This window comes from Prunus mume, linkage group LG2 (genome assembly GCF_029339155.1).
Source record: "Prunus mume cultivar Tortuosa linkage group LG2, ASM2933915v1, whole genome shotgun sequence".
Classification (NCBI taxonomy): Eukaryota; Viridiplantae; Streptophyta; class Magnoliopsida; order Rosales; family Rosaceae; genus Prunus; species Prunus mume.
In genome coordinates, this window is record NC_142699.1 from 11,121,917 (window position 1) to 11,176,174 (window position 54,258).

The window sequence follows — 54,258 nt, forward strand, 5'->3', positions numbered from 1 at the left end:
TTAGTCATCAACTTTTTATGAATATTCCTTCATTATCCAAGTTAGATAACAACATCCATATTAGTCTAAGAGTAATACTACACTTACCACATTTTTATTTCACATTTTTATACCACATGATGTGGCATGCTCATATTATATGCTACATCAATTAAATCAATGAAGTGTATTTTAATTAAGATAATTAGAAAAATAAATACTAGAATAAATCATAAAAGAAAAGAAAATATTAAATAATTTTAATTGATGTGGTTGTCAACCTCAACTGCCACATAAGATAATATAGAGATATAGTATATAAATGTGGTAAGAGTAGTATTATTCTTGCTCTAGTCCTCTCTGAGGAATAAGGATGTACTAATATTAGTCTTGACGCCTTTCCATAACTTTGATGGAAGATATTCGCATAATAATATAATAGGAGATATGATATATTAAGATGATACAAAAAAATAGTTTTATTTTGCTAGGAATATATATATATATATATATATATATATATATGTATGAACAGGTGTCGCCACGAAAATGCAAAGGCATTGAACTTTCGCGTGCCAACAATATTTTGTCCCCACCCAACCATTTTATTGCACACGCAGCTCCATCAACATTATTTCCCTTGTTATTAATTTATTATGAACCAGCTGAGCTGAGATATATATTTTTTCCTGGGCAGGCACACAAAAGATACATAGTTTCTTCCTAGGCCTGTCAACGCACGAAGATTACATTATAGTACGTTTTCCTATGTTCCCAAAGGACCATATGCCAAGTACATATTTTTAAAAGTAAAAAAAAAAAAAAATCTTCAAGGGATCATGTGATGATTATTTAATTAATAGCAATAGAAACATGGGATTACATTAATTAAGCTTAAAATTAAGATCATATTAGCCATGCATGCTCCTAATTTACAACCCCGTAATCAAACAATTAATCAACAGTCACTACACTAATTTAAATCAAATTCAAGCATCTCCAAAATGCTGCACATTCTCATGGCAAGAAGCCTGGTAAGCTTTAGCCACTGAATGGAGGCCATAGCTCCCGCTAGACATGGCCACAGGGAACCCAATCCCAGTAGGCCTATCAGCCGCAGGCTCTCTCCAGCGTTTGAACTGAGACTTCAAGAATTTGACATAGTGAATGGCCTCGTCTAACATGGAGGCCGTGTCCATTTTCGTCCCGCCAGGCACAAGTCTCTGCAGAATTCTGATTCTCTCGCTGATCCTCTCCCTCCTGTGGCGAGCCGCCACGCTCTGAGGGTCCTTAGAAATCTTGACGTTTCTTCTCTTTGGTGGCTTCACGGATTCTGGGTCGATGTGGATTGGCTGCATGGCTGCAATTCTGAATATCATTTCTCTCATGGCTGCCATGGAGGTGCGTTTTTGGGAAGATGGTAGGAACCCATTTGAGGAATTGGATGTTTGGTCAGTTAGGTTTGTGGTGTTGGAGAAGGAGATGGTTGATGGGATTGTTGGGAGGTTTAGAAAGGACTGGGAATTTGGCGAGGGGATGTTTTGTGGGTTTTGTTGGTCGGTGTAATGGGGCATGGAGGTGTTAGAAGTGATGCTATTGGGACTTGTTGTGGTGGTGATGGTAGAGAAAGTGTGATCAGATGGGGGAAGGTCTGAGACGTCGTTGTAGGCTCCGCAGAGCTCTGAGATTTTGTCCATTTGCATCATCATCATCATCTCCATCTGCTCCTCTGATTTTAACTGGACAATATCCATATTGCTAAATATAGGCTAGTTAAGCTTAAGCTTGTATATTTTGAGCTTATTATAATATATTTTGAAGTAGAAGAATCCGAGAACAGAGAAGTTTAATAAGAGTTTTGAGAGAAGAAAGGGAAGGGGAAGTAGGCTTGAAGGCTGACGGAAAGCAGTGTTGATGGAGGTGCAGAGGGATGGGGAAGAAAATAAAAGAGTGGGGTTTTATCAGAAGTAATGCACACAAAGGTTTGGAAAGAAGAAGGAAGAAAACAATTCAATAAAATAGTGATATCCGGAGCAGACCACCAGTCCTATGGGAGCACTATAAATACACTCCAATTTTAGTTTCTTGGACTTGCGAAATTGAATATTTTTATAATCCTTACGAACTTACAAAATGAAGTTAAATTAGAGTGTGGTTATTGTTACTTCAAATTTTTAGCTATACTAATTAAGTTCATATTCGTTGTCTCTATCTCTCTATTCACGTGATTGTAATACAAATCCTTAAACCCGAAAACAGGAGCAGCAATCCAAGTCCTCCCCTCAATTCCTTTTACAAAACACAGGTCATATAAAATACTAACATTGTATATGTTGCAACTGTAATTTTGTGGTCAATCTTTTATAATGACAAAGCTGTTGATCTTTTTCCTTTTCTTGCCTTGAATTTTGGTTCATTTCTTTATTGGGAAACAATCTCTTCTTTCGGTAGAGATTAAAACAAAACAAAAAAGTTAAAAAAAATTCGTGTATGATTATTGCTACCTGGATTTGGAAGAGCATCACACTGGAGCATGCTGCCTATCATTTCTATCTGGACCTTTAAATTAACAAGTGGGCCAAAGCTAGCACTCAAATGCAGAAGTCGGTCGTTTTAATTTCAGTGATTCTCACCATTTCACAGGTTTTCCATACACCAAAATCGACAAGTGAATGTGAAGGGTTCAGATCCACGGACGGTTTGAAGAAGCGCTAGTACAATAAGTGCTTTTGGTGGTGCATGAATCATTTTTTTATTTTATTTTTTGTTATAATATAAAAATAAATAAAATTCACTGTCTTTTAAGAAGGCTGAAGCCCCCACAATCACATGACAGGTGTCAGAAATCTCACCAGACCCCTAGAAATGACAGATACATTCCTTCCCTTTCCTTTCCTTTCCTTTCCTGGCTGGCGGTGGAATACGATGCCGTTTTGATGATGGTGGTTGTGGCCCTCTGGCCTCTGCCAATGGTCCAATTGGAGAGTCCTAGATAAATATTTAGCTCATATCATGTATACGATACGATATGATAATGATATGATATCATTAAGGCTCAATATTATTGTGTGGTGCGGTCCAGCCTAAAACTCGTCTTCTCTTCTCTTATTGCTTGGTACGCTTTTCGAGACGGATCAGGTTTTTCTGATGCCAACCACCTGGTTCATGTGCTAACGAACTTACCATGCACCCTCTACTACCATGGGATGATCATCAAGAGGAATGTAAATGCTTGTATTTCGCTCGGTCAGTGACAGTCAGTCGCGCGTGAGCACATAAGCAATGAATAAAAGGTTTTGTTACGATCAGTAACGCGTGAACACGTACGACTAATTGGTAGTAGGAGATGATGAAAACTGGTACCGCCATTAATAGGAATATAATAATAGTTATTTTTTTGGCAAGAGACATGAATAAAGAGACATGTTGTGTGTAAGAAGAGGTTCGGATTGGATAAAAAGAAGGGGATCTAAAGGAGAGAGATCTTGCTGTTGGGTGGGATTTTTAACTTCGCATTATCACTGGTTCCTTATCTTCTTCCCCACAGCCACATTTATAATACTTGTACCTAGCTAGCGATATTATAATACCACCAAACCCAGCAAGCAAACAGACATATTTTTCCCAATAATTCTTCTTTGCTTCTCCCACTTTCTTTAGCCTTTACCTTCCTTCCTCCATTGGGAATCGCGAGCAGACACTGTGAGGAGAAGAAAAATAACTTATTGCATATTATAAATGAATAAAAAATTATATTAATTTAATGAGAAATGGTCCCCTATTTCATCTCTCTCTCTCTCTCTCTCTCTCTGCATGATTTTCATAATTTTCATTATTTCAGATTGGATGGTTTTGCAGTTTTGTGGCAGCACCAATTGGGCAAATCAGACAGTCAAAGAGCATCTTGTGCGCTTGTTTGGGTTCCAAGTTTGGTGTCTCTTCATTTTCAAAATGGTGGCCACTCAGTCTTTTGAAGGAAAAGGGGGTGGAGAAGGACTTTGGTCCAGCGGAGGCAGAGCAGACTTAATTTACTGTTGCTCAAGGTTTTGCATCTTTGGAGGTCTCTGCGTCATGACACGCTTGGTGATCTCACGGGCTGGTTTCTGTCAAAAACACCAAGTATTGGACTTTGCACGCATCGGAGTTTGTGTTATAATATCCCTCTAAATTTATGAGTACTGTTATTTCCACCAAATGTTCTATTTTTCTACCTACTTTATCTTCAAAATTTAAGGACAAATTTATCTTTTTGTAAAATAACATATAAGAACTTAGGGAAAAACCTTCTACTTACGTAACCCACTTATTTTATTTTATTTATTTCTCAAAGCAGTTTTCACTAAAATTAAAATTAAAATTAAGCCTAGCTTTTCTAAGGTCTGTAAATCAAACACGTTTTGGACACGATCAAGACACTTTTAGACACAGTTAACTGAAGTCAAGACACGGCAGGGATCATTTTGAAAATTATAAAATAACAACTGGGGTCAAAACATAATTATTGAAAATATGAGGACATATTTAAAATATTTTTAAAAAGTAGGCTTAAAATGTAAACAATATATTTTTTAAATATGTTGAGCTGATATTTTTAGTTGATTAAGGACATTGATAGCAATTTGGTCGTGGGAAAAGCATCTTTTTGAGTGGATAATTCATTCACTTTGTTTCTTTTATATATTTATTTATTTATTTATTTATGCAAACTAGATTCTTATTTTATGAAGTGGGAAATTGATTTTCTTATTTTGAAGATGATAGACATACGAAAACTGTGTGAAATTTGAATTATGATGAATCATGAATATGTGTATCATTCTTTATTTTGTTTAGGGAAAGATGAGTAATGCTAAGTTAACTCAAATGAGTATGAATTTATTTTTATGGTATTATGACATTAAAATACTGAGCATGAATTTTTTTAAAATATATATAAGTATATACTATTAGAATTTTATTAGAATTTATTACTATTTTAATTGCCGTGTAAATGTCCTAGTTTTTTGAGATTTTGTGTTGCCATGTTGCGTTTCCGTGTCCCCGTGTCCATGGGAAGATAAGGTGTGTGGAGGAAATAGGACGAGGTAAGAAATAGCAACACTCAAATTTATTGGCTTCTTCAGATGACATCAATCATGATTTTTTAATTTTTTATTTTTATTTTTTTGCATTAAACACAAATCAAATGAGTTTGGGTTTTTTCACAATACATAAGAATACTGATTGCATCCTTACCTGTAAAGAGATACTCGTCTTTCATTTGAATCAGAACTCAACAATTCATAAGTAAAAGTTACCACTTAACAGTTCTCTTACTGATACAAGGAATATGAATCAGAACTCAAAAGGATATGCAATCTCATCTCTTAACTAACCTTTCACAGAATAATTTGTTTAGTCAACCAAGAAGGAGGAAAAAGGAAAAGAGAGACAAAAATTTAAGAATATGGAAACTGATCACAAAGACAAAACAAGAACAAACGGTGGTGCATCTTGTAACCAATTACGGATTGGAAGCTATCGGGTACCTATTTTCAGGCGGCATTTCCATTTGGGATTCCTACTTGATCACCATCCAAAAGCTCATTTACACAGAACTGATGCAAGTTGTCGTACATTTTCTTCCACTGCTGAACCGTTTGTATTGATCTTTCATAATCATGCTTGAGTCTCTCGATCTCCATTTCGGCTGAGGCAGAACCTTGTTGCTGAAAATGAAGGCAAAAAAAAAAGGTTCAAGTTAAGGTTTGACATCCATGAAGATATGTCATTCAATTCCAGTGGTTGAATGATTAAGAAACATTGTTAGAAATATGGTGCGTGTACCCACGCATAAGCACCCCCACACTTTAGAAATGCCTATAAAAAGTGTATTAAGAATATTTATGAAGCCATAAAATACCTGAAGCTCTTTGATTTGGCCATTAATCACATCAGACCTGAGGTACAATGCTTCTGTAGAATTACTGCATGTAGCCTGGCGACCAATGACAGCCTTAAGGTCTGTTGGGTCTTCAACTATTGGATACTTTTCCAGTGGAGGCGGCAATGATGAACCCTGCCTTCTGGAGGAAGATTGCAAATTCATCTGAGAAAGTTGCTGTCTAATGACTAGAATATTGTTCACTGGACCTGCATTATACAGTGAAAATTTCATGCAAATATACTAAAAAAATAAAGAAAAACTGGTAGATTGAACATAAATAACTAAGAAAGTCAAATTTCAAATGTACTAGGAGAGAATATTCAAGCTAAAAAAAATTAAAAGACTACATATTCGCTATGGGTTAAAAACAAAGATGGTGTGTGATGCCATAGTTCATTAGGCAACTCAAATTGTTAGGACATGGCATAAATACAGACAACAGTGATTTAAAAGTCATAATAAAACGTGTAAAATGAAACATAGTAAAGCTAATGCAAGCTTTACCGAAAAAAAAAACCCTAATGCAAGCAAGAAAGCAATAATTAGCATAGCATTGAGATTACCTTTTGCATGTTTGAACACACGGACAATGTTATGAGATTTAGCATCCCAAACTCGAATCACACCATCCTCCGATCCAGAAATTAAACAATTTCCAGAAATACTGTACACTAAGCAAGTTACAGTATTGCTGTTGAAAAATTAAAATATAAAGTTGTGAGATAAAGGAGGTTAGCTCATTACAAATATATTTTTTAAAAAGTTCCTCGCTCTAATTTATAGTACGCTGATATTACCAGAAATGCAAAGCCTGTCACAACTGAATGAATGAATGCAGGATTCTTAGAAAAAATGTAGCAATATTTGGCAGGTATACCATACTTTGAAAAAGGAAAATAACACAGTAAAAAGTTAAGAGGCGTGTAATTGAAGAAAAATCATAGGAATAAAAGAAAACTACGTATTGGGATATCCGTAAGTGCATGAAATGGTTCACTATAGGAAAAGAGAGGAACCTGTGATTTGAGAAACAATTGATGATATGCAACCCATACTTGCTGTCAGATGTGCTTTCAGCATTAAGTGCAGCTACGTATATCTTGCCATCTCTACCACCGGCAAAGAAGACATGTTCACCAGGATCCAGTGCAATTGCATCAACTATTGTGGGGAAAACAATCTTTCTCAAGAGTTTCTCTTTCGATATACTCCAAACCTAAGAAAATGTACATCCAAATCAAAATCAAACACAATAGATGGAGAAAAATGTCAAATATAGTATTTACAAGAATGCATGACTTTTTGTTTTTGGGGGATGAAGAAGAATGCATCATTACGATAATATGCACAAGACATGAAAAGGATATTGTGGGACTTATAAGAAGTACATACTACAAAAAACCAACACAATAATCCTAAGCATTTGAAAAAGTAGAAAATCAATGTATCAAGAGAAACAATCCACACATGAATGGTGAATTCGTGAATCATTCTCTTATAGTTACCCAGACCCCATTTTAATTTCCTTAGCCATCATTGTTGAGCATACAATCATTCTGTTTTGACAAAACATTATTAGTATACCAAATACAGGTTATAAATTACTAAAGAGCATGCCCTACATTACATGTGCGATCCAGTGACGCAGACACGATAATGGCATTGCCTCCACCATATCCTGTGACGACATCTGTTACACATAGAGTGTGCTCTTTAAAATTATGCTCATATAGTTGGCTTCGCTGTTGCCTTCGAAAATCATCGAATATTCTGGAAAAAAAAAAGATTCAATAAAAAGATATATAGCCATTTTCAGTGCACAATTAACAACTGACATTGTATAAGTACATAAAAAGGTGAAGATAAGAAGTGATTACAATAAAAGGGACCAAACTCTAATGCCTCCATCCTCCGACCCCGAAATTAGAAGAGAGTCATCATCTGAAAATACCAAGCAACTGACAGCTCTGTAGTGAGCATGCCATTTCTTAAGCAGTCTACCACTAGCAACCTAAAACGGACAAAAACGATGCCTATAAGCATTCGAAGGCAAAAAAACAAAAACAAAATTGAACTAAAATTGTTCTGAAAAAGAGAAATTAGAAAGCTTAAGAAAATTAACCTCCCACAAATAGATATTCCCAGATAAACCTCCGCCAACAATATACGTGCCCTCACTGTTAGCAGCGAGCGGCTTGATTTGCTCTGCTGGGAAGCTCTTAACATCAACTTGAGGCTGCATATCCAAATTTCAAAGTTTTAACAACAATGCTAGCTATTAACAGAGGCAATTCATTGAATAGCTTGGATGCATAAGAAAGGAAGGACCTTAGACCAAGACCAGTAGTGGACAGAGCCGGAGGCGGAGGGCTCGCGGAGCTGAGACGAGGCGAGGAACCGTTGACCGACGCAGACAAGGCCGTGAGGCGGAGAGGCGCAGAGCTTGTAGCGGAGCTGCTCGGCACCGGTGTGCAGGTCCCAGCAGCCGATGCCTGCTTCGATCGACGACGAAGCCACCACCACATCCATTGAGAATGCCGATGGGTTAGATTGGAATTTTGGCAAAGAGATCGCTACTGGCGTTTTGGTATATCCCGGACAGCTTAACCGAAACGCACAACTTTGATGGCGTAACGCTATGAGATTTTGCTAGGGTTTTAGGTCCCAATTGGGAATTTTTTTTTTGACCAAAAATCTGTTTCACTTTAAGGTTAAGCAGTTTAAGGTGTTTAGTAAAAATAAAATATCCCGATTATTTTAAAAGCGATAGCGCTTTTGACAACAGCTTTTAAAAGCAAACTCTAGGTTCTTTCAAAAGAAGCAGATATGAACCTTTAATAAATAAAAATTAATTCCCAAAATACCATCATTCATTTTAAAAAATGACATCACCTCCACCACTTGGCACATGGTCAGAAACAAAAGCCGGGAAGATTCTAAAAACGACGTCGTTGGCATGCGTTAAGTTTCTAATTGTTGTCCCAATATGAACTAATTCCTATTTCCAAGCGAAAGAAAAAAAAAATTAATTCCTTTTTTTTTTCCTTAATGAAACTAATTCCAATATATGCTTACCAAAAATGGCCCATTTGTAGATCTCCATTTCATAGTTCGGCTCGGCTCAACAAAGAAGTAGCGTCATCATACTGATTTAAAGTTTAAGATTCAGTCGAGGGCCCTCGATGCCTCTAATCATTAATTTTATCCGATAAAACTTGTTCTCAGACTCTAGCTATCTTGAGGGAAGCTTAGGAGGGAACCAACTAGTAGACGATTCGATTAGTCTTTCACCCTTATACCCAAGTCATACGAACAATTTGCACTTCGGTATTGTTGCGGGCCTCCACCATAGTTTTCTCTAGCTTCGTCTCACTCATGTATTATACATGGTTCACCATCTTTCAAGTCCCGAAACTGTTCCAATTTTTATAACTTTCTTAAAATGGGGTTTTGTTTTCGGGTTGAATAAAATGGATTTTGCATGTGAAAAAGCATCCTTGTAGGTTTCCTAAATGTTAAGCCTGACTAAATCTCAATTGGATCTTGGGCCGTAGTTGGAGATAGTCTTAAAGATGGCCTATTAGACATAATTAGTTCTCAATTATATTTAGGGAGCTTCACTAATATACCCAAAATAGGGGTTGAAATTATTTAAAAAAAACCTCACATGGAATGCACTTTAGAAACACACGTGAAACTCATTTACTACATAAGAAATTGGTGTTTAAGTTTTTATAAATTACGTAATTGCCATTGATCAACTTAAAACAAGAAGTCAAACGCAAAAAATTTAAATCGCGCCCAAAACAAACCCAGCCCAATTTTATAAAAAAACCAAACAATTAATTACAAAGTACAAACAAAACATCTTGAAAACCATAGCTTCATTAATGTGTCATGTTGATTAATGACTGTAATATTCCACACCTTTACTGTCATGTTGATTAATGGTTGTAATGTTCCAGTCTAGGGCAATGGCAAAGCCAGGATTTCATGTGTGTGGGGGTTTCTTACAAATTATAAAGAATCAAAAGTTCGAACTCACAATACATACGAAAAATAGTATATATATATTACATATGTCAAGAATTATATTGTTTATTAGTTGCAATCATAATTGTCCTCGACAAAGGGATAGACAAATATTTTTTAAGCAAGAAAAATTGTAAGAGTAGCGATTTAGCAAATATCTTTAAACCTTTTTTCCCCCATTAAACCCAATAGAAAGAAAAAATCAAAATTTCACAAACTAAAAAAAAACCTTAGGTCCCTTCATACATTCATATCATACATGAAAAAATGTTTTATGTAAAAATATTGACTAAGTATGAAAAATGGTTTTTCGAAATAATCATTTTCTGAAGATAATTTTTGGCGGCTTTTATACCTTACACATCAAATAAGAAAACTTGATTTTATGGGATTTTAGTATAAAGTATATATTAACTTAATGAACCATCATTTTTAGCATAAATCATATTTTGTACTAAAACCGATTTTTCATGTTTTGATTTGGTGGGAATTTAATTTTCTAGTATTTTTATTTGAATCAAATATGGAGTACTTCCTTATTTACATTGTAAACTTAAGTAAATTGAGCAATATAAAAATAAATGAAAGTAATAAGACAAAGACATTTATTTAAATGCTAAAAATTGAAATAAGGTAATCTATACAGTTGGAGTGTACCCCCACCAACTGAGCAAAGAAGCAATTTGAAGCACCTCATTGTGCCTTAATAGATCCGCCACAATACATGTGGGTACATATCAAAACGTTAAGTATTTGAAATAATATGCATATAGAAATAAATAACAGTATATTACTTTTAAAATATATAAAAACTTGAGTGGGGGTCCGTGACCACACTGGTCCCAATGTGGCTTCGCCTCTGGTCTAGGGTAATAACACTGCTAGTTTGTTGTCATGTTGATTAATGACTGTAATATTCCAACGGTAATAACACTACTATTTTCCTATGACATCCTATTTCTAATGTATGTCTACCCCTGTAATGTTCCAGTCTATGGTAATAACACTTCTAATTTCCTATGACATTTTATTTCTAATGCATGTATACCTTTATAATGTTTTAGTCTAAGGTAATAACATTGCTAGTTTACTGTCATGTTGATTAATAGCTGTAATGTTCCAGTCTAAGGTAATAATAGGGTAATAACATTGCTAATTTACTGTTATGTTGATTAATTGCTGTAATGTTCCAGTCTAGGGTAATAATACTGCTAGTTTCCTATAAAATCCTATTTATAATGCATGTCTACCCCCTGTAATGTTCCAGTTTAGGGTGATAACATTGTTAGTTTCTTATGAAATCCTATTTCTAATGCATGTTTACCCCATGTAATGTTCCAGTTTAGGATAATAACACTGCTAGTTTCTTATAACATCCTATTTCTAATGCATGTCTAACCCTGTAAAGTTCCAGTCTAGGGTAATAACACTGCTAGTTTGTTATCATGTTGATTAATGCTTGTTATGTTGCTATTTCTAATACATGTCCAACAAAGAAAAGATGAAAAAGAACAAATCAGACCAACTCAAAACAAGTTGAGCCCAAATTGTTAATACTATTATGTCATAGAAGTACGTTATTAATACTCTGTAATAGAAATACATTGTTAATACTCTGTCATAGAAGTACATTGTTAAACAAAAATAAGATTCATAACTGAAATAGTAATAAAAGATAAATCGATCATCAAATCTTAAAATTCATTTTGAAATTCAACTAAAATCCGAAGAGAAACAAATAATTGAAGCAAAAGATCAAAAATCTCAAGTCCAAATCAAACAATGACGACGACAATGATGACAACAACGACGACGACAACATGACGAAGAGGAGTAGAGCTAAGAGCATTTGATCAATGTTCGTTCGAGGTCTTGAACAATCCGAAGAAAAAAAAAATATCAATAGAAGCATGAATTTAGAATAAGAAATCAAAGGTGAAATATTGAAAATTGTATATTAAAGATGAAGAATATAGTTGGACCTGAGATTGAGCTTTAATAGAAGCTTATCTTGTAGAGAAAGCACCAATAAGAAAAGAGAAAATAAATCTAATTTGGGTTTTTTGGCAGATTTGGTTTTTTTGCAGATCTGGGTTTTTGGCAGATCTGTGCAGATATATTTTTTTAGCAGATCTGGGCAGATCAGATTTTTCTCTCTCAAATCCATAATACAATGACAATATAGGTATTTAACACACACAAATAAACTAAAAAACAGCTATTAAATTAAAAAAAAAAAATTAACAACTGTCAATTTTGGGGTTTTTTTTGGGTATGTTTATAGTTTTTAAATAGTATATGGTTTCTTTATAAGACTATGTCTAAAATTGAGTATATAACTAAATTTCTATTATATTTATGTGTGTAGGTTTTCTAAATGTTAAGCCCGATTAAATCTCAATTGGATATTGGGCCTTAGTTGGAGATAGTCTTAAAGATGGCCTATTAAACATAACTGTTAAATAGGATTACATCCTTCATTCCCTTCTCGTTGAATTAAACATGAGAAGTTCACTTCCACAAAATTTAATTCGCGAACCAAATGGTCCTTTATTATACGTTGAAACATTTTTCAAGTCTAAATTAAATTTCCCATACAAACAATAACTCAATAAATAACAAATATAACGCATGGATTAGATCACCTTTGTTAGCTACCGCGGACGCATTACATCTCTTGATCATATTATAACAAATATATATGCACCAGGACTTGTTTTTCTTCACATGGATTCACATGTTTATATGGAGCCCACATTTACATTCTAATTTTCTGTTTAACAAAGCTTTCACATAAATAACACCAACTACATAAGACTTCTCAATTTAACAAAGGATAGACGGGTTGGTTAAGAGCATTGTAAATGTGGGTTAGATATTAATTACATATATTTATATTTATTTTAATTTATCGATTTATAATAACATAGACTTAATATTTAATTTGGCATCATAGGCGCGCGGTGCCAACTGTGATATGTCTGTCAGTTAATTAAGTTCCTCGCTGTTTCGTCTACCCAAAACTTTTCTCCCACACACACCCACCAAACACAAGCACAAACATTTACCCACTAATTAAAAATTAAAATCAGCACTTTTGTCTTCCTCTCCATTTCAGTAAGGTATAATATTACTCCAACTCCCCACCTTAACTCAAACCCCCCGTTCTTAAATCCTAATCATACCACCCCCATCTACACTCTCCTTTTTCAGAGCACCCCCCTCCATTACAGCACGGCAATTGAAGACGACGACCCAAACAAACACAATGCACGCCAAGACCGACTCGGAGGTCACGAGCCTCGCGGCGTCGTCCCCCACCAGATCTCCGCGCCGCCCAGTCTACTACGTCCAGAGCCCCTCACGTGACTCGCACGACGGCGAGAAGACCACGACGTCGTTTCAGTCCACCCCCGTGCTCAGCCCCGTCGGCTCCCCGCCCCACTCTCACTCCTCCGTCGGCCGCCACTCCCGCGAGTCCTCCTCCACCCGCTTCTCCGGGTCCCTGAAACCCGGATCCAGAAAGATCAACCCCAACGACGGGTCGCGCCAACACCGGAAGGGTCAGAAGCCGTGGAAGGAGCAGGCCGTGATCGAAGAGGAAGGCCTTCTGGAAGGCGAAGAGGGGTCCAAGGGCTTTCCTCGCCGCTGCTATTTTCCCGCTTTCGTCCTCGGCTTCTTCCTCTTGTTCTCTATGTTCTCTCTGATTCTCTGGGGTGCCAGTAAGCCCATGAAACCCAAGATCACCATGAAGGTTGGTTGGATTATCTCGTCCTGAAGCTCCATTTCGATAATTGAATTTCTGGATCGTTACTAATTCGCGTTAATTTTGTTTAATTGCAGAGTGTTACGTTCGAACAGTTCAAGATTCAAGCTGGCTCGGATGCTACTGGTGTGGCCACTGATATGATCTCAGTCAATTCGACAGTGAAGTTCACATTTCGCAACACTGGCACATTCTTCGGAATGCACGTCTCGCCAAAACCCCTAGATCTATCCTACTCCCAAATCACCATAGCCTCTGGAACTGTAAGTCCATCGACTCTCAGTTTCCATCGCTAAAAGCAAAAACGTTTTGAACTTTCATCAATTGCATTGTTAATCTCAATTGGGTTCTGCAGATTAAAAAGTTTTATCAGTCGAGAAAGAGCCAGAGATCGATCTCTGTGTCAGTGATCGGCAATAAAATTCCGCTGTATGGCAGTGGCGCGAGCATGAGCACCTCAACAGGGACGACGGCGCTGCCAGTGCCTCTGCAATTGAACTTCGTGATTCGATCTCGAGCCTACGTGTTGGGCAAGCTGGTGAAGCCAAAATTCAACAGGCGAATTCAGTGTTCTGTAACTTTCGATCCCAAAAAGCTCAACGTTCCAATCTCGCTCAAGAATTGCACCACTAGTTGATTGACAGAAAAGGAGGAGGCGCACATAAATTATAATTTTTTATTCTTTCTTTGTTTCTTTTCGTTGAAGACTGAAAGAAAACAACAAGTAGTGGCCAACTCAGCGGGCAAGTTCCAGAGTTGTACGGGCATACCGGGCAGAGAGTGAGAAAACGCGGTTTTGGGCCTTTTGTGCTGCCCGAGTGCCCGGAGAGTGTTGATTACAGGTTGTATTTTTACGATATTGGGTAGTCATATTACCTTGTCTCTTGTTTATTTATCTTTCTTTTCTTTTTCTTTTTCTTTTCTTTTTTTTTTCTTTTGTAAAAGTAAGAAATTATATATTTATTCTCAATAATGCAAATCTCATTCATTAGGGTTAGGTGGTTCTGTAATTGTGATTAGATAATTGTTTTGTTTTAAACTTTTATATAATGAAATATATAATAAGATTTATAGCAAGTGCAAAGGGTTTCAAAAGCATCTCCACCATGTGGTGATGATGGTATGCCGAATTTTGGCACCGAAAACTGGCCAGCATTTTCTATCCGCTGAATACTGATCTACCACATTTATTTATGAAATCATGTGTTTGACAAATTAAGTCAAAAATGGGATAAAATCCATGATGAAACTAGTCATTGCAATAGACATTGTCCATGCCCATTCCCAAGAGAAAATTTTGATTTTTTACTATCACACCGACATTGGGGGAAGGGGATTCGAATACATAACCTCAAGTGCATGGATAACTATTCTTAATCACTTGAGCTACAATCCCGTCTCACTAAATCAAATTTCATTAAAAAATAATGATAATTTATAGAATAGAACTAAGTTTTATACCTTTTGTGGGTGCAAAACATGGACCGGGCTGGAAAACGATTATCAGGCCCATGAATGAGTCGCCCATATTGGACCGCCAGCCCGGTACAGAGGTCCAACTAATGTAGGAGTCAAGTCAACTACCGCGAAAGGTCCTTCCCCTCGCTGGTAAAATGTGCTAAATTTACGAAGTTGCCCACGAATTGCAAATTGATGATAAATAATAAAAATATTAATGAGGACAAGCGATAAAAATTAAAGATGGAATCTTCCCACGGCCAGCTCGCCAGTTGTGCATATGACACAAGTAACCCCCTCCCTCCCCTTCTCTCTCTCTCTCTCTCTCTCTCTGCCTCAGGAGGATCAATTTAATTCTGAAATTTGTGCGTGTCTCAGACTCTCTCAGCTTCATGAGTTATGGCTCTTCCTCAACACCACTTTCAACAGCACTACCAACCCCAACAACAACAACAATCTTCTAAGTCTTTCAGGTAATTTTCTTCTTCTTCTTCAAATTCCTCTAATAATAATTTTTTCATTTCTTTTTTTTTTAAGCTTCTTTTTTTTTTCTTCACATTTTTGTTGTAGAAATTTGTACACAATCGACGGTCATATGACGCCGGCGATGGCCTATTACGACCCCAGCACTTTACAAGATCACTCGCAGCATCCCCCTTATGTTCCACCCTGTAATTTCTCTTTCCTCCTCTTTTCTTTTTTCTTTTTTTCTTTTTATTATATTCTCCGTTTGGCTGCCGAGAATTTGTAACAAACTATAGCTCAGAAATTGAAAATTCATTGAAAAAGTGATCTTCTTGCTGCGAATTTGAGCTAAATTTATCATCTTTTAGGAACTAAACTGCAGAAAGCGCGAGACTTTAATTAATTAAGGCTTTATTTTTCTTATCTTTCCCTAATTGTCTTAGCAAGGGCCTTATATCTTTTCTTTAACCTTCAGCTTGTGCAACATTACCTAAAATTAGCGGAATTTTTTTAGTTCATGTAGTAGGGTTTGCACCCGGTCCAGTCGCTGCAACAGACGGCAGTGATAATGGAGCTGATTTGCAATGGCAATATGGCTTCGAATCCAAAAGGAAAAAACTCAAGGAACAGGATTTCTTGGAGAACAACTCACAGATATCGTCTGTTGAGTTACTGCAACCGAGATCAGTCTCCACGGGCTTGGGTTTGTCCCTTGACAATACTAGAATGGCTTCTACCGGGGACTCGGCATTGCTGTCACTCATCGGGGATGACCTGGATCATGAGCTACAACGACAGGATGCTGAGATTGATAGGTTCCTCAAGGCTCAGGTCTGGTTTCTTTTGCAAAGACCTTATCTTGGTGCTTTGTTGAATATATTGTAGGAACTGATTTACATGGTTGCAAAAGGATTTACTATTTAGTGTTTATAAGAGCATGGTTTACTAAATCTGCTCATAACTGGTCTCCCAGTTTCATATATGTTTATAGTGGGATTGTGTCATTGTTTGCCTGATCATGTCATGTTTGTTGGGTTATGTGTTGGTTTGAACATCTAAAGTTTTTATCGCAGTTTCACGGATTTCGTTTCGAATGATTTCATTCTTTAAAAGCATGGATTGATTTTCAATTAATGATATGTATGGTGTGATACGTTGTTAAGTTTAATCTAAATCCTATTGGCTAAGTAATATTTCAACAGTGTTCAAAACCCAAAGCATATAGGTGTAGCATAATAATCTAATCTGCAGTTATGGAATGTCTTTTTACATTTAAGGTCATTATGATTAGAGTCTGTGTCATGTAATTCAATTCAAGATGCTACTCAAAAGATTATCCAACTTATCAAATACATTTGACGGTTGAACATCACGGATAATGTTTGTGTCCATTTGGAGTATGATGTTCGTCACGATATATATAACCAAAAGATCTGCCATGTGTTACTAAATTTATGGCAGATCTTTTAATAATAAATATCTTTGCCCAACCGTAGTTTGACAATTTTGATTCTTCCTTTGCACCGATGTAGATACAATCCAACTGTGAACTGTATTGAATAAATTGGAATCATTAATTTAACAATGGGAGGCTGAATTAATTAAACTGAGCTAGATTTTGCAAAAACCTGATATTTGTCTAATATTGCAAGTATTCCATTTTGATGGAGGATCCTTGTGGTTAATGTCTATTTATACTGGTGAGTCCTTCAAAGATGATTTGTTGCCAATGGTGCTTATGGACGTAGAAGATGTGATGGTGTGAAGGAAAGTTTAGTTCTGTATGTTCATCGTTAAGTCCTCTTTTGCTTGTTAGATTCCTTGTGGGGGGTTTTGTCTGTCTCACTTCGATGCCATCTTTTAGGATGGTTTGGGAACTACGTTATGCTATATTTATGTTGCTTGTGTAGGAGATACTCCCAGAGAGTTTGGATGTATGTTTCTTTTTTACTTCTCGATGCTTGAGGGTTGACAGCTGTTGTTTTGGCAAGAAATAAGTTATTGAAATGGATAAAGATGTAGTTTTCTTATTCTAGTAAATCTTGCAACTTCTTTTTTCCTTAAGGAATCTCTCTGGGATTTCTGTGTTGGCCCTTTCACTTTTGGCTTGCTGTGGGTCACCATTGCTTTCTGGTGGTTGCTTTTCATGTGCACGTGTTTACTTACTAGGAACGACAACATTTTTATAATTCTTCTGAACTAAATTTAAATATCTTTTTTCCTATTTATAGGGTGACCGATTGCGGCAAAATATCCTGGAGAAGGTCCAAGCTACCCAACTTCAGACTCTCTCGGTTGTAGAAGAAAAAGTCCTTCAGAAGCTGCGAGAGAAAGAAGCAGAAGTGGAGAGCATTAACAAGAAGAATATGGAGCTTGAAGAACGAATGGAACAGTTGACTGTTGAAGCAGGTGCTTGGCAACAACTAGCCAGGCGCAACGAAAACATGATATCATCTCTAAGGTTCAGTCTTCAGCATGTATATGCTCAAAGTAGAGATAGTAAAGAAGGATGTGGTGACAGTGAGGTAGATGATACAGCTTCTTGCTGCAATGGCCGTACCCTCAATTTTGATATGTTTTGCAAGGAGAACAATGACGTGAAAGAGATGATGACTTGCAAGGCCTGCAGAGTCAATGAAGTCTGCATGCTTCTATTACCTTGTAAGCATCTTTGCCTGTGTAAAGATTGTGAAAGTAAGCTTAGCCTTTGTCCTCTGTGTCAGTCCTCTAAGTTTATCGGCATGGAGGTATATTTGTAACGCATTATGCGTCAAAGTTCTTATTTTCATGTCGAAGTCATATGTCTTAAGTCATATGCATTGTTGTTGTCATCTGATGATTGCTCGCTTGAGCACAAGACTGCCATTATTTGGCCATCCAAAAATGGGGCTTAAGAGCAAAGAGCTGCATTGGCATTAGCCGTTTTGTGAATAGTAGCATGATTCTAAATATTCTTATACTCTTATATATGTTTATTTCTATATGAATTCTGAAATACTTTGTTTCGACTTACTGAACGAACATCAATCAATTGAACCTTCCTTTTGAACCTCCCAAAAGGGCTCCTTTGAACCTAAATCTTAGATATTCTGTAGCTGCTGATGTTTAAAGCATACTAGTTTTCTTCATAATGTAAATTGGCGACATGCCATTTCTATATATGATTTGATTTGAGTCTGAGATTGTTACGTAATTTGATTTGTGTCTTCTTTGGTGCAATAACTTGTATGGGGTGTCAAATTTAGGAACTCGAAAAGTTGGAGAGTGGTTAGCCAACTGTGAAGTGAACCATTCATGATTCATGAACCGTATGAGCAGGATTGTATTACGTAGCTGCATTTGATTGGTCAATTATTGCTTGTGACACAATGACTTGAGAGTTGAGATAATTGTTATGTTGCTTTCTTGTACAAGCAATTAGCTATGTTTGCTGAACAATACAGTATGTAACGTGCAAGGCTCTAACACCTCTCTTGTATACTCCACCTGCTAAACGCATTTGTGGGTGAGAACTGAAAAAATGTTGTATGAACTGGTTTGACACGGCGACCCGTTAAGAGCTAGAGGAGAGCATGTTCATGGGCCTATTAAAGCAACTGAACTGGCCTGCAATGGGACATGATAACGTCTGGCCCATTTTCTTGTTAATTTCTTTTCTTTCCAGCCCTCCAAACAGGGCCAAGAAACCTTGTAGCTGGATTTCTATGATACGCAACCCACAAGGAGATTAAGAAAAGTAGCTGAGCCAAGCCAGTTAGCCTAAGAAAAGTAGCCCATGATCTAATAATTTACCTTTAAATTCAATGAATACAATTTTCCACCCGAATATTATAATATGGTATCAATCTTGGGGAGGAAGGTAATAGTTTTGGGTTGGTGTTAGAGAAAAGTGAAGGGAGGGAAATTGAAGTTGCTTTTGGTGGAGGGAGGGAGAAGATTGATCAACTTTTTTCTAATCATGCCTTAGAAAGTGATGACAAAGAGGAAAGTGAATATGCTTCCCCCATGATTGTAAAACTATTATCTCTCTCTCTCTCTCTCTCTCTCTCTCTCTCTCTCTCTACCAAATTGCAACTAGCAACTCCATTATTATTGCTATTATTATTTCTATTATCATTATTATTTCCACCTCCACTTCCACCACCGCAAACCCCAGCCGAACTATAAGTCCTGTCATACTCAAGCTCATGCACTTTTTTTTTTGCCTTTTTTTTCTTTCTCCCTAATTAACTACATCAACATGACCTCTCTCTCTCTTTCTCTCTCTCTTTTAATTTCCTAAAAGTCCGTGAATGAATGAATGAATTAGCCTAGATGGGTTTATTACATATGAATTAATTTCCATATTTATTTATTTATTGAATTGAGGAAGAGTATCAAGATTGAAACTTTACCTGATCAGTTCAATCATTCCAACCCCTCCTCCTCCTTATTCCCTATAAAGCTGTGGATTTTATTTTGGTTCACTTTCTTTTATTTCTTGTTTCTATTGTGGGGACTTTGCCCAGCCTTTTCATGGCTTCATTCCACTTTGTATCTCTTTGCCTTCTTTTCACCAGACGTTCGTATGTTAGTGAAAGTATATTTGGGGCTCCAGCTTTATATTCTCTCACAGTCAAAAGTTATTCCATCGATCCCATTTCATTCTAAAGTGAATCCATGAGCTTTTCTGATCGCCATATATATCTTCAATACATAATATCCTTCTTTTTTCTTCTTCTTTTTTTTTTCTTTCCTTTTTTGCCATTGTATTTGGGTGTGTGAGATTTTATAAATTTGGAGTTGGAATTTGTTTTCAGCAAAGAATTCAAACAAGGTAATAATTATGAAGAAAGTAGTAGGTTTAACAATTGAGTTTCATTATTAGATCATTGTGGTCCGTCTAAATCAAACGTTATCTAGATACGATACACCCAATGCCAATGAGACAGATAATTGCACAAGGGAAAAAGAGGTTCGCATATCTCCTGCGTAAGAAACACTTCTTCTTCTTCTTCTTCTTCTTCTCCTCCAAATTGTTGAATGCTATATAATTTCAAATAATATATGAGTGCATGCATGGCCCCCGCCAAGACCCCCAAAAGAAAGAAAAGTTGTTCAATATTTTTTTGTTTTTTAGAAAAAGAAAGAAGGAAAAAAAAAAAAAGACAACGTCCAATTCGATCAGTCATCCAAATAGAACACTTTACAGTTCAAAGTTCCACAAGCATTAGGAGATTGTCTCATATATTTGTACGTATCCCATGGTGTTTGGAGGGACGTGAGACAATTTCACCCTTCTCTGCAAATAAAAGCCAAATTTGAGTGTGTCACATGGACATAGGTTGTTCCAATGTTGGTTTCAACTTTTGGCAAACAGTAGCTTATAATATACATGTTGGTGGTCCTAGAAATAGAAGAAACCCACCTTAACTTCACGTCCCTGTCCATAAGCTCTTCAGATCCTACTTAGAACCTCTAGTGCTCATCAACATTAATTTATCTTCTTCAATGCGTTGAACTTGAGGCGTGTGATTTGCATGGTGAATCAATCAATATAACCACATTTTGTGCATGCCTTGCCTTATCTTCCTTTTTTTCTTTTTCGAATTATACAGTACTATCTGTTAGCAAAACATCTTGAATGATATCGGGAAGATCTCCATACCACAAAGAAAGGTTGTAATATTAACGACAAAGAAAACTAAGCTAATCTTTCCAATTTTATGTTATAAATGAGGGTGACCATTGGACATAATATGACAATAAGTTAGGTGTAACATATATATTATGTCACGATATAATATGATTTGTGTATCAGATCGTTTAGAAACTTTATGTCTGATGACATGATTGAGCAGCCAAAAAAGGGTTTCCTTAGTGGATAATTAGTTGGCAATAATATTTGTATGATTATGGAAATATATATATGTAGTAATTAAAAGAAAGTAAAAGAAAATTGTATGAAACAAAATTAGCACATGCAAATGCCAAGCAATGATCAATTTGTGATGGCTTCATAATAATCAATCGATCAATGAGGAATCCATATGATCGATTACGATATGGATATGGATATGGCTATTTTGAATATAAATAATTAAATTTCACCGGATTTCGATGATGAGAAGGGGGTGGGGGGGCTTACCATTTTTATATGATGCATTATTGGCTGGCATCAGAAGCAGAAAAAATGCCACTTTAAGCACTTTGCTTTGTGTAAGTAAATGGACGTGAGACTCTGAGAGAGAGAGAGAGAGAGAGAGAGAGAGAGAGTGGGTCTTGTTATTGTATATGCATGAAATGATGGTGAGGATGATGGAGGGCCCCACATGAGCTTAATTCATCATCTCATGGGAATCCCTTGGATTGAGGAAGTATATATTTAAGCAAAATTAATTCGTAATTTGCAGCAGCAGCCTTGAGAGCCCTGCGGGGCCCAAAATTTTCAAAGACCTTTTCTTTATGAAGGAACGTTCATGAGCCACCACAGTATAAAAAGAAGAGAAGAGAAGATGAAAAAGGAATGTGATGTGCATGTGATCCAACAGCCTTTATGTTCCCCTCTACTTGTAATTCTTTCTTTCTTTCTTTCTATTCTATTCTAACTTGCAAATCACACAAAAAAACCAACCATTCTAACATTCCCTTTTCTTCTGTGCATATTATGATGTGGTATATGTCTTTCTTTTTTGACATTCGGTGACTCATACTTTTTTGGCTAATCATGTTTAGGTCATACATAGATTAGATTGTACTATAACTTATTTAATTGGGGTCCCATCTTTATAAGACATGCGAGGTCGGCCATGGTTGATAATATGGCACCGATTCAAAAGTATGTTATTAGTGGAATCTTAGGCTCCAAATATCATATCATGCATGTAGAAACATCACCATCATCAATGTTTATATTGTCTTTAACTTGCTAAGCAAGAACAAATGCTAGTTATTATGCCAGTTGATTAATTCATCGTCTCCTTACACCCAAGTTCGAATCTTCATGTCCATAGAATTCAGATATGTTTAGAGTATGGTTTGTATAAAAAATTAAAAGAACACCTTGATGTGCAAGAGTTTGTAGAGTGTATATATATGTGTGTGTGTGTTTAGAATATACTATCAAATACTCTTATTTATGTATGACTATTTGAATAAAGTCCCTCTCACACGTTTATAGAAGGATCTCTTTTTAACGTAGAAGATGAATGAACGTCTTTAACAAAGAAAGAAAAAAAGAAAAGAGGGGAAAGGAAAAAAGAGATAAGAAAAAAAGGAAAGGAAAGGGAGAAAGATAGTGGATGAAAGACAACTCTTGTTCTTCTCTCCTTTTAATGTAATTCTAAAGTGAGTTAAAATTAACTTTTTTATTCGTTGAAAAAGAAAATGGAGGCCATGCAAGTCTATACATTTTTTTAAACCTTTGGGTAGAGCTGCTTTTTAACGTCTTTTTTCAAGAATTGAACCTTTTGCATGGAAACTAAATCTAAATTATTGCTCTAAACTATTCTTTTAACCTTTCATCCGTCTGTGTGTGTATATATATAGAGAGAGAGAGAGACATACACACATATAGAACTAGTACTTCTTCTATTCAATTATTTCATTTGGGTCCAATAGATATGACTTTCTCATGCACAAAGATTGGGGATCAAAACCTAATTTTTATTAAGGTAATTCGAAATCGTTTAGTGCGAAGTTCTAAGCGATTAATTTTAGGGACATGAACAAATCAAACCGAATTCATTTGACAATGAAATTCCTTTACACAAAGTCAGTACCACCTAAAGTGATAACAAGCTTTAGGGAAACTATATAAAGAGGATAAGGGCTATTGATTGCTGCTTTATCACTAGGATTATTCATCCTTAATTAATGTCAATCGAGACATTTTACTCGTAAAAAAAGTTTAGTTCCTTAAAATTGAGGAGGAGCTCCTCCTTAAAGCAAAATGAGTTTTAACACTTGTCAAATTTCACATCCCTCAGTCTCAGCAGTAAATTATTTCATTAATATATTCATGGACTATAATAACTATTCACAAATAAGACATGCCTCATTTTTCTGCATGCATTTATGGAAGAAGGTTGCACCGTGTGACTGAAGAGAAGGATGTGTGATCTAGAAGTAGAAGCAGCCCAGAATTAAGGATAGAAAGGTCAATTGAACCAAAAAAGAAAAAAAAAACATATAATTAACATGAGGACATGCTAGAACCAACGACAAACGGGTATCTTGTCTGATCTTTAATGATCTCAGAAAAATGGCATGCCCATTTCCTCGTGGTATATAAATCCCCTCGTGACCTTTGATTTTGTTTCTGTCTAGCCCCCCAAGCACCTGCAGATTCGAACCCTAGAGCACTTTTACTTTGACCCCAATTCAAATCCATGCCATACAATACAAACCATATTATATATATAATAATAAAAAATAAGGTTAATTGAGGTAGAGGAGGAGGGAAGGGGTCAGAAAGAAAGACAAAAGAGAGTGCGAGATTGAGAAGAGACAGAAGAAAGAACCTTGTAGGCTTGTCGTCGTATAGAAAAGAATACAGATTTTGATTCTTTTTCTTTGAGTTTTTCAGTTTAGAAAGAAGGAGAAAGGGTTTTCTAAGAAGAATATAATAGTTAAAAGTATATGGGTAGGGAACCCATGAGTATCAATCACTCACTTAGGCATTTTAAATATGGTGGGTTTTTATCCGTATTCGCTCTGTGTTTTAAGTTGTCTCGCATTGGAATTCTCGTATTTGGATAAAAATATCATAATTAGACTCTCATTAATAAAATTAAAAAAGCTGTGTGTTTTTTAACCTACTAATTAATTTATATAGTTTCTTCTTTTGTTTGGTATCGGCGGTGGTCATGTGAGAGGAGGTGGGGTTTGGTTTCACTTTCACAGCGTTTTAGAAATTAGAATAGAATCTTCTTGCTCTTCAGCACATTGCTATCTAGAGAGAGAGAGAGAGAGAGAGAGATTGGGGGGGTATGAGTTGTAGTTTAGGAGAGGATGGTTGTGGGTGTGATTTTGGTAGTGATGGTGGTGGTGGGCTCGTATAAGGATTCATGTCCAGAATTGCTGACAACTTGTGAAAGAAATCAGCCTTTGTTTTTCTAGATTTCCATACTCTCTGTGGACCCATCCCTTCTCAATCCTCTCAACTCATCTCATATATGTCTTATATTGTTCAAACAAAGGGTAAAATTGCTTCATAATTAATTTTACTTCACCTTGCTACCACGCTTGATTAATTACTCAATCAACAAACAATCTATACGCTTCATCATGGTCACATAATTACGTTTGTTAATGGATTAGGCCGATTCTGCATGCATGCATGCCCATGATTTCTTGCACATTGAGTTTAATTAGGCATGGGTAATTTGCAAGGGCTTATAGTTCGAGTTGTTAAGAGCAATTATCCATTCACACGACATCATGTGTTCAGATCAATTGTATAAAAAAAATTATTTTTAAAAAAAAAAGAAAAAATGAGTAGGAGATTAATCAAATGTGTACGTTGGGGTTGATGGTCGGTTGGTGGGAGCAAAACTAGAGGCTAGAGATGGGTAATGTGTACACACATGCGGTAAATTCCCAAAAATGTGCATGTAACATGAACAAGGGAAAAGGGTGGTGGTAATAATTATATGTTATGCAAAGGAAAAAACAAAACAAGAATCACGAGAGCGGTTACACCTACAGAAGCAGAAGCCCTTCAAAATAAAAAGGACTAGCTAGCTGCTTCTGTCTCTCCATGTCAGCCGCTGAAACGGTGCAGAGATCTCTGCTGTCTTCACAGAAGAGTGCAGGGTTTAAGATGTATGTGTGGGCCGAGCTGGGAGAGAGAAGAGAAGAGAAGGGCAGGACCAAGAACGTAGTAGAAGATGTGTTCTTCTTCTCATGCTAGGGAGAAAAAACCATTAAAATTTTCCCATTTTTATTGAATATCGGGACTTGAAGCCGGACACTGCTTCTTCATGCTATTTTCTATATATATTAATTTCCCCCCCTTTTTTTTTGTTTAATTATATAAACTTCTGCAGTGTGCCAGTGTCACATGCAAATATTAATTTCTAATACCTACATATTCGTTAGGGATGTTTTCCTTCTCTATCCAGTCTATTTGCCTTTTTATATACTTGATATTTTGTTAATAAAACTGATTTTTTTTTTTTTTCATAGGTACTTGCCCATTCTAGCCCAAAATAGAGATTACCACAAAACTAAAAACAAATGTAAGGGGCTTTTAGTTAAAGTGGTTAAAAGTATTTATTTATGCACTCGAGGTTTTAGGTTTGATTTCCCCCTCCTTCAATATTGCTTGTATTAAAAAGAAAAGAAAAGAAAAGAAAACGAAAGGGAGGTTATTGGAAAGTAATGCTTTCACATAGAAGTATGTATTTCTCCATTTTCTCCCTCCTTTAATATTACTTGTATAATTTAAGTTTTAAAAATTTTAAAAAAATCTTGAAAGTAAAAAAAGGATTAATGATATGGTGATGAATATAAATTTGCACCGATTTCAAATGAGGGGAGCGCCGAGAAAACTGTAAAAAGTGAGAAATTATAGGGGGGTTGGGGAAGTGAAGTTGGGACAGTTTGATGAGTTTAACTTTGTTTTTCCAATAATGAGAATGATAGGCCATAATGAAAATAATCAGTTGAGTATCTTTGTGAAATAATTAGCCATCATTTTCCTATTGTTTTCACTTTGCACCCTGGAACATCTGATTGTGTCCCTACTCCCTCCCTCCCTACCCCTCTACTTCCTTGCAGTCAGGCTTTCACTTATCACAAAATAAATCCCATATCCTTTACCTCTGTGTTTTTTTTTCCTGCTAGTGCCCACTTCATTATTACATTGAATTTCATGCAATCTAGCTAGCTTCTTCAAAATTCCCACATTAAATTGTCACACTTCAAAAATTCAAAAAATAAAACATGGCTTTAGAATCTAGATCACATCAATTTATAAGCGCTTTTTTTTTTCTTTTCTTTTTTTGAAAATGAAAAGTGAATCACTTTGGTTGTGTGGCAGAGGTCATTATTGTTTGATTCTCAATGGGATGAAAATTAAACATATGTTTTGCCTTGCCTCCTCCATCCTACTCCTTTTCACAGAGTCTGTGCAGAGAGAGAGAGAGAAAGAGAGAGAGAGAGTAGTGTGTGTAAAAAGAAAGAATATTTCTTGGGGCATTACAAAAGAGATAGAGGGAGGAAAAGCTGTAAATATTAATTTTATTTTTCTTTTCAGTTGTTGATTCATGGAAACTTTTAGGGTCAATAATTCAATGGATCACCTGGACACGTCAGCAGAGAAGCCGAGCCGAGAGTGAGCAAGAGCCAAACTACGAAAGCAGCTGGCTGGCACAGGGAGGGAGAGAGAGAGAGAGGTAGAAGAATTGTAAGCTAGTGAGTAAAGGTTGTAGTGGCCAGATAGAGCATGTCTAGGTCTCTTTAGCCCTGATGGTATATTGAAGATTGGAATATTATGGGCAGCCAAAAAAAAAAAAAAAAAAAAGAAGCAGAAGAAGAAGAAGAAGAAGAAGAAAGAAAGGTAGAGAGAGAGAGAGAGAGAGAGAGAAGCAAGCCAAATAGAAGAAGAAGAAGGAGAAGAAAATGTCGTCATGAAGAAGAAAGAAACAGGCTTTAAATCCCATCACGTAGTTCGATGTATCCTTTACCTTATATCTTCCAGCACTCTAGAGAGAGAGAGGAGAGAGATACAAGTAAGTAAGTAATAGTAGAAGTAGAAAATGATGGGGGATTAGAAATTGGAGACTGTGTTTTTGGTTTGGTGCCTCAGACTTAATAAACAACAAAAGCTAACTTACAAATCGAAAAGAGGACACTCGTTTGACGTGAACCCCAACCCAAACCTTTCCTTTCTTCTTCCAATCTTTTTTTTCTTTTCACATTGCCCTCAACCCAACTAATAATATAATGTTTCCTTTGACCAACATACCCTTCTAGGCTTCTCCTCCAAGATTCTCTTCAAATAACCATGCATTTTTTCGAACAACATATATACCCTAGCGTTTCACGAGTAATTAATACATAATATTCCCAGTTTATTTTTTTAGGGCATACTTTTGGGTTACACTGAAAACATCACTTGTCGAAATATATGATTAGACATGATCTGTACATTTACATGCAAAGCTATGCTATTTGTCGAGGGCTGGGTTGCATTAAATGGGATGGTACAAAACCACTAACATCAAAGCACAAGCTCAGAAGCAGAAGAAGCTCAGTAGCAGAAGCTGCACAACTGTATATACCACAGGCGGCTCTAAACAGGTCCAGGCCTAGCAAAAGGAAAAGGAATTATAGACATGTATAGCTTCTAAGTAACCAACCAGACCAAGTTTTTTACTGTGTCTATTGAGTACAAAAATCAATAAATGAAAGGAAAAAAAAAGAGGAAGGTGGAGGGAGGGGCACCATGGTCATTTCACAACACACAATGGGACGGGAGGGTACACAGACACTGCACCATCCTCCTCCTGTGCGTGATTTTTAAGTGGGTGTGCGCGGGATCGATTGTCAGTACAAAAGACAGTATGTATGTGAGAGAGAGAGAGAGAGAGAGAGAGAGAAAGAAAGAAGAGGTCACGGGTTTGTCTTGAAAGGCCCTTATTTCACAGTCCTAGACAGACAGACACATATTCTCTCTCACTACATAACCGAGGAGGGAAACAAAATTTTAATATTATCATATATCATATCATATCCCCAGTTTATTTCATTAAAAAAACCAAAAAAAAAAAAACACAGAAACAAAAACAAATAAACAAATAAACACAACACACTACTAGCTACTACTAGTACACCACAAACCACCCCTTTTTCTCCAACATTTTTATCCCCCAACTTTCTCACACAAACATTCATTCTCTCTCTCTCACTCTCTCTCTCACAAGAAGCTCCATTTCTTCTTCTGAGCTCAGATCTCTTTCTCTTGTCAAATCAATGGCTCTCATGATGGACAATTGTGAGGGCATATTGCTTTCCCTGGACTCGCACAAGTCGGTGCCGGCTCCCTTCCTGACCAAAACGTACCAGCTCGTGGATGATCCAGCCACCGACCACATCGTCTCGTGGGGAGAGGACGACGCCACCTTCGTCGTTTGGCGCCCTCCCGAGTTCGCCAGGGACCTCCTCCCCAACTACTTCAAGCACAACAACTTCTCCAGCTTCGTCCGCCAGCTCAACACCTACGTACGTGATAACATACATAAAATTCATCACACAATTTTTTTTGGTTTTGTTCCTGTGTTTTATTTGATTTTCACTGACGGAGTCGTTTTGTTGTTATTGGGGTTTCTAGGGTTTTAGGAAGATTGTACCGGACAGATGGGAGTTTGCGAACGAGTTCTTCAAGAAAGGAGAGAAGCATTTGCTCTGTGAGATCCATAGAAGAAAGACAGCTCAGCCTCATCAGGTGGGTTTCAGCCACCACCACCACCACCACCACCACAACCCGCATTCGCCACTCGGCATCAACGGCCACCATCATCCGAGCTTCTTCCCCTTCCCGAGTAGTGGCAGCATCTCCCCCTCCGACTCGGACGAGCCGCCCAACTGGTGTGACTCGGACTCACCACCTCTCCCATCCCCAACCGGAGGTATTAACAATCACAACAACAACAATAATAATTTTATGAATATTAATAATGCGTCGGTGACGGGCTTGGCGGAGGACAATGAGAGGCTGCGGCGGAGCAACTCCGTGCTGATGTCAGAGCTAGCCCACATGAGAAAACTCTACAACGACATCATCTACTTTGTTCAGAACCATGTCAAGCCTGTGGCTCCAAGCAATTCCTACCCTTCTTCTTTGCTTCTCTCTAACCCTCCTCCGAATTCCATGGCTCCAGCTGCTACTGCTACTAAGCCTAGTAATTTCAACCAGCTTCTTGGGTACTATCCAGCTCCTGCTACAAATGCTAAGCAAACCCCTCACATGTCTACGACGATCCACCATCATGTTATGAACTCTTCCAGCCCGAGCAACACCACGTCCAAGAGCAGCTCAGTGACTATTCTTGAAGACCAGCAACAACCCAGTAGCAATGGGTGCAAAAATACCAAGCTGTTTGGGGTGCCGCTGCTTCACTCGAAGAAGCGGTTGCACCCGGAGGAGTATGGCTCGAACCATGGGACCAGCATGATGGAGGCCAGCAAGGCTCGTCTGATTTTGGAAAAAGATGACTTAGGTCTCCATCTCATGCCTCCCTCCGCATGTTAGCTGAGCTACTTATTATTAGTTTGCTTTCCTCCTCACTCATCAAATCCCACATTCAAAACTTTGAAAGGTTATATCTTTTTGATATTTTACATTTTTTTCCTTCTAGTTTTTCTTGGTTGATTGTATTTTGGGTCTGATGGGATGGAGTCAGATGATCGATATTGTTGATGATCAAAAGTATTATGTGTGTGCGTGCGTTTGGGTGTTTGTGATCGACGGCTACTACTACTCTGATCTGTATATATAACTTTAGTGAAGATGTTAAATTTGAAGTTGAAGTTAAAAATGGCCATGTTTTTGTTTTAGCTGATCTCTTGATATTCAGGTGGTGCAATTTATTACTGATCTCGATTATCGCATCTCTTTTTTCTCCTTTCTTTCTTCTTCTTCTTCTCTGCAGTTTCTGAGCTTTATCCCAGAATGTTTCAGTTACATTAATGCCTCAGACTCAGAGAGAGAGAGAGAGAGAGAGAGAGAGATAGAGAGGGTATTGATAGCTTCTTGCCATTGAAAGAAAGGCTGAGGATATACAGTCTGGTTCATTGACAATTTTCTCTAGGGCTTTCTCTGATTAGCCCATCCATTAATGGGTCATACGTACAACTGTGAGTCTGTGACCCTTAAAATACTTGGCTTAAAAAAAAAGAAAAAAAAAAAAAAAAAAAGAAGGAGGAGGAAAATGAAGGGTAAGTAAATAATGGTTAAAAATGAAAAAGCAGTTGACAGACACAGCATGACAATTCGTTGTTCAAAATCAAACTATGATCAGTGTAATAATTATTATTATTATCTCTCATCAGTCCTCACTCGCACTCTATAATTGTGAAAGAAGAAAGTATACTATGATTTACTGAAAAGAAAGCCATCATGTCGTTGGATCAAGGTTATAATCTCTATTTCTCGTTTCCATGAAACTGTCAGTGCTCACGCAGGAAAAAACAAATACATACAAACATACAAATACAGACGTGTTGTTGTAGTAAAAAAGAAAATGAAAACAAACAACCAAAAAAAAGAAGTGGGGTTTTCGATGAAAGCGAAATGTTAGAGAAACTGACTGAAAAATGTGGGTTTGAAATGTTTCTATCAATGCTTCTATCAATGCTTCTATGCTTCTTCTTCTTCTTCTTCTTCTTCTTTGGACCAGAAACCTTTGCCTTTTCCCACTTTAAGTATCTCTCTCTTCAACTTCTTCAAACCCTTCTTTGAATCTTCCCTTCTATATCTTTCTCCTTCCCCTTCTTTCATTTATTGCATGCTCCTCTCTCTCTCTCTCTCACCCCTTCTGTTCTTTGGCCTTGATAAAAGTTTGACCAAACATAATTTCCGAACCCACAGGCTACACGTATGGCCTTTTTTTGACCCTTCGTTTGTTAATGTATTCGCAATTTGGGACCATTAAAAACTGTGTGAGTGTGCGAGATGGAGATCTATTTCAAGAGTCTGGAAAAGTTAAGTGAGGAGAAATTAATATAGAATCAATCAGAAGTAGAATATCTTTGTCGCACTTGTAAAATGGTTTTGGTTTTTAGTTTTCGTCTTATAGCAAAAATAAAAACCCTAACCCTAGATTGACACAAGTCACCACCATTATGCCCCCTTCTAAGCTGTTGTCCTTTATCGGTCGTCGCACGTGACTGGAAATATGAACGTGCTGTGTGTCACGTGCGTATAGAATAGAAGAAGAAATAGAAGTTTTCAGTAGCATGCTTTTGGTCCAATAGTAAGAGGCTTAAAGAGTAAAGGGGGGTGATGGGCTGCAAAAGTGGATACGGATCACCCGGGTAAAAGATGCTTTAAGGAATTTGAGGGATTTATTGGACCACGAAATTGGCCATTGGGTTGGGTGTTCTTGAAAGCTTAAAAAGGGCAAAAAGGAAAATGTTGCTACGTTTGAAGTCTTTTTTGCATACACTTTGTTGACATTTTTCTTCCTCTCTCTTTTGGTATGTCACACTTTTTTCACAAGTGAAGAAAATAATAGTGTGATATTTTATTGGCAAATTAACAAGTACACACGAGACGATTGCAAGAATTGTATTGGTAGGAGGTGCTGTGTGTTAGGGGGAACCTAAACCACTTTAAAGTAGATTTCTTTTTCGGCACTATATATAGAACATAAAAAGATCAAATATAGAATAATACTTTGATAGATTCATCATTTTCTTCTTTTATAAATGCTTTATCGTGTTTTCAAATATAAAATCGGAACTCTTTTTATATGTGCGTGTTCATGTCGAAAGGGTAGTCAAATAATGAAGAAAAATAAAATTAAAGGCTATAGTAAGCATAACAAAGAAAGATTGTCTTTTTATATGTGGTGTAAATTGCAGTACTTTTCTTTTTCTTAATTTTGTTTGTTTGTTTGTTTGTTTTATTTCACCAAATCCTAAACTTTCTCCCTTTGTATGAAAGTATTTTCATATCATTGTTATTCCTTAATTTTCATATAAGGATCCCCTTCTTTTTGCTTTTTGTAGACTTCATTTCCAAGTCCTCAGTTTCTCAAAATGAATGATATTTAGAAATCCTCAAATTTATGAATTTCAAATTTACCTCTAAAATTTTACCTATCCAACATGCATAAGAGGGAAAAAAAGGAATCAAAATAACTTTCCTAAAATAGAGAGATGCATTTAGGGGTCATCAAGTTTGATGGATTAAAATTTGGTCCGACCTGATGATTAGGTCCATTTAGCCCAGTCCGTTCTAAGGTTGGGTAAGACTTGGGCTTAGGTTTTGAACCCTTCAGGCCGTCTTCGGCCCGACCTGACAAGGCCTACCCATGACTTGGTTTGGCTCGATCCGAGTAAGTCCGCTTATTGCCTTGTTGTTTTCTGTTTCCCCTTATATTACCTTATTTCCATTCTAAACATTTAAGTAAATGTCTTATTTTTTTACTTTAATTTTTTTATATATTACTACATATCATACTTGAAAAACAGTTTTAATCAAAATTTGAATAAGTATGAAAAATAAACTTTTGAAATACTAATGTTTTCAATGATATTTTTGGTCGTTATATTCCTTACAACTTAAATAATCAAACACGATTTTATGAGATTTTAATACAAAGTATACATTGACTTATTAAGGTATCAATATATGTATAAACTTTATCTTATACTAAACTGGATTTTCATTTTTTGATTTGTTGGGAATTTGATTTTCTAGTATTATTTATTGAATCCAAACAGGGGGTACTTCCTTATTTACATTGTAAACTTAAGTAAATGAAGTAATATAAAAATAAATTAAAGTAAAAAGACAAGACATTTACTTCAATGTTTAGAATGGAAATAAGACAAAATATAAAATAAAATAATAACAAAAAGCAATAGGTGCCCCGGCCCGAAAAGCCCACTTATGCTCGAGTTGATTGCTTTGAAACCTCGGCCCAATCCAGCTCGAAAAATGAGAAGGCCCATAAAGGCCTGGGCCTTTCGGGTGTGTTTTGGTGCCTTCAACTAATAGAAAAGTGTTTTAGTACCAAAAATAGAATGTTTGTATTTTGTTGTAGTTCTTTCTTTTTTGGGATAGCAAGGTGGAGTGTGAGTTTTTTTTTTCCTTCTTATTTTTTGGGGTAAAAAATGAGTTTAAGTAAATATGATTTTTTTGAGAGAAGAAGTGTGTTAAAGATTACAAAACATCATGTCCTTGTAGCTCAAGTGATTAATGACATGTTTACTAATCTGTAATTGAATGAAGAGGAATTGAATTGAGGATGAATAATTAAGGAGAATTAGATGGATTCCTATTGAAGTTGTTTACTAAACTATATGGATTGAGTGGAGTTAGATTTTGGATTCATATTGAAGTTGTTTACTAAATCATATGAAATTGAGGTAGGAGTGTTACTAAGTACTAAAATGTCCTCGTTGTTAGGTTAAAGTAAATGACAAATTTAGAATTTTAAAAATTGTGTGAGGATATAATGGGTAAAAAAGATGAATTCTTAATGGGTTCGTTTTCCAAGAATTAGAATACCACCTCCCACCCAAGAATTGAATTCCTCCAAAATCAGGAATTCAATTCTTAATTTTGTGTGGGCCCACCTACTTTTCAATTCATTGATGTAAAGTAAATGTTGGAATCCTCCGTAGGTGGAATTCAATTCCTGATTAGTAAACACATCATAAGAGTATTTACTCTTGCACTCGAGTTCTTAGGTTCAATTCATTCCCTTCCCCCCAATATTGCATCGCTTGTATCACAAATATATATATATATATATATATACAAAGGATCCTCAAATAATTTTATTTGATTGGTCTTCATTCATAGATCATCCTTACAAAAAATTAGACAAATCGAAATCGTTTCGACATCCAATTGTGTCTTACAAAATCAATGAACAAAGAAAGTACTAAAATTTCAATAATTCAATTGAGTGGTCAAATGATATCGGATTCAAGTGATTTTTGTAGAGATGATATTTGAATGAGTATCTACAAAATAGACGGTTTGGATTAGTGAAATACAATCCATAGCACACCTCAAATAATTTTATTTGTTTTTTAATGATCAAAACCATCTATTTTTAGGTCTTCATTTATAGATCATCCTTACAAAAATTAGACAATTTGAAACTGTTTGACATCCAATTGTGTCCTACAAAATCAATGAACACAGTAAGAAAGTACTAAAATTTCAATAACTCAATTGAATGATCAAATGATATCATTTTTGTAGAGATAATCTTTAAATGTGGCAAAACATCACACCATGTTAGGCCACAAAGGATTTTAAGACCAGAATTGAAAGGAAAAGAAAAGCCCGTGGGCTGTACAATCCGCTACGCGTTGTTGTTGGGCATGCCAGTTCAACAGGTCCAAATAATAAATGTGGGTTGAGTTTGACCCATGGGCTGAATGAACTTGCCAATGGGCTAAATCATTAATGCTGGCTTGGTTGGTTTCCTTCCAGAGCCCCCAAAACATACGTGAAAAAAGGATACAAAAAAAATCCATGTTAAAATATTTAAGTACTGCAAAATTTCAAAATTGTTTTTGTTGAGTAATTATAGAATATTACGGTAGTACGATAATATGGTATTTCTTGTACACGTGTTATAAGTGGATATTTATTGATACTATTCCTTAAAAGGGAGAAAATAAACTATATCGTTCACTAATATTATAACACGTGTACAAGATATAACACATGACCATATTCCGTATTATTATATAATTTCTCATTTTATTTGTAATTTATACTAAGATATTTTTTAAAAATTTAATTTTATACTAGCGATAATTGTACTGATATTTGAATTACTCCATTATTGCAACATTCATCCGTTCTAACATGTCCTTGAAATCATGGCCCATTCATGTTTCCATTTTCAACGGGCAGCCACAGGATGTGAGATATGGTTCGATCATCATGTTGACTTAATTGGAATTTAAAATTTTGGGAAGAGGTTGCAGAGACTTATCGCCATAACTGACAAAAATGATGGATCAAAAGTTCCAGACTTTTAAAATGTATTAGTACTACGCAGCTGTGAGAGGTTTTGTTTTCTCATGCAATTTTGTGGACCCAAAAACGCGAAGGAAATTTTCAGGACATTATAGGCCATTTGATTGGATATTCTGTCCGGCATGACAGATTCCCCTGATCCAAATCCATAGAGATATCCACATATTCTTACATAATAATAATAGTGGCTCGATTTGCTGCACTCTTTTTCATGACTTTGGAGCACTGCATGCATTTCATGGAGCTACAACTGTTCAATCAAAAAAGAGGTGCCTGGCAAGTTCCAAAAAGAAAAACAACCCTTCTAAATATTTGATGCAGTTGAAAATTGAGTCGCCACCAGTTCGCAAAATGCATGGCTATATTTTCAGTTTAATTTATATGACAGCTAAGCTATCGATCGTTGAATTATGTCCACAAATCTTTTTGATACGAGCAATATTATGAGAAAGTGGGAATCAAACTTAGAACATCGAGTGAAGAGATAACTGAGATCTTAATTAATGACTTGAGCTACAAATCCCTTGTATGCATCCACTAAATCTTATGTATTCATAAGGGTTTGAAAAGTTCAATTTTGTTCACGCAGCCTGCAATTTTAATTATAGTGCGGTAAATATATAGCCGAAGTGAAGAAAAGATAGAAAAGATATATGAAGATAAATTGGGACAATCCCCACTCCCATCCCATGTGAGTTTGCTTGTTGCTAATGGGTCGTGTCACTTTCTCATTCCCATCTTTTCTTTGCTTCCAAGTTCCAACTCCAATTATTGGAAACACTCCCTGAAAAAAGAAAAGTGAAAAAAAGTCATTTCCCAGCCTGGAATTAATATGACAGACGACTTACATATTCCTCCTGGCTGAAAATTTCCCCAACTTTAGATGGGAAAAAAAGGGGTTAAAAAAAAAATCTACCCGAAGTAAAATGTTATCCAGAAAAGATACAAGGGTGTCATAATGATTTTCATGTCATTTCAAATAAAAAATTTTGATGTTAAAAAGAGGTTCTATTCTTCACCCACTTCCAATCCAACATTATCCTTCTGCCTTTTGCTAAAGGCAGCTTCACATGTTTATACAGACTTATGCATGCTTTTACTAATTAATTAGTCTTTGGTTTAGTAGTATTTCACTTTCATCGACCTATTTTTAATTGCGAAAAATGAATTTTTTTAAAATTCCAAGTAAACACTACTAGAAGCTCATGAAGCACCGATTTTAACGGTAGAGATCTATAGGGATGTGATGGAGACGGACCCAAAGACACTGTAGCTAATTTATGTAATTTTGTTTTTGTAAGTTGTACTGATAATAATTGTTGAATTATATAAAAGGACAACTTTTTGTCCAAGTCCTGTGGATAATAATCATGTAACCTTATTCACGTTAATTTTTAGATGATTAATCATTTAAATAGTGTGTCTGGCCAAAATAAACAAATAAAGTTGAGCTGTTTATTTTTATTTTTATTTTTATCAATACGACAATCTCTAAATAATGTCTTCCAAGTTCCAATATGGTACGTTAATCATGTATGATTAAACAAAGCTGCTTACCATCGACTATCAACCACACAAAACCTTTCCCAACAATCTTAAATTGCTGGCTGCCAGCTTTAATTTGAGTAACAACAACACCAACGTGCTGTTAGCTAGCTTGATCCTGATGTGATTTATAAACTATAAACTTTAATTTATTTATAGCAAAGGGGAATGATCCCATGCTTGCTAGAGCATGCAAGTTAGCTCTGCCGCGACACCGTCTCTGAGCTGAGGTTTGTGGCCACGACGGGGCTTCTCACCACATGTTCACCTCCACTCTCCGCCCAAGTTAGATAGCCAAAAGACATAGTCTCCTTCGTTCGTCTTGGACCTTTTATAATCAGCACAAAGCTCAGCTTCTCACCCTCCTTCTTGAACTTCAATGTGTTTGGAACCACTGCAACCTCAAACCCTTTTAAGGGTGTAACGCTTGCAACGTAGGTCGACTGTCCCTTTCCTATGTAGGTCACTGTCCTCCGGAATTCTTGAGTGGTTTGTACATCCGGCTTCGAATCGTTTGTGTTGAAGAATGCAATGAAAGAAGGATAGTTAAGATCCAAGGAAGGAGTTGAGCAATTGTTCGAGGCTGATTTGGTGATGGTTTGGATTTGCTTGTTGGTGTAGTTCAGTGCACAAAGGAGATTTATGTAATCTTCTATGTCCACGTCGTATATGAGCCCCGGGTCGAGGGCTTTGTTGGGATTGACATGACCTGCTCCCATGGCTAGAGGACTGGCTGGCTGGTAACCATCACCAATGTCTTTAATGGGGCTGAGAGTGTTATCCAATGTGTCTGATGTCGTCATCATGGCCGATCTAATAGCAGCAGGGCTCCATTTTGGATATGCAGCTTTTAGAAGAGCGGCTAGACCGGCTGCATGAGGGCACGCCATGGATGTCCCCGACAATAGATTAAAATTACCAAACAAGTTTTCTTTGTTCACCACGGCTATTGTGTTATTTTGAGGCCATGCAGCTAGGATTAATGACCCTGGAGCCAGAATGTCTGGCTTCAGGGTAAATGGGAAGCTGGGGGATGGCCCTCTAGAGGTGTAGCTTGTTGTAACTGGTGCTGGTTTGGCACCAAGAAGTGTCTTTTGAAATTCCAAGCTTGCTGTTGGCTGAGAGTTGCTGTTGATGTAATCTTTGATCGCTTCGCCTTCCTTTGGACTGAGAAAGATTGTGGGAAATGAGCTTTGGAGGAACAGCTCCAAGTCATTGTTGTTGGTAATAAAAAGGCCTCCGGCAACAGTTGCGTTGTTAACATTATAAACTTGTTTGCCTAACGAATCATTTCTGTCCTGGCACACAACTATCTTCTTCCCCACCTGTTTCAATTTTTTTAAACTGTCACATGCATCAAGGAAAACAATTGGGAATTGGGTTGAAGATGAATTCCCCGGAAAAAGAGTAGACCCCGTGACGGAGCCTCCGTTGCCAAAATGCGCAGTTCCTTCAAAATCACGGTCGATTGTGCCGGCGGCAACGGTGAGAACCCATGGGATGCCATTGTGCAAGGTGCCAAAGAAAGGGCCCTCATTTCCTGCAGATGTGGACACAAAGACACCTTTCTCCAAGGCTGAAAATGTGGCTATGGCAACAGGGTCCTCATACAAAGCAACCCCATTAAGCCCAAATGACAAGGACAAAACATCCACACCGTCTATAATCGCTTGCTCAATGGCAGCAATTATATCAGAAGACAAAGCGCCCTCTTCCCAAAGAGCCTTGTACATGGCCACGTGAGCCTTCGGAGCCATGCCACTAGCTGTGCCCGGTGCATAACCAAAATAAGATGCCCCGGGCACATAATTTCCAGCTGCTGTGGATGAGGTGTGGGTCCCATGCCCATCTGTGTCCCTTGTTGAATTCACAGAAATGGTCAAGTTGGGGTTCTGCGCAATGAGCCCTTTGTTAAAGAACCTTGCCCCAATCAACTTTTTGTTGCACAAAGAGGAGTTGAATTGGGTGCCGCTCTCACATTCACCTTTCCATCTTGGTGGGATTTCTGACATTCCATCGTCACTAAAGCTCTCACTTTCTGGCCAAACACCAGTGTCCACCACTCCAATTATGACATCTTTGCCATAATCTGCAACCGGCCAAGCTCCAGATTTGTAACTGAGGCCAAGAAACTGAGAGGAGTGAGTTGTGTCTGGTTTTACTGGCAAGTCTTTGACTGAAGAAATGTAGCCTGGAGAGGTTTTTAAGGCCTCGAGCTCAGAAAGAGAGAGACTTGCACTGAACCCAGTTATGACATGAGTATAACTGTAAATAAGTTTAGAGGAGAGGGCAGAAGAAGAGGAGGTTGTGGTGGTGTTTGGCCTAAACTTGCTCAGTGCAGAGATTACTGTGGCCAAGTACCATGAATGGTGATCAGCAAAGGCTTTTGGCATCATGGTTGAGTCCATGTGGATGATATAATTGTTGGGTTGAGCCAAAGTGGTAGAGATAATGGCAATGGAAAGCCAAAAACACAAGCGACCATGATGACCAATAGCCATTGAAATTGAGCACAAGGGACGGAGGAAGAGAAAATTCAGAACACGATATTGAATTTGTACAGTTCTTAATTTTTATAGAGAGTTTTAAGGAGCATGGGAACCAATCAAGATATTCCTCACCACCATCTGATTTATTCCAACTTGTCCATTTGGTATCTTATAATTTGTAGGGGACCCTTGATCTCATCATCTCCATACATGATTGATGCCCCAATTGTCCATACATTTATGGATTTGATGGATAATGGATGGCTTGACTTCAAAATATACACATTCCCCTAACTTACGGATTCTAATCATTGTGATCCTTAACATTTCAGTCACTAGATCAGGATCCTTCGTTTGGCAAGGCCATCTTGATGATGCTCTGCGGTTGTTTTTTATGTTGATGCGCTAAAGGGAGGGGGTTTTCTCATTCATATGCTACTAAAGTATCATGAGGGTTCGAACATAAGATCACTAGTCTACAAGTTAATGCGAGTAGACCCAGTTAGCATTGCTCTTTGGTTGCTTGCTGGCTGCTCTATGACTGCATCATCATTATATGGATGGACCGCCCGCAAAAACAGGGGGAATATGGTGAATTGGGTAACCACCGCATGCGTAAGGCAGCAAGTGGACGTAAATATCAGTATGATTAACAAAAATAGAGTGAACCCATCATGTTCCTATCACTTAAAAAAAAAAAAAAAAAAAGGAGAAATTTCCTGAGCATTTTGGTTTTTTCCTCATGCTGGTTCAGATGTTCCTTTCAAAAAAAGTTGACATAAAATTTAGTCACTTTATGCCATTTGGCACGTTATGGCACACCAATTACATTATTGGTTATTTTCATGTACAAGTTTTAAATATAAGAAAGGCCAGATAATAAACCACATGCATCATAATCTTATATATATGATCACTTATCTGGGTTTAAAAAATATATATTTTTGGAAATTTTGCATGCTTCTCCAATTGGTTTCATCCTTCCAAGTGAAGGGTGAGCTTGATAGTAATGGACCGCCACTCTAGGATTTTCCTTTTGTACGGCCAAAGTTCAACCGAGCAAAGCATAGAAGATATTTTACAGAAGGAAAAAGCAACCTTATGAAAATGGGCGGTGCAGTTTGATCATGACATTGCCAAATTCCAGAGTCAACTGGTTGGTTGTTAGTTACACGTCGGCTCATTCTTGTTGTGCCCATTTCATTTCGAGCATCAAAACTACTACAAAAAAAAGGTTAAAGCAAAAGTTGCAGTGCAATTTCTTTCCCCATCTTACCAAACCAAACCACATTTCAAATTTTTTGTTATTTTTATTTTGACAAATACGACATTCTAAACTATTTTATTGAATGGGAAATGGAGTTTAAACCCGAGTGAAATGAGGAAAACATAGAGTATTTACCAACGGACCTAACCCATATTTAATATTTCAAACAATTTCGGTTTACTAACTTTGTTTTTCTATTTTACAAACAAGACATTTTGGGATGATCCGCTAAGCCTCCTCAAATTCTAGAATTAGCACTTGGCTACCCATAATTGGTAAGGCCCAATTGAGTTCAAACCCAAGACACATGACAGTAAAATACTAGGTAAAACATACAACCCATGATATTTGCACAATAACTTTCTCCTTAAATCACCCGATTGCATCACTCCCTCCAGGTAAATTATCTGATTTTTCTTGATTTCCAAGCATGAAATATATTCGAATAATTAAAATGCCATAAAATTTCCAATAATTTTTTTAAGATAATTACCATGGTTATTTAGATAATATCTAACAAAATCACCTTCATTTTCCCTCCTTTCAACGGCCCATTTTTAGAGACCAAATTTACCGAAAAAGTGATTTTGACTTGTTCCCCTTGCTAGCTTATGAATGATGGCAAATTTTGGGGTTGAAACAGACTACTAAAGAATGTTACCAAATGGTAGCAATACACTGCTGCACACTACTACAAAATAACCCTTGCGCGACCAAATTTTGCGCGACGAAAAATTATTCGTCGTGCAAACACATTTTGCGCGACGAAACTCAAAACTTCGTCGCGAAAAACCTTGCGCGACCAACTTTTGCGCGACGAAAAATAATTCGTCGCTCAAAGTGACTTTGTGTGACCAACTTTTGCGTGACGACAATACGTCGTCGCTCAAAGTCTTGCGTGACCAAATTTTGCGCAACGAAAAATAATTCGTCGCTCAAAGTAACTTTGCGCGACGAAGAAAAATTCGTCGCTCTAAGTAACTTTGCGCGACGAAAAATAATTGTCACGCAAAGCTACTTTGTGCGACGAAAAACAATTCGTCACGCAAAGCTACTTTGCGCGACGAAACAATTAACTTCGTCGCGCAAAGTCCTTATAAAAATAAATAAAATAAAAAATTTATTTTTTAAAATCTTTGTTAGAAAAATATATTATTGTTGTTTGGATTGGGTTTTTATTAGAAAATATATTTTTTAAATTGACGATCGAATTAGTTCATTGTATTCATATAGGGTCAAAGAGTGTAGCTATAAAAAATCATCAAAATCGGAGTTAAAATAACCGTTAAATCGTGATTTTTCATTTATAACCGTCGAAAAGTTTTGTCCCATTACTTGATCTCTGAATGTTTATTTTTTCCGATTTTTGGCGTATATGATCTCGAAGTATAAACAAACAAGTTTGACGGTTGGATTGTTCAAACTAGTTTCGTAGAATGCGTATGCCATCAAAACAATATATTCACTAACAATTAAGAGTTTATTTATACTTTTGTTAAATATAACATAAGATTTTGTGGTATCCACTAGTGTAAATATTTTAAATTGAAGATCAAATTCAGTCATTGTATTCATATAGAGTAAAGGAGTGTAGCGGTAAAAAATCATCAAAATCGGAGTTAAAATAACCGTTGAATCATGATTTTTCATTTATAACCGTCGAAAAGTTTTGTCCCGTTACTTGATCTCTGAATGTTTATTTTTTGCGATTTTTGGCGTATATGATCTCGATATATAAACAAACAAGTTTGACGGTTGGATCGTTCAAACTAATTTCGTAGAATGCGTATGCCATCAAAACAATATATTCACTAACAATTAAGAGTTTATTTATACTTTTGTTAAATATAACATAAGATTTTGTGGTATCCACTAGTGTAAATATTTTAAATTGAAGATCAAATTCAGTCATTGTATTCATATAGGGTAAAGGAGTGTAGCGGTAAAAAATCATCAAAATCGGAGTTAAAATAACCGTTGAATCAAGATTTTTCATTTATAACCGTCGAAAAGTTTTGTCCCGTTACTTGATCTCTGAATGTTTATTTTTTGCGATTTTTGGCGTATATGATCTCGAAGTATAAACAAATAAGTTTGACGGTTGGATCGTTGAAACTAGTTTTTTGAATGCGTATGCCATCAAAACATTATATTCACTAACAATTAAGAGTTTATTTATACTTTTGTTAAATATAACATAAGATTTTGTGGTATCCACTAGTGTAAATATTTTAAATTGACGATCGAATTAGTTCATTGTATTCATATAGGGTCAAGGAGTGTAGCTGTAAAAAATCATCAAAATCGGAGTTAAAATAACCGTTAAATCATGATTTTTCATTAAGAACCGTTGAAATTTTTTGTCCTGTTACTAGGTCTCCGAATGTTTATTTTTTACAATTTTTGGGGTATACGATCTTGAAGTATATACAAACAAGTCTGACGGTTGGATCGTTGAATGGTGTGTGTATATATATATATATTATTTATTTCCTTATTAAGAAATTGGTATATACATTTATTAAGTAGCTTTAACCTTATGTATATTTTAAATCGTAAAAAAAAAAAAATTATTATTCATAACAATTATTTTTATAAATATCGTGCTACGAACCAATTTTTCGTCTCTCAAAAGTTTGCGCAACCAACAATTCGTCACGCAAAACTCTAAAAATTTGGGTACCAAAATGGGATGCGGGATGAAAAAAATATTTTTTAGACTTGGCGCGACCAATATATATTTTCGCAAAAAATTTGGTGGGTACCAAAAATGGGACAGGGAATTTTTTATATAATTTTTTAGACTTTGCGTGACCAATATGTATTTTACGTCGTGCAAAAATTTCAAAATTTGGGTACCAAAATGAGAGGCGGGATTTTTTTTGACTTTGCGCGACCAATATACTAATATTCGTCGTGCAAAAATTTCAAAATTTGGGCGGGTACCAAAAATGGGAGGCGGGATTTTTTTCTGACTTTGCGAGACCAATATACTAATATTCGTCGCGCAAAACTTTGCGCGACCAATACTTTAATATTTTTCGTCGCGCAAAACTTTGCGCGACCAACAATGTCGTTCGTTGCGCAAAGTGATACGGTTTTTAAAATGAAAATAACTCATCCACCATTTTCTCAATGTCTTTCTCTACTCTTTCCTCTCCTCTCTCTTTCCCTCTCCCCAAATCCCACCATTTCTCTCACACTCACTCCTTTCACTTAATCTCTCATCATCTCTCTCTTCACTATCTCTCACTCTCACTCACTCTCTCATCTCTCTTTTTACTATCTCTCTCTCTCTCTCTCTCTCTCTCTCTCTCTCTCTCTCTCTCTCTCTCACTCTCTCATCTCTCTATCACTATCTTCTCTAATTCTCTCACACTCATTTCTCTCTCTCATTCTCACTCACTCTCAATCTTGCCAAAAGGTAGATTCTCTCCAAATTTTAATTTTTTTTCATTAATATGTGTTTTTGGAGTTAGTTTTGAGTTTGTGTGGGGTTTGGGGTTGAGTAAAGGGGAAGGATTGGAGTTTGGGTTGGATTTGTGGTATAACAATTTTAGGGGAGATTATCCCTTTTTTTTTATTGTACTTTGTTAATTTATGTGTACATTTTGAATATTGTATATATATATATATATTTATTGGATAATTTGATCACTATTTTTCATATGTAATTTTATTTTGAATATGTCAATTTAAATTAAAGTAATTAAATTAAATTTAAAAAGTAAACATTTGAATTAAATTAATATAATTAAATTAATATCAATTTAAATTAAAGTAACGAAAAAAATCATACAATTAAATTAAATTTAAAAATTAAAAATTCGAAATAATTAATATAATTAAATTAATATTAAAGAAATAATAAAACAAAAAGTCAAAAACCAAAATATTTCGTCGTGCAAATATTTGCGCGACATTAATATTCGTCAAAAACTCTAAAAATTTGGGAGGTACCAAAAATGGGAAGCGGAATTTTTTATTTATAAAGTTTTTCGCGCAAAGTCACTTTGCGCGACCAATATGTTTCGTCGCAAAGTCACTTTGAGCGACCAATATTTTCGCGCAAAGTCTCTTTGCGCGACGAAAGTCTTTCTCCACGATCTTTGCGCGACGGAATCTGACGAAGTTTCTGTCGCGCTAAAATTTGTGCGACTATAATGTATTTTGCGCGAAAATTCTCTTCGTCAGCAAATTGAAAAATGTAGTAGTGGCAGTAAGATAACATATTGTGGATGTCTTGAACTGATTGGGCGTAGCCTGCGTAGTGATCAAATTACCTAACAAAAGACAGATAAAAAGAAAAAAAAAACTAAAGGGTTAGAGTCTTAACACAAAGATTTATAGAGAATCTAAGGGGTTTATAGCTTAAGTTGTTAAGAGCCACTCGAGGACTGGTGTTCGACTTCTCTTTCCCACAATGTGGTTCTATGGAAAAGAATTATTGTGAATATCACCAAATCCTCACTTTTGTTTATTGCTCATTATAGAAAAATTATGAAAGGTTTCACGTTTATGTTATGTCTTTCATTTCCATTCAATAATAGAGAATATCTCCAAATCACTTTAAGAAAAGAGTTTTGTAAAAATCTTTGATCCAAAATCCTAAGCCAATTAATTACACGTGCATGTACTTGAACATGACCTTCTAATTAAACCATATACCGTAATAAACAACATGTTTTTAAAAAATATTTATAAAGCTCCCAAAACCCTTCTGTTATTTGCATCTCCCACATCTCCTCTGCCATAAGAGGCCTAACTACAAAGATGGGTTTGTGCTACATGATCTTGCCTCTGCTACTCTCAATGCTGCTGCAAATAAACACTGCTGAAGAATACAAGACATATATTATCCACATGAACAACTCCCACAAACCTGCATCTTTCTTAACCCATGAGTCATGGCACAGGTCCATCCTAAAATCACTACCATCACCTCAAGCAGATCAAGATGACAGTGAAATGTTGATGTACTCATACAACCATGTCATGCCCGGCTTCAGCACCAGGCTCACACCCTCTTAGCTTTCTGAACTGGAGAAATCTCCGGCTCATGTTGCCACGCACCCGGAGTCTTTTGGACAGTTGTACACAACACATAGCCCCAAGTTTTTCTAAAATTCCAAGTAAACACTACTAGAAGCTCATGAAGCACCGATTTTAACGGTAGAGATCTATAGGGATGTGATGGAGACGGACCCAAAGACACTGTAGCTAATTTATGTAGTTTTGTTTTTGTAAGTTGTACTGATAATAATTGTTGTATTATATAAAAGAAGGACTACTTTTTGTCCAAGTCCTGTGGATAATAATCATGTAACCTTATTCACGTTAATTTTTAGATGATTAATCATTTAAATAGTGTGTCCGGCCAAAATAAACAAATAAAGTTGAGCTGTTTATTTTTATTTTTATAAATACGACAATCTCCAAATAATGAGCATCTACAATGATGCTCTTTATTTCTTAGCTAAAATTTAGCTAAAAATATAAGAAAGCTATTTTAGGAGCTCTCTAAAAAATTTCAACTCCAACCATACTCCATAATTTGGAGAGTCATAAATGCTATAACTTTTTTTTTGATTGGTCAATCTCTATTAAAAAATAAAATAAAAAATAGTTAGCATTAAATAAAGGTTTGAAATACTCATTAAATAAAGCAGCATTAAATTATGAATAATACTAGTCTTACCACATTTTTTATACCACAATTTTATACCACATGATGTGGCGGCTGATGTGATGTGTATATACCACATCATGTAAAATACTAGTTTCATTACTCTTAAATTATAGGAGCCACTAAGAGTTCTTTCTCTCTCTTGATTTAGGAGCTCCTAGAGGACTCCCTATTTTAGGAGGGAGATAGGGAGCATAGTTGGAGTTGCATTTTTATAATTCCGCCCTAAAATTTGTCTAACGAGGTGGTTTAGGAAGCCCATTGTGGATGCTCTAAGTTTCAATATGGTACATTAATCATGTATGATTAAACAAAGCTGCTTACCATCGACTAACAACCACACAAAACCTTTCCCAACAATCTTAAATTGCTAGCTGCCAGCTTTAATTTGAGTAACAACAACACCAACCTGCTGTTAGCTAGCCTGATCCTGATGTGATTTATAAACTATAAACTTTAATTTATTTATAGCAAAGGGGAATGATCCCATGCTTGCTAGAGCATGCAAGTTAGCTCTGCCGCGACACCGTCTCTGAGCTGAGGTTTGTGGCCACGACGGGGCTTCTCACCACATGTTCACCTCCACTCTCCGCCCAAGTTAGATAGCCAAAAGCCACAGTCTCCTTCGTTCGTCTTGGACCTTTTATACTCAGCACAAAGCTCAGCTTCTCACCCTCCTCCTTGAACTTCAATGTGTTCGGAACCACTGCAACCTCAAACCCTTTTAAGGGTGTAACGCTTGCAACGTAGGTCGACTGTCCCTTTCCTATGTAGGTCACTGTCCTCCGGAATTCTTGAGTGGTTTGTACATCCGGCTTCGAATCGTTTGCGTTGAAGAATGCAATGAAAGAAGGATAGTTAAGATCCAAGGAAGGAGTTGAGCAATTGTTCGAGGCTGATTTGGTGATGGTTTGGATTTGCTTGTTGGTGTAGTTCAGTGCACAAAGGAGATTTATGTAATCTTCTATGTCCGCGTCGTATATGAGCCCCGGGTCAAGGGCTTTGTTGGGATTGACATGACCTGCCCCCATGGCTAGAGGACTGGCTGGCTGGTAACCATCACCAATGTCTTTAATGGGGCTGAGAGTGTTATCCAATGTGTCTGATGTCGTCATCATGGCCGATCTAATAGCAGCAGGGCTCCATTTTGGATATGCAGCTTTTAGAAGAGCTGCTAGACCGGCTGCATGCGGGCACGCCATGGATGTCCCGGACAAGAGATTAAAATTACTGAACAAGTATTTTTTGTTCACCACGGCTACCGCTGTATTTTGAGGCCATGCAGCTAGGATTAATGACCCTGGAGCCAGAATGTCTGGCTTCAAGGTAAATGGGAAGCTTGGGGATGGCCCTCTGGAGGTGTAGCTGCTTGTAACTGGTGCTGGTTTGGCACCAAGAAGTGTCTTTTGAAATTCCAAGCTTGCTGTTGGCTGAGAGTTGCTGTTGATGTAATCTTTGATCGATTCGCCTTCCTTTGGACTGAGAAAGATTGTGGGAAATGGGCTTCGGAGGAACTTCTTCAAGTCAGTTTTGTCGGTAATAAAAAGGCCTCCGGCAACAGTTGCGTTGTAAACATTATAAACTTGTTTGCCTAACGAATCATTTCTGTCCTGGCACACAACTATCTTCTTCCCCACCTGTTTCAATTTTTTCCGACTGTCACATGCATCAAGGAAAACAAGTGGGAATTGGGTTGAAGATGAATTCCCCGGAAAAAGAGTAGACCCCGTGACGGAGCCTCCGTTGCCAAAATGCGCAGTTCCTTCAAAATCACGGTCGATTGTGCCGGCGGCAACGGTGAGAACCCATGGGATGCCATTGTGCAAGGTGCCAAAGAAAGGGCCCTCATTTCCTGCAGATGTGGACACAAAGACACCTTTCTCCAAGGCTGAAAATGTGGCTATGGCAACAGGGTCCTCATACAAAGCAACCCCATCAAGCCCAAGTGACAAGGACAAAACATCCACACCGTCTATAATCGCTTGCTCAATGGCAGCAATTATATCAGAAGACAAAGCGCCCTCTTCCCAAAGAGCCTTGTACATGGCCACGTGAGCCTTCGGAGCCATGCCACTAGCTGTGCCCGGTGCATAACCAAAATAAGATGCCCCGGGCACATAATTTCCAGCTGCTGTGGATGAGGTGTGGGTCCCATGCCCATCTGTGTCCCTTGTTGAATTCACAGAAATGGTCAAGTTGGGGTTTTGGGCAATGAGCCCTTTGTTAAAGAACCTTGCCCCAATCAACTTTTTGTTGCACAAAGAGGAGTTGAATTGGGTGCCGCTCTCACATTCACCTTTCCATCTTGGTGGGATTTCTGACATTCCATCGTCACTAAAGCTCTCACTTTCTGGCCAAACACCAGTGTCCACCACTCCAATTATGACATCTTTGCCATAATCTGCAACCGGCCAAGCTCCAGATTTGGAACTGAGGCCAAGAAACTGAAAGGAGTGAGTTGTGTCTGGTTTTACTGGCAAGTCTTTGACTGAAGAAATGTAGCCTGGAGAGGTTTTTATGGCCTCGAGCTCAGAAAGAGAGAGACTTGCACTGAACCCATTTATGACATGAGTATAACTGTAAATAAGTTTAGAAGAGAGGGCAGAAGAAGAGGAGGTTGTGGTGGTGTTTGGCCTAAACTTGCTCAGTGCAGAGTTTACTGTGGCCAAGTACCATGAATGGTGATCAGCAAAGGCTTTTGGCATCATGGTTGCGTCCATGTGGATGATATAATTGTTGGGTTGAGCCAAAGTGGTAGAGATAATGGCAATGGCAAGCCAAAAACACAAGCGAACATGATGACCAATAGCCATTGAAATTGAGCACAAGGGAAGGGAGGAAGAGAAGAATTCAGAACATAATATTGAATTTGTACAGTTCGTAATTTTTATAGAGAGTTTCTAAGGAGCATGGGAACCAATCAATAAATAGAAAATAAATAAAGGAAAAAGAAGGTCGACAGCCAATATAACACGGATGGGAGCAGGAGAGGAGGAGAGGAGAGGAGAGGAGAGGAGAGGAGCGGAGAGTTGGCAAGTTGTCAATTTTTTGTTTACTTTTGAGTTGAGGGCGGGACATTCAGCCACGTCACGTGTCCCGAGTTTGGGTATCAGTTTGGCGTGCTTTTCTGTCTTTTAATTTCGAGCGGCACCAGTTTCTGGTTTCAAGTTTTCACTCTTCATCTTCACTCCAAAATGATGGTCAGTAAGTCATGTAATTTGTTTTTTTTTTTTCCTACTGTTGGTAAGTAGTGCATATGAGCCTGAATGACAATACAATACTAAACAACGAAGACTTATTTTTAGGAACGGGGATTAGTTTAGTTGAGGCCAAAATAGTAAGTTCATTCTTTTGCACCAAAATTCGAATCATTCTCATTTTAAATTTAAATTAGATTAATTTAAAGTAGATTATTCTATCTTTTATGTTCAAAAAATAACTTACTAGCAAATCAAATATGCGTATGTGTGATTTATAACATTTGATACATTATGAGTGTCGTATGATTACCTAAACAAGCAATTAGTTATAACACAACTCAAGAAACAATGAATATATGAAAGGGAAAGAAACATGTTCCTAAACTCATACTAGGACCTGGTCCAATTGAGTTTGGGATGAGTAACAAAAATTCCCAAGTATCAGAGTTCAGAAATCCCAAAAGAGTTTTTGAAGAGCTTGATGCGACTCTAGAAAAACACTCTCAGGTCCTTTTCACCAATAGCCAAATAAACATGATAGATTGATTAATGGCTTAGCATGAGGAGCTTGTGGCATGAGAGCAAAACTGTCATGAGTTTAGCATGAACAGAGAGAAATAAGCGTGAGTTTCTTACAGTGAACAAATGGTTAAAGTGAAACAGAGGAAGATTAGACAGATTTCTTCCTTAGAGAAAGGAGAAAACAAACGAGGAAGAAGATTGAGTGGCTTGAGTAAAATTTCCAATTTGCTTGACAAAGCTTGGTCATCTGGAGGATGATTTTCTGAGTAGAAGAAACTCTCTTTTATAGGCTTGAAGAACCCTAATTTCGTCTAACTTTTCCTTTCCCTTTTCATCGTTTCTTCTTACTTGATCTAATTTGGTGAAATTCTTCTATCCAAGGTGCATGGGTAAGGAACCCTTTGTGGTTCCAAGGGTTTGACGCATGGATCTCCCCATGAGGGTGAGGCGCCGCTTGCTTTCCTCCTTAGTTTTCCAAGCTTGTAATGGAAAAGAAGATGGGTAGAGCTTTTTGTCCGATGGGTATCCTTCTTGCTCGTATGAATTTCCTTTGGTTTTACGTTGGCTCATGTTGACTCTGTCATAGAACTTTAGGCAAAGGCTGAACACGCTTGCTAGATATTTTGTAGAGTACTCTTTTCCCACAGGAATGCTAGCCCATGCTTAGAACTTTCATTTTGGCTCATCAATGGACACGCTTATTTCAACTCTTAGTTGCATATTTATTTGGCATGGCATGTGGTCGTGGCTTGTGCAAGCATGAATGAGGAATTTTGCATGCTCCGAACCGAGTCTTTTTCTTAATAAGGCATTATGTTGGGCCGAGAATTTATTTGGGCCCAACCCTGGATTTTTGGGCCTCAATACTTGGTCCAATTGAAGTAACAAACAGTGTAGAAATGTAATTTCGATCTTTAGGTAGGAAAATGAGAAGAAAAGGAAAGAAAGGGAAAGAAAATGGGATAAGGATTGGATGCGCCATAAGTTGAGTTAATGAACAGTGTAAGTTGCATCATGAGATTGATTTTTGTTGCTTAAGAAAAAAGGAGGGGGTTTTCTCACACAGCCCTGTGCAAATATGGATGTTGAGACCCTATATATACAAGTAGGAAAAAAAAATTCATATAGAAACAAAAATTTCTGACACGGGAAGAACACATTTGGAAAGAGCTTCCCAGAAAAATTTCTTCAATCACCCTTCCAAATCACTGAGCTGATAAATTGATTTTCCAATTTCAATGCTTGGTGAATTCTCATGTGAATAAGGGATGGAGAAAAGAACTGTGATTTTGGGGAAATGGCTAAAGCTTGGGTTTTTACAATCCAAAATTTGATGGAATTTATTTTGATGAAGGAGAGTGAGAAAGACTTACTGAAAGATAAAAGAATATTAGAATGGTTTTGCATTGGGAAAAGGAAAACACAGGTTCAAACCATAATAAATAAATAAAAAGAAGAGTTGCAGTGTGAGAGTTGGGAAGAGTAAAATGAATTAAATTAGGGCATCTACTCTCTAAGTCGTAGAATTTGTTGATAATTAATATTCAGTTCAATTTTGGTTTTGGTGCCTTGCAATATTTAATATTTCATTTTTATTTTCATGTTTTAGTTAATTTAATGGGTTGACAGCAAGTGGGCGTAAACTGCTATATGACAACATTGTCATTATATGGATGGACCGCCACAAAAACAGGGGAATATGGTGAATTGGGTAGCCACCGCATGCCTAAGGCAGCCAGTGGACGTAAATATCAATATGATTAACAAAAATAGAGTGAACCCATCATGTTTCTATCACTTTCACCAAAAAAAAAAAAAAAAAAAAGAGAGAGAGAGAAATTTCCTGAGCATTTTTGGTTTTTTTTCTCATGCTGGTTCAGATGTTCCTTTCAAAAAAAGTTGACATAAAATTTAGTCACTTTGGCACACCATTATGTTCCTTTCTCATGATGGCACGTTACCAATTACATTATTGGTTATTTTCATGTACAAGTAGGCCAGATAATAAACCACATGCAGGGCCGGTCTTGAGATTTTGAGTGGTCCTGTACGAATTAAATTAGGGCCTCAATGTAATGATACAATAAATGTTTTTTCTTAAAGTGACCAAAGTACCCCTACTCCCAAGGACAAAATTGAAATTTTACAAAAGAATTAAATTGGATTAAATCGATTAAATTGGGTCAGGGATGTTACACCTTTTGAATAATCACTATGATTGTGACAATGAGTCTTTGTCATCATAGATCATATTCAGATATTAAATATTTTTTAACACCTAATTTATTTTGTATCAATAGTCTTTGTCATCATTAATTCAATGCAATTATTTTGGTTGAGTTAGTTGGATGCATTATTTTTGCAAAATTGAATATCTGAGCATAATTACTGACTAATTCCTTGTGATCGGGTATTTATTATTTCAGTTTGTGGTTGTGAAAATAGCTGGGATATTGAATGTTGGTGTTGACATCGGACAAGTCTTTAACACAAGCGGGGTTTTGAAGTCGCGCCCTGAATAGAGTTGAGACCCTGCAAACCAACACAACTTGAAACGTCTGTGTGTCAACAATTTGCTCACTCGGTATATATATATATATATATATAACATTTGTTAAACATATATTATACACATAAAAAAAATCGAGGCCCCTAAAAATCAGGGGCCCTGTGCGGTGGCACCACTTGTACACCCTCAAGGCCACCTCTGACCACATGCATCATAATCTTATATATAAGATCACTTATCTGGGTTTAAAAATAATATAAAATTTTTTTTGTGGAAATTTTGCATGGTTTCATCCTTCCAAGTGAAGGGTGAGCTTGATGTTTTAGTTTCACTCAGACCAAACCAGAGGATGAGAGCAGTTGCTTGTGTCTAAGGGAATATGGTTGTTTTTATAAAGCACAATTGTAATGGACCGCCACCCTAGGATTTTCCATTTGTACAGCCGAAAGGTTTCATCCTTCCAAATGAAGCGTGAGCTTGATGTTTCAGTTTCACTCAGACCAAACCAGAGGCTGAGAGCAGTTGCTTGTGCCTAAGGGAATATGGTTTTTATAGTGCACAATTGTAATGGACCGCCACTCTAGGTTTTTCCTTTTGTACGGCCAAAGTGCAACCGAGCAAAGCATAGAAGGTATTCTACAGGAGGAAAAAGCAACCTTATGAAAATGGGCGGTGCATTTTGATCATGACATTGCCAAATTCCAGAGTCAACTGGTTGGTTGTTAGTTACACGTCGGCTCATTCTTGTTGTGCCCATTTTCATTTCGAGCATCAAAACTACTATAAAAAAAAAAAGGTTAAAGCAAAAGTTGCAGTGCAATTTCTTTCCCCATCTTACCAAAACAAACTACATTTCAAATTTTTTGTTATTTTTGTTTTGACAAATACGATATTCTTGAACTATTTTATTAGATGGGAAATGGAGTTTGAACTCGAGTGAAATGAGGCAAACATAGGGGTATTTACCAACTGACCTAACCTATATTTACTATTTCAAACAATTTCGATTTACTAACTGTTTTGTTTCTTATTTTACAAACAAGAGATTTTGGGATGATCCGCTTAGGCCTCCTCAGATTCTAGAATTAGCACTTGGATACCCATAATTGGTAAGGCCCAATTGAGTTCAAACCCAGGACACATGACAGTAAAATACTAGGTAAAATATCCAACCCATTATATTTGCACAATAACTTTCTCCTTAAATCACCCGATTGCATCACTCCCTCCAGATAAATTATCTGATTTTTCTTGATTTCCAAGCATGAAATATATTTGAATAATTAAAATGCCATAAAATTTTCCAATAATTTTTTAAAGATAATTACCATGGTTATATAGATAATATCTAAGAAAATCACATTAATTTTCCCTCCTTTCAACGGCCCGTATTTAGAGACCAAATTTACCAAAAAAAATTGAATTTGACTTGCTCCCCTTGCTAGCTTATGAATTATAACAAATTTTGGGGTTGAAACAGACTAAAGAATGTTATCCAAATGGTAGCAGTACACTTGCTGCAGTTAGATAACATATTGTGGATGTCTTGAATTGATTGGGCGTAGCCTGCATAGTGATCAAATTACCTAAAAAAAGACAGAAAAAAAAAAAGAAGAAAAAAAAGGCCAGCATAGCGCCTAAATGCCCACATGTCAACAAAATATAAACCGTCGTATAGCCGTTCGGCTATACTCTAT

General features: G+C 36.8%; 5 protein-coding genes and 2 pseudogenes across 7 annotated transcripts; 3 read left to right on the forward strand and 4 right to left on the reverse strand.

Annotated features, from left to right (window-relative positions):
- Nucleotides 1-802: 802 nt before the first annotated feature.
- Nucleotides 803-1,836, reverse strand: LOC103320441 (uncharacterized). Its single transcript, XM_008222124.3, has one exon. The coding sequence runs from the start codon at nt 1,731-1,733 to the stop codon at nt 969-971; it is 765 nt and encodes a 254-aa protein (XP_008220346.2). The 5' UTR covers nt 1,734-1,836; the 3' UTR covers nt 803-968.
- Nucleotides 1,837-5,210: 3,374 nt separating this feature from the next.
- On the reverse strand, nt 5,211-8,581 carry RID3 (Transducin/WD40 repeat-like superfamily protein). The gene is made up of 8 exons (XM_089044937.1): nt 8,234-8,581; nt 8,028-8,141; nt 7,783-7,916; nt 7,528-7,675; nt 6,922-7,121; nt 6,469-6,596; nt 5,882-6,111; nt 5,211-5,687 (listed from the first exon to the last, which is right to left on the reverse strand). Exons 1-8 carry the CDS (start codon nt 8,432-8,434, stop codon nt 5,514-5,516), a joined length of 1,329 nt encoding a protein of 442 aa, XP_088901063.1. The 5' UTR covers nt 8,435-8,581; the 3' UTR covers nt 5,211-5,513.
- Nucleotides 8,582-12,983: 4,402 nt separating this feature from the next.
- Nucleotides 12,984-14,698, forward strand: LOC103320347 (uncharacterized). The gene is made up of 3 exons (XM_008222018.2): nt 12,984-13,691; nt 13,781-13,966; nt 14,059-14,698. The coding sequence occupies exons 1-3, from the start codon at nt 13,206-13,208 to the stop codon at nt 14,338-14,340; spliced, it is 954 nt and encodes a 317-aa protein (XP_008220240.1). The 5' UTR covers nt 12,984-13,205; the 3' UTR covers nt 14,341-14,698.
- Nucleotides 14,699-15,406: 708 nt separating this feature from the next.
- SBP1 (S-ribonuclease binding protein 1) lies at nt 15,407-18,585 on the forward strand. Its single transcript, XM_008222019.3, has 5 exons — nt 15,407-15,450; nt 15,540-15,634; nt 15,732-15,832; nt 16,141-16,457; nt 17,858-18,585. The coding sequence occupies exons 2-5, from the start codon at nt 15,561-15,563 to the stop codon at nt 18,383-18,385; spliced, it is 1,020 nt and encodes a 339-aa protein (XP_008220241.2). The 5' UTR covers nt 15,407-15,450; nt 15,540-15,560; the 3' UTR covers nt 18,386-18,585.
- A 9,861-nt stretch (nt 18,586-28,446) lies between these two features.
- Nucleotides 28,447-30,167, forward strand: HSFB4 (heat shock transcription factor B4). Its single transcript, XM_008222020.2, has 2 exons — nt 28,447-28,832; nt 28,942-30,167. Exons 1-2 carry the CDS (start codon nt 28,584-28,586, stop codon nt 29,860-29,862), a joined length of 1,170 nt encoding a protein of 389 aa, XP_008220242.1. The 5' UTR covers nt 28,447-28,583; the 3' UTR covers nt 29,863-30,167.
- Nucleotides 30,168-36,835: 6,668 nt separating this feature from the next.
- On the reverse strand, nt 36,836-39,620 carry LOC103320351 (subtilisin-like protease SBT3 pseudogene; annotated as a pseudogene). Its single transcript, XR_016123779.1, has one exon. The product of XR_016123779.1 is annotated as a subtilisin-like protease SBT3 pseudogene (transcript).
- Nucleotides 39,621-46,591: 6,971 nt separating this feature from the next.
- Nucleotides 46,592-49,472, reverse strand: LOC103320350 (subtilisin-like protease SBT3 pseudogene; annotated as a pseudogene). The gene has a single exon (XR_016123780.1). The product of XR_016123780.1 is annotated as a subtilisin-like protease SBT3 pseudogene (transcript).
- Nucleotides 49,473-54,258: the final 4,786 nt, after the last annotated feature.

What these genes read in the sequence shown, in the direction of transcription:
- LOC103320441 (XM_008222124.3), bottom strand. Translation starts at nt 1,733, where the DNA reads ATGGATATTGTCCAGTTAAAATCAGAGGAGCAGATGGAGATGATGATG.
- RID3 (XM_089044937.1), bottom strand. Translation starts at nt 8,434, where the DNA reads ATGGATGTGGTGGTGGCTTCGTCGTCGATCGAAGCAGGCATCGGCTGC. An exon ending in CACTGGATCGCACATGTAAT is followed by an intron (nt 7,122 to 7,527) that starts GTAGGGCATGCT and finishes ACATTTTCTTAG; the next exon opens with GTTTGGAGTATATCGAAAGA. An exon ending in TGTGTTCAAACATGCAAAAG is followed by an intron (nt 6,112 to 6,468) that starts GTAATCTCAATG and finishes TGTATAATGCAG; the next exon opens with GTCCAGTGAACAATATTCTA.
- LOC103320347 (XM_008222018.2), top strand. Translation starts at nt 13,206, where the DNA reads ATGCACGCCAAGACCGACTCGGAGGTCACGAGCCTCGCGGCGTCGTCC. An exon ending in AACCCAAGATCACCATGAAG is followed by an intron (nt 13,692 to 13,780) that starts GTTGGTTGGATT and finishes GTTTAATTGCAG; the next exon opens with AGTGTTACGTTCGAACAGTT. An exon ending in TCACCATAGCCTCTGGAACT is followed by an intron (nt 13,967 to 14,058) that starts GTAAGTCCATCG and finishes TGGGTTCTGCAG; the next exon opens with ATTAAAAAGTTTTATCAGTC.
- SBP1 (XM_008222019.3), top strand. Translation starts at nt 15,561, where the DNA reads ATGGCTCTTCCTCAACACCACTTTCAACAGCACTACCAACCCCAACAA. An exon ending in TCCCCCTTATGTTCCACCCT is followed by an intron (nt 15,833 to 16,140) that starts GTAATTTCTCTT and finishes GAATTTTTTTAG; the next exon opens with TTCATGTAGTAGGGTTTGCA. An exon ending in ATAGGTTCCTCAAGGCTCAG is followed by an intron (nt 16,458 to 17,857) that starts GTCTGGTTTCTT and finishes TCCTATTTATAG; the next exon opens with GGTGACCGATTGCGGCAAAA.
- HSFB4 (XM_008222020.2), top strand. Translation starts at nt 28,584, where the DNA reads ATGGCTCTCATGATGGACAATTGTGAGGGCATATTGCTTTCCCTGGAC. An exon ending in TCCGCCAGCTCAACACCTAC is followed by an intron (nt 28,833 to 28,941) that starts GTACGTGATAAC and finishes TGGGGTTTCTAG; the next exon opens with GGTTTTAGGAAGATTGTACC.